This window comes from Anabas testudineus, chromosome 23 (genome assembly GCF_900324465.2).
Source record: "Anabas testudineus chromosome 23, fAnaTes1.2, whole genome shotgun sequence".
Taxonomy (NCBI): Eukaryota; Metazoa; Chordata; class Actinopteri; order Anabantiformes; family Anabantidae; genus Anabas; species Anabas testudineus.
Window position 1 is genome coordinate 2121584 of NC_046631.1, and position 51977 is coordinate 2173560.

Sequence of the window (51977 nt, forward strand, 5' to 3'; positions counted from 1 at the left end):
TGGGTTTGCCATAAATAAATGCCTCCTCTGCTGCTTATCACGACTGTAATTATTAACAGCAATTATGATTAAGTCTCCGATTCACGCAACTGCTGGACTCCTGCCTTATCCTTGACCATTGTTCCTACTGATATCCAACCGGTAACTTTCAGTGGAGGCTCTCCGCCCCTGAGGAGTATTAGATATTGTAATGATGGGGCAGGATAGGGAGGATGTGCACAGGACGAACAGGACAGGGCAGGTCATTCTTATGAACTGGAAGTCAAGTTACTTTTCAGGAGGGGAAACACTGTTGTAGGTCAGCAGCATACAGTTGTCCTATTGCGGTGTTTAAAAATAGTTTGCTGCAGGAACTAAGATTGATTTAGGATAATCCGCTGAATCTAGGAGATATGTTTCCAAAAAGTATTTATCCAGTGTGTGATAAGACACCCCGTTGCTCTGATAATCAGATTTCTAACAGTAAAGTTAAACACATCGAAAGATTAAAAAATTAATGAGTGAACTTAACTGACCTTTTTTTGTGTTTCTTCAACAAAGTGGACAGAAGAGAAAGCTAATGGGAAAGAACTCTTCCTTCGAGTGCAAAGCAACTCCAGCCAAACTGATAAGAGCAGAAACTGTAGGAGTACGAGGTGTGTGTGAGTGTGTGTGTGTGTGTGTGTGCGCGCGGCGGACTTGTTGCTCTCTGGTTTCAGTGCATTCAGCTGGAATGCAAACACGAGAGGAAAGTGTGTGAATGACCTTATTGAAGTGTCTACCCAGAATTGAGTGGAGGTAATGCCTGCCTCCGTTATTTGTCGAAGACCCAGCACAGTTCAGGCCAGGTTCATGGGAAAGTGGGAGTACACACCTGTTTGGGACGGCAAAACCTCAACATACATGTTTCATTTTGCATGTGCATGTTTTTGGTGCTTTTAGAATGAGCTAAACTCACAGGCAGACGAACCTGTGGGTAAACTTCCGGTTTATTGTATAAATGGCCATATATGACCTGGCATGATCTCATTTTATAGCTTTGATCAGACGGTTTAACCAGCCTTTGTTGTGTCACACCATGCTCAGTGATAAGCGGCAATGCAATGATTGATATGTGATAAATTCTGGAACAATGATGCCCTGTCAGTTTCCTAAAGATCAGCCACGTTCCCCTTTGGTGTGCATTTATTTCCATTCATAAAAGAGAACTGGAGGGAAAGACCAACGAGTTCACGGGTGTGCATGTTATATTTGCAAACGGGTGACAATTTGGGGCTAATTTAGAAAAGGCGGGTTTGTCAAACTTTAGTTTTTTGGTATTAAAAATGAGCTGTTGCATGGAGAAATCCAAAAGTGGGGGACGAAAGCATTACACAGTGTGTTTGTTAGAGACTATTAGACAAAATCAAACACTGACGTTTATTTGTGCTAAAGGGAAAAGTTGAAAGTGAAGAGTTCACCAAAGTTAAGATTCAATTAACCGTAGATAATTGAACCACATTAAGATGATCTAGCAACACTGTCCTTGTGTAAAAATGTCTTTATGTCGTTTGTGTGAGCAGGTGATCACGACCACAGTACTGTGGTATAGTTAAGGAACCTCTAGCGGCTCCAGATATCATGACACCGGAGAAAGGAGAAAGTTGATGCTCTAAAGCTGCTACTTAGATTTAGTGCCAGCCCCAGAAGAAAGTATCTAGCCAGGCACAAAAGATGAGATGTGTGGGGGATGCTATCAGTACATTATTTTAGTTACAAATAAACATTATGAAATGATTAGCTTTATATGTTTAAAAGGACTCGATAGAAAATAATTAGTAACTTAAAATGGCAGACACTAAGGGCAGAAACTTTGATCTACTCAATTTTTGTTTGTTAAAACAGTTCTACACTTTCAAAGTGAGTAAATAATAAAGCTGGAAAATTATTCAAATATAGCCTACCTTTTGAGCTGAAAAGGTTTGGTTGATCAGGTTGATAATTAAAATGTAATTTATTGTTTAAAAGCAATATTTCTAAAATGTTTAGCATAATTTAACTTATTTTAGTTGTTTGAGCCTGATCAGTACATTACATCTTTCTCAAATATTCAAAAATTAGAAAGTGTTTCATAGATATAATAGGAATAAAGTTAAATAGTACAGTTCCTTTTGGTATGTGAGGGTTTTAATAAGGTAGATATTATTGTGATATATAGATGCCCACTGAAACATCTTGTGGAGTGTACAGTATGTAAAAGAAAATAACACTACATGCAAAAATGAACAGTGACAGTATCAAGAAATTTATCAGTTACTAATAGTTCAGTTACAACTCACAGAAACATCATTAATGCTTGCCCTGTTTTTTTTTCTCCCTCTGTCATCAACAGACTGCATATTCCGGAGAACAAGAACCACTTGTAACCTAAGAACACAAAGTGTCCTGGGATGCTCTGCCACTGTGAACACGATGTGGTGGGAGAGACAGAGGGAACGTGAAGGGAGAAGTATGTTGGAGTAATCCATTTGATGTTGCAACGCCGTAAAATCTCTCATGGAGTAGTCACAACTGTTCCTTTTCCATAAGCATGAGGAAAAAATACACTTTCCATGTAAAGAGGCAGACTAAGGAAATTGGGGAAAATAATAGAATTGCACAATGTGTAGTTGCAGTATATTTTGGAGGAGGCACTACGGCTATGCTGTTTTTGAAAACCAAGTAGATCATGATTCTTTTCCACACCATTCATTGTTGGAGCCAACTGACGTAGCTTCAGGCCCTGCCATGTGGCTGTCACAGGTACAAAGTCAAAATAAGCCCGAAACAATTGAACTCATGGTACTGGTGAAAGAAGTACTCAGATCATTTACTTAAACTCAAAATGGTGCTTAAGTAAATGTACAAAAGTCACAGCTCAAAAAATAATTATGAAAAGTACTTCAATAATGGTAACTATGGATGCATTAATATGTTCAGTCATCGGTTGTTTTATTATTTAGACTTGTGCTTTTTCTACTGGGAATCTTCCACGAAAAAAGATGATAATACAGTGAATAAGGCATACCCAGTAGATAAGATTTAAAATAAAGATTTGGCAATACATCGAAGGCTACAATAAAACGTCTGACACACATAATGTCGTTAATAACGCTTATTGCTTAATTGTGCCCTGATATCTCAAGATGTTCACACACACAGTGTATGTTTGATTGGACAGATTAAATAATGGCAGACACAGTAAAGTCACAGCAAAGACAACCTGCACTCATAATTCACCATAGCAAATCCAGGTTCTACTACTTCACTAGCACATGCAAGAAACAAATACAAATAAACACTCCTTCAAGCAATTTCATAGTAAAATGTTTGTCTACATTGCACGCTCCCAAATGAGGCTCAACGCGCAAAAGCAGTTTTATTACACAGACTGTAAACCTCTCGTAGGCAATAAATAATAACAACCACCTGTGGAGATAATGCTGGCAACAACAGGATGATTTAAGGATCTCATAGCTGTGATTACGTTTATAACAGATGCAGTCAAAGCATAAATGACCATAAACTGATAATGAAGATATGTTTTTTTTTTAAACCTCCCTTCCTGTGTAAACTTACTGCAAACTCAAAGTAAAGAAAAATGAAGTTCATGCATTTATAACGTTTTCAACCGATTTACAGTCACATGACGCAGCAGGGAAAGTGTAAATACTGAGTAGTTAAAATGTCACTTACTGATACACACAGGTCACTCAACTCACGATAAGGCCCGGAGAGTCTTTGGAGTTATTGCTTGACCATATCTCATTCTCTAACCTCTGTGTTTGTGCAGAGTCACTTGAAACTACTAGTGTGTGCCACGCCAACACGAGCATTCACCAAACCACCACAAACCTCATTTTTAAATTGTCCTTTTCTTTTTGGGGGGTGTTGGTTATGTGTGGGAGAAGAAAGCTGTGTATGTGTGTGGGTGTTTGCTTCCGTGGCACACGTGCACTGTGGCTTCATCGGTCATGTCTGAGGACAGGGTAAACATTGTTGTGGTATAAGTTGAATAATGTTGACACCCAGGCCTTCAGAGCGTTTTATTTTTTTGCCGGCGAGTGAATGCCAACAAGGGGTACAAAGTCCAGAGGCTAGAAAAAAAAAAAAAGAAGTGGAGAAGAGTTATGTGTAATTTAATAATTATCATCATCATCATTAAGCATAGAGAATCTTCTTAAAACCTGCACAATTATGACCAGTGAAGCCTCATGACAAGAATATTACTTGTGGAGTAAATGTTTAATCAGCAATACCTGATCTTGCTATGCCAACTTTTCTGGAGTCACTGGGTTGACTCCAGAAAAGTTGGAGGAGACCTTTAACCTCCCCAATACTCCCAGTCCCACTCCCTCCCCTTCCCAAAATTCTGACATGATGTAACGTCTTACTTACGTAACCCTGTTTTACAAGTCTGTTATTTGTTATGTTTTTATTGCACGCTAATTTTATAATAATAAACTATAATTCAGTGCAGGCGGCTAATATTTGTACTTGTACTTAATCTGTCTGTCTTTGTATAATGTTGCCTAATGTTGTTTCAATTTAGACATAACTCGTACCTAAGTTATGGTATGTCCTATTAGTGTTGTGAAACAGTTTAAGAAACACCCTAACATTATGCAAAACTGTAAATCATGGCTTCCACGTGTGTATATGTGTAAACTAAGCTTATATGTACTAACTTTGTACTTATAAGGATAAAGAGTCTCATAAACCAAAGCAAAAGATAACAGCAGCGTGTTTTTGTCCTTCTGTCGTCAGTATCAGTGACGTTTTCAGATGTTCAGTGGACCATCCGCGGGAGGAAACAAAGTATTCATGATTCTGGTCAACCACAGCCACACTGAGCAGTCCTAACCCGCCGATGAGTCGTGGTCCATGTTTATCATCGTGTTCCTGTCCAGTCTCTAAACTCACACTCAAAACAGGTAAACAGGTGTTGGCGGGTATTTGCTGGAGGAAATGAACAATGGGATTGTGCCAGGAGATGTGGGTTGACTCAACAGACGGATGATGTGGTCTAAATAGTAAAAACAAACGCTAAGAATATAACTGGCTTGTGTTTGTCCTGATCGCAACTTTTATGGCAGTATCAAAAAAAACTTCTACTTAAACAGAGCCATAGTCTAAAAATATATGTATTATAATATTACACTTATTTGCATCAAATTATACCTATAGTAGCTATATTGTTACTTCTCATGTTAGAATAACCTGTTTTAGAGGTTGGAGTCCGGCTGCGGACCTTTGTTACATACCACACCCTATCTCTCCCCATCTTTTCTGTCTACCTCTCCACTGTGAAGCTACCTGAAAAAAAGATTCCATGATGAAAATGTCCTTCCTGGAATCTTTGTGGTTGTTTGTTACTTATCTTGCATCAGTCATACTGAACTACAAAGTCATATTTAGTGGCTTGGCAAACTCTTTTATGCAGCAAACCTGGGGTTCAGTGTCCTCCCCAGGGCTGAGTGGTCAACCCTGCAACTGATGGCCAAACCACTCTGTGCTTCCCGTTCACTGTAAAAACACACCATCAGCCCTTTACTTTGACTCTGTCCTGTATCTCCCCCTTGAGGATCTTCCTTTTTTACTTCCACAGGGACACGTTGACTGTGTAACAAACCCTACTTCTGGATCTACTGTCATGAATGCAGTAAATGTAGTTTGTTCACTTCATAGTAAAGCAATTATTTGATGAGATTATGCTTGTTAAAGGAAGAAACCAGAAGGCAGGGAGGCATAAAGAAACACACACTGTTGTGACCGCTTACATTTTTATTTTCCACTAATTTCAGAGTGATATATAATGTACACTTCCTTACTCATAAACAATATGAAGTGTACATAAACAATTGAGATAAATGAACCTTACACTGCTGCTGTATTGTTTGGATCCAGACATGTAGGGGGAAACAAGCACCTCCTGCTTAATAACTAAGCAAATGGAAACCTCAGTAGTTTTGATCATCTTTGTCAGTTCTTCAATCTTGGTAAAGAAGATTTTAACAATACTTGCAGATCCACCACTACTTTACTTCATAAAAGGAACAAGTAGCTCAGGTTCAATTGAGATGCCACAAATAATTTAGCTTTTTCATGATGCCTACGATCCAAGAAGTATTAAAGACACAATAGGTAAACTGAATAAGGGCTGTGTTTCTTCATTACAGCCAAGCAGAAATCCAAAATATGTGGACTGCAGTACCACTGCTGGAGGGAGGATCAGTTTCAGTAGACCATGCCTTGCCAATAGATTCTGGCTGTGTTCTTCCATTTGACCTTTTTGTAACAGGTGAAGAATTTGGATTTAAAAAGTCCTGGATCTCAAACTAGATCTCAAACCTTATTTACCTGAACTGTGAGTTGTGAGTTATAGTGGTTGCTCGTGTTGCTGCCACTGGGGGCCAAATTAGGAGCCAGATTACAATAAACAATAAGTTGTTGAGTTTAGAATGCTCCAGTCAACCCATTTATGGGCTTATGGAAGCACTAGAATACTGACATTATTACTTCCGGTAGCACGTTTGACCCTATCTACTATATACTTGCAATACTTCGCAGTTAATTATCTAGATGTTATCTCATATTATCTAATAATCTATAAATAAATAAAAGTGAGGACTTGAAACGGAAGTGATTATCACCTCACTTGCGACAATGGGGGCATCATACTGAGAATTAAGGTCAGTGGAATAGTGTTAGATATAACCTCTGCACAAACATGTAGAAAAAAAAGCATGTTGCTTTGGCAGTAATCGATTAAAACCAGCTGAAAGAAAACTATCATTAACTACTAATTAACATTGGCCATCAAAAAGGTTAAAGGTCAGCAACCAAAAACCTACAGTTGCATCAGACAACGAGTAAAAACATAAAGAAATATGAAGCAGCTAAAGATACGAAGGGGAAGTGATAAGGCTGAAAGATACAGAGAAAAAACCCATCATGATAACTGATTAAGCAGTGTTTAGAATGCAATAAATAACATTTACAGCCTCTTGGAACAAAACAACAGCCCATCAATACCAGTGACTCATTATTTACAACATCACACGCACAGGACTTATTTACCTGTAAGTTGTTTTGTGCTTTCAGACCAGAACCTCCAGTGTGTGCGTGTTCCAGAGAACATTCAGCGACAGATAACAATTGATATTAGTGAATGTTCACATTCAGTGCTACAGGCTCTGAATGTGTACCCTGGTTCCTTCGGTGGACATGAAGGTAGAGGAAGAGGAGTTATGTTCTTCAAAGGGTTCCTGGTGCCCCAGGAACAGTTCCTGCAGTGGAAACAAGCCTTTTGTTGTCAGTTCTGGTACATCCAGGGGCGGTTGCTACGGGTAGTGATGTAAACTGCACAGCAGCTGGATGCAGGGCTGTGCCAGAACATTTCTTTTGACTGAGACAGAGTTTGCTGAAGGTTTAAGCAAAGTTAAACAAGACTGTTTCACCAAGACTGAGGTGACTGACACAATTCAACAAATGGGCCGCACTGATAAATGAGGTCAATTGAAAAGTGGTGGTTGTCGTACTAGTTCCTGCTTTCCTTCCATTTATTATGTTTGGGGCTATTAATCATTTGCTTGGCCTTCTTTTTCTTAAACGAATGATATATGAGCATAAAACACATTTTTACACCAAAGGCCAGATCTGGCATCATTTTAATGATTTGAATTCACATATGAGAACATGTTGTCTTGGCAACATTTTCGTGGCTTCATTTTACATTGGAGTTCATGCTTTTGCATGCTTATAAAAGATGTTGAAAAGGTGCTTTATTACTCTATTTTTCTGTCATATATCATAACAATGTGGTATATATATATTTCTCTTGTCTTTATGACAATTTAAAAGGTGAAACACACGTTTTATGAGAACTTAGTGTCTCAAGTAAGGGCAATTCACTTTTTGACTGTTACTGCCCCCTAGTGGAAACAAGGCGCTAATACAGAACCACCGACGAGATCCGTGCATTAAATCTCCAATGTGCAATTATTAATAATTATTTTTAAGGACTTATGTTGGTAGAAATGTGTGTAGTGGCGTCTAATTATACGATAGAGACATTTTGAGTCATTATCATCGTGTGTTGTGATTTGGAAATCTGTTAGAGGACAGTCACAAGGGAGGTGACGTGTGTGTCTGTGCGATTTGTTGTCATTTGTATTTATGTAAATGTTCAAAGCAACAGTTCTGTAAAATACCCTGCGCTCTTTTTGGACCATGTGAGAAGAACAAGGGCACAGGAGCGAACCCCGTGACCGTGAACACGTCACAGTGGACATGACTGTGGAGCCAGGGAGCTTCCCAGAGAGCCTCGACAGGCAAAGAGCTCTCACTCTGACTTGGGTTGTGAGCGCAGAGTCGCGGAGCGACTCGAATCATGGAAGCTGCAATAAAAAAAAAACATAAAAACACAATCGATGTTGGCTTGCAACAGGCATGACACGTGATGGAACCCACAAATGTCAGCGGAATGTCGCCTGGCTGGGTGTCCTCCCCTGTCGAGGAAGAAATGTGGCACAATCACAAGCTGAGGGGTTCAAACGCTTGGGTTTGGGTTTTAGGTTTGCAGCCGGGGACGGCGCATGCGTGATGATCAACTCCCATGTTCGCAAACCGGAAGGTGAAAAAGAATTTCACTAGAGTAATTCATCCTTGCGATAATAGACTATCTTTACTGTAACCATAAGCGGTCACGGCTGCCGCTAGTACATAAAAGACGTAACCTCTGTTAAACTTCAACTCAAGAGGTCCGTTTATGAATTTATATTCACCTTCAGCCGGCAGCATCCTCCCAGCAGCTGGAAGAGGACGGAGGTAAGCCTGTGTCTACCTAGCATCTTTGCGTTAGCTTAAATACTAAAGTATGGAGCGCCTGAAAGGGTGCTCTCATGTAACAGCGAGCAGCTGTAAACCTTGCTTGGACACAGGTTGATATCTGTAAATAGTCCAGTTTTTAAATGAATTTGTTCAATGTGTCTTTTATCAGTATCGTGCTAGCTAGCTAACCAACGAGAGTGGAAACGGGAAGGTGGTTAGCGGCTGTCAGCGCGCTCACGCGTCGGGGGAGTTGGATTGAATTGCGAAAGCTGATGGTTGGACTCTGACAGGGGAAAACAAGTTATACTCAATAAAAAACACAGAGCAAAACATATGACTCAAATCTTACATCCCGAGAACACAAGCATGGCTTTTAAAAAGTGGTTGCCATCACCTGTTTGTCTTACACTACCATACTTTAGATGAACTTGTACCACTTTCTTTGTTGCTGTACATCTTTCCTGTCTGACTTTGAACGCAGCATTTTTAGTGGAGTTCACCTGTAATTTTTTTTTTTTTTTACTTCTACAGCACAAACAAACTAGAACTGAAATTAAAATGCACCACAGATCAGCCACAACATTAACACCATCTGCCAGCATGGGAAACAGGTCATATGTGTTTTATGCTTATACCAGCTGCCCACCTGCAGACTGCTCAGAGTGCTAAACTAGCAGCTGGCGTGGATGTTGCAGAGGATCTGTGTATATGGATTGATGTATGTGTTTGCAGGGCTTTTACATCATATGATTTTTGTACAGCAAAGTTTGTCTGAATAATAGATCACATTCCATATAACTCTTGCTGTTGCATAAACTGGACAAAGCCCAAATATTTGTTAAAAAAGACATTGACTCAAAGGCGGTAACCTTGTAAATCCATTTGAGGTCTCTCTTATCAGCACAAAAATGCACAAACACACAGGCCTGCTTGGTTAACGTGTCTATATCTGTTATTACCTGAAAATACTGAACCAAAAGCCAGTCAGGCTTTAAATAATGTTAATATTGTCTTCTCTGGTCCTCTGAGCAGCGGAAGGAAGTGCAGACACATTAAAGAGGGAGCAGTTACAGGAATGAAGATATAACGGCGAGAACAATGACGGAGAAGAGATAACACCGGAGAGACATACCCACTGACTCAGCACTATATGCCCTGCTTCCTCTACTATGGAACAACAAGAAGTGGAAGTGAGGGAGGATTCAGAATCACAGCTGATATACAGGATAGAGCGCCCGGTGTACGATGAAACCTTCATCCGGTCGCAGCTTCTCCACCACAAAGAGAACTCCACCACCTTCCGACAGAGGCTGGCACAGTGTTTCCGGTAAGTTTGGGAAGACCAAGTTGGATGCAATTGAAGCTACCAATAAAAACTTTATGAAAATGTGAAGCCTTAAGAATACAGTGAATCCAGGTATGCTCATAATCCCAGTGCCAGATATGTATGTGCCAGACAATTACTGATGCTTTTATTGTATTTCTTTTTTGTTGAACTGAAATGTTCTGATTAGGGCTGCATGATTTGACACAAATGATGTCAACCACAATCGCAGCGTCCTTGTGATTAGATTACACATGTAGAACTAAAATGCCAATCTCCGTTTTCCAGAACACAAGGTGACATCCAGACATTTTAGTGATGTCTGGTCCCCGATTAATGATATAACATAGAAAGAATGTTTGATCACTGTTCCTTTTGAACTAAATGTTTAATCAACTGTTGAAATAGTTCAGTAATCATTAATGGATCCATCAGAAAGCTTTGGTGACATTTGCCAGTTATATAAACTCCATCTCCTTCCTGCCTCCAGCTTTTGCATTAGAATTGATGATTCCTGTTAGTCCTGCTGTGCAGGCTCATAGGAGACTGTATGATTAACGAATGACTGAGCACCTTGACTGACTGCTGCTAGCACGTGGCGGCATGTGAAAACACAACCACCAAACGTGGGTGAAGCCTTCTCATTTTGAGAATTACGATAACTCAAGGTTAAAGAGCTTTTATTTGGCGTCGTTCTGGAGAAACAGAGTGTGTATATATAGATGTCAGTTAGTAGATACTGTATGTACTGTCTCATATCACATGCTGACTGTATTCACAACCGTTATGAAGTACACCTTTCAAAAAGCCTCAGTTAATTGCTCACCTTGTCTTGTTTCATAGATGTTCGTCACACAAGGCCAAGGCTGCACTTCTGAGCTTCCTGCCTATTCTGTCATGGCTGCCATCTTATCCGGTCAAGCAATACCTGTTTTCAGATGTGGTCTCGGGTCTCAGCACTGCAGTTGTGCAACTCCCTCAAGGTCAGTGACCTGTTAATCCAAGCAGCCCCAGCAGGCCCACTGTTTTGTACTGTTGCCATGAGCTAGGCTAGTCATGTAGTGAGAAAGAGCCGGCTGACAACTCCTGTGGGGCTGTTATCGGCTTCATGCTGTCTTTGTTTTTGTATATCTGTAGCTGTGAAGTTGTGGGGCAATCACTCTGTTATTGGAACTAATCAGTTTATTTTCATCTCTCTCTGTCTCTGCCCAGGTCTAGCTTACGCTCTGCTGGCTGCTGTGCCTCCGGTTTATGGTCTGTACTCGTCGTTCTACCCTGTCCTGCTCTACACCTTTTTTGGGACGTCCAGACATGTGTCAATAGGTGAGAAATAAATTTAAAGCTTCTTGTAGCAGATTTACCCACGGCTCACTTCATGCCCCTAAGTGTATTGCTCTGCAAGATGTTATTTACAAAATATACTGTGTCAAATATGACAAAACTATGTTGTCTGGTTGCTATGCACATTGAGACTTCCGTTCTTGCATGGCACATGTTACAGTGATGATGGTGGCTGGTGGTGGCACTTGAATTTCTTACTTGTCATCCTGACTTGTTTTAAATGGTTATGCCACATATTTTCAACTGACTGGTTCTTGTTGCTTATTATGCACGTTGAAACCATGGTCAACCTAATCTTTGACATTTGTGACTAATCAGTATCCACCAATGTTCTTTGCTTAATACCAGCCAAATAGAAACAAATGTCTGCACCCACATCTATAGTCTGCACTGAGAGCATTTCACTCATACATGTGACTGATTACAGTGTAAGACATTGAAAATGTCTGTGGGTCTGAATCTAGAGTCCAGTGTTTCTGCTGCAGCCTTTCTTCTGTGTCTGCTCTGCCTGAGCCGAGAGCAGACAAGATAACATAGACCTCAGGTGAGCTGAGACTTATGCTTAGACTGTACGTCGTTACACTTGACTTGTTACTGTATGTGCAATAAAAGCGTTTAAAAAAGCAATAAAAATAGTTAATCAAAACACAAACAAACAAGCAAATGTAAAATCTCCCAGAAATCAGATATTTCCTCTGTTCATGTTGTAAGCTGGTCTGCTGCACACTGGTGGACGCCTTGTAGCACGAGTGACTATCTTTACTGGTTACATGTTCAGGGACAGTATGAGTTTAAGTCATCCATGTTTCTGAAAACTTTTTTAAAGATTTGGAACACTTAGTGTTAATACTTAATTTTGGAATAATTAATATACAGTAATTTTATAATTTACTGAATGTTCATTAAGATTCAGCTAATTTCCTACTCCTTTGGAATTATTAACATTTGTAACAGAAAAAACAAATCAGCATTACGTATCAGCTGTCCGCCTCCCTGCTCTTTAAAGACTAGTGTTGGCCACTGAAAAACCAATGTTGGTCAACCACAACTACACAGGGAAAGTGCATATTGTAAACTTTAACTGAACCTGTAACCCCTCACCATAATTAAGTTAGCTAATGATGTGGTTTTTGGCCTTGGACGTCCTGCTCAGATACTTCTCGTTACAGCTTCCATCACAGCAGCTCAAGAAAGGCTAAGCAGACCATTTAGTGCTGGGAACAATTCTGTCAAAACTTGACAGACCTGCCTTGTGTGGTTAATAGTTGCTTAGTCACGATGGGACAATAGCTGTTGAGGGAAGGGATTTAAAAAAAAAAAAAAAGTTACTATTATATCCATATCTCAAACTATGAAATGACCTGACCTTTGGCACTTCCCTAAACTTATTTTATCAAACAAATTCCAGGAATAGTCCAACCCTATGTGATACAATATGTAGATTTAAGTTCACAATTGATAGAATAGGCAGGAAAGGGCTAAACATTAACTTATTCTTTGGCAAAATATTTCTAGGTCTAAATTAAATTGGTGATTGTTTAGATTAATTAATAATAACTTGGAAGATTGTATGTGCTAATCTTTTTAAAGCCAGCTAGTGGGCTTTTCACGCAGCCAGGTTGTTCTCCACACTCTCTCACAGACACACAGGCACTGTACTGCTTAACTGGCTGAAGATTCCTAGGTTTCACTACAATCCAGTGATGAAAGATCAAGTTCTCTGTTGGGGGCATGGATGAAAAGTTTCTCTGTCCTCATCTGACATGAGCAGTTTAGATTGTGTAATTTTAGTGACCCCACCCTCTGCCATCTCACGCACTCATCTACTTTCTTACTTTAGAAGTGGCTCCAAGCCCTCACACATGTCAGCAGTAACAGCAGTAATGAGTCTATCTGACAAATGGCTACAATAAACTAAGCTTGCTCAGCCTTAAACAAATGATCTGATCTGAACAAATACACAGCAGGAAGCAGTTGGTCGCACTGTTAAGATTTTGCCTGATAGTAGGTTGCTGTGCAAATGATGATCCCTGAACTCCTGGCAGACAGCGAGAGGGGAATAACTGGGCTGCTGTTCAAGTGCTGGGGAAGATGGCCTTTTCATTCAAAGGGAGAAGCTTATACAGGCTCTTAAGGTCATGACCCTGCAGCTTCAACAGACTTGATACTGTACAGCACCAGACCTAGGTGTCAGCAGGACTAAGGTGAAACATGCCCATGATTCAGCCATAGTAATACTTGATGGAGGGTGGTGGTGCTTGGTTTTCTGTTTGCCCTGCAACATATTCCTGATAAGAGACTGTGTCTGAGTGACTGTTTTAAGATAACACAATAATGTTTCAATAAAAAGCAAAGCCTGAGTTACCTTTCCTTTTAGGCATATATGTCCACAACCTCGGTCTATTATAATCAGGTGTGTTAGGTTTTTTTCAGAAGAATGGACATTTTAAGGGGTGTTTGAATCAGCAGGCGCATATTTATGAAATAAGAAAAGGAAAAACAAAATAAACTCCTGTCATTGTGTGAAATATATTTTATTAAGAGTGTCAATCTGATATTATGAGCTTCAAGGAAGTTAAGATCATATTCTGACAAGTTGTGGATACGCTGAAGTATAACTGCAAACATTTAATCATATACGGAAGCACTAGTACACGAAGCACAGGTTTAGATATGAAGTGAACTGATTTTGCATTTTTTCAGACTATTGCTTCCTCCTGCAATCAACAGATCTAAGTAAAGTTTAGTGCTGTGATAAAGTATATGCCCCCTTCCTGATTTCTTTAATATATTAATTTGCATATTGCACATTTAAATGATTCAGATCATCAAACAAATACAGTTTTTATGTGATTATTTCATTTGCCAATGAGAAATAAAAACTATCCTAACCTACTACCTACTACCTGTGTGGAAAAAATAATGCACCCCTCTTCATCAATCATGAGAATTGACATGTATCAATCTAGAAGGGATTACAAAGACTTTTGGGCAAATGTTCTGTGGACTAATGAGACAAAAGTTGAAATTTTTGGAAGGTGTGTGTCCCCTTACATCTGATTTAAAACTAGCACAGCATTTCATAAAATTAAAAGAAAAAAAAAAAAAGATCATACCAACACTCAAACATGATGGTCGTAGTGAGATAGTCTGGGCTTCAGGACCTGGACATCTTGCCAACATTTTTTCACAGCACTGTAAATGTGTTAGAGATGGTAACATGCTACAGTATGGATCAGGCAGCATATTTCCATCCAAACCCAAGCCAAGCCAGAGAGTGTGGTGACTGAACGCAACAAGCATGTTGTATTTCAAGTCTGAACAAGACTCAGTTGAGTCTGTATGGTGCTAATACGTCTCTCATACATAACCTATGGGTTGAAACATCAGTCTCCTCTGGCCATTAAAGAAACAGACTTTTGAATGCTCCAGTCCTCTCATTTATTTGGTGTGGTCAGAATTATAACTGCAGTTACATCTATTTAGCCCAAAGTTGGACCTACCTGGCTAAACCCAACTTGAGCAAAATTTCAGTACCTCCTGGTCCAGTCTGATTTGGTTGAGATATCCACCCACTACAACAGACCACCACATCACGGCTGTATCTTGTGTCAACACTTGAAGTTTTTACCTCTTGTTAGTACTCTCTGTGTTTACTGCAGTAGGCTTTATTTAGAGTATTTCAAGTTGGACTAGTTGATTATGCAAAGGATATTTGACTTTCATTTAACAGTTGTTACTATCTGTTGCTGACACACATAAACACCTGCTGCATTTTATTATTCTAATTTACTGTTACAACCCTCAAATCAAATGTTATTTATGTAGCCCAACATAAATCACATATTTGCTTGATGCAGTTTTAGTTTGTAAAACAAGTCATCCTCTTCCTTAAAAAGGAAAAACTCCCCAAAAACCCTTTAATAGGAAAAAAATTGTAATCTCAGGAAGAGGGGAGAGATTCCTCTTCTGGGACAGATATATGTGCAATAGATGTGTGTACAGAGCAGGCAACAAAGTAAATTTTGATTATGTTATCAAAATGACAATAATACAGTTATAGACCTATGAAGAAAGCTATCAGGGAGGACATTGTGCAACCTCCAGGCAACAGACAGGCCTGCAGCCACGCAACCTGCTCTCCACCATGAATACCAGGAAGGTGGAAAAGCTATGCAAACATATGAGAGGCAAAACCCAAGCACAGTGTTCACGCATGTATGAGTAAGGAACAAAGTAGAGTAGAGAGGGGATAAAATGCAGGGTTAAATGCATATGGTTACATCTTCTTTTCCTCATAACCAAACAAGAGAGTGTTATCAGCTTTTTTGACCCTCATTTATGATTCCCCCATCAATAAAATATGTCATTATTAGTTTGTGAGGAAATGTATATTTGTGGCAAATGTATCCCATGCCCATGTTGTTAGGTTTGTTAATGTTTGTCCTGGTCTAAATGAATTGCTTTGAGGCAGCCAGTGGCCTTTACACACACCCAGATGCTTTCCACAGTCAGTGCCAAGCTCATGCTGCTCAGCTAAGACGGCAACCGTGTATGTGCCACACAAAAGGGAAGCAGATTCACAAATTACACACGGGACCAGTTTTTTTTTTTTTTTTTTTTTTTTGCATGTACTAATCACCCTTCTACTTCCCTTTTGTTATGTGTGTGTTTCCTGCAGGCACCTTCGCTGTCATAAGTCTGATGATTGGTAGTGTTGCTGTGAGAGAAGCCCCAGATTCTATGTTTTATGTCCTGCCTGCAAATGGATCCAATGCGTCTGCCTTTGTGGACGAGGAGGCTCGCGATGCAAGGAGGGTCCAGGTGGCTGTGGTGCTCACATCCCTGGTGGGAATCATCCAGGTCAGTCTCAAAACAACCAACACACTTGATTTTGTTCTGTGTGCCTTCAGTGCCCGCAGAGTGTCTGTAGAACAACAGTAATGTGATAGTGTGATACACCTCATCAAATCTTCTCACGCTCAAAAATCACTGTTTACCCAAAGGTGGAGCGTCTGAGACACTGTTGATCCTTCCACACTTAATGTTTATATTTGAAACTGAGCTACAGTATAAAGTTTTGTTCTTATGCCCTTATCTTAACTCTTGCTTGCGTGACCTGTTTCCTTCTTTCTCAGGTACTTTTAGGTGTTCTCAGGTTTGGCTTTGTGGCGATCTACCTCACAGAGCCCCTGGTGCGAGGCTTCACTACAGCAGCATCCATGCACGTCGTCATCTCCCAGCTGAAGTACCTGCTGGGCGTGAAGACACAGCGTTTTGGTGGACCCCTCTCTGCTGTTTATGTAAGTTTAATGGTATCTGTTGGTGGAAAGAGTGCAAGAAGAATCAGGAGCATTTTACACATACATGTACATTTACTTCTAACCTGCATGTCTGGTTAACAGAGACCTCACTGACATGTATTACAAATGGTGACGCTGTCCTATTTCTCATGCCCCAGTCCGTCAAGGCGGTACTCAGTGGGATCACCAACACCAATGTGGTCACTTTCATCCTGGGCCTGGTGTGTCTCGTCTTCCTGTTTGTGATCAAAGATCTCAATGAGCGCTTCAAAAAGAAACTGCCTGTTCCCATTCCTGGAGAGATCATCGTGGTCATTGTGTCAACAGGCGTCTCGTACGGCATGTCACTGTCAGCGGACTACAAGGTGGATGTGGTTGGGGATATACCAACAGGGTAATTTTAGGTTCTCATTTTGTCAGGGGGGATTTCTGGAAGATTCTGGAATTTACAGGGGTGTATTTCTGTCATGGGAGATCTGAATGTACTAATGTAGAACTCGTGTTTTGTATTATTTTTGTCATTTTAGACTCTTGTTCCGCACATCAAACTGTAAAAAGAAACCATCAATAACATTTTAGCTGAAAATATTTACACACTGGGATGGATGTCCTGCAAGTGTTTTCTTACATGTTCTCAGGCTTTCCGCTCCCGCTGTCCAAAACTTCTCTCTGTTTCCCAATGTCATCACGGACTCCTTCGCCGTAGCAATTGTAGGATTCTCAATGGACATTTCACTTGCCAAGATCTTTGCCCTGAAACATGGCTACGCTGTGGATGGCAACCAGGTGGGTGTAGACGTCTGAGAATTTCCCGGCATAATTAACTCTCGCCGGGTTATAGTTCACATTGTTCCATAATCTGATTTCTCATAGATCATGTGAAAGCACAAACCTGATTTCTTATCTTATCAATCAGGATTAGAGATGACTGGTTTCCCCCAGCTGTGGTTGTTCTGTTCAGTTCAAAGTCTGAGCAGCAGATGTGTTATGATGTGCAGCCATGTCTCAGTGGGTATGGCAGTCACCTACGAACGGTTCTATTCCCAGTTCCCCCTGATTGGCCACATGTGTCCCTGGAAATCACACTAAACATAGAATCGTTGGCGCCTCAATGGGGCAGCCTGCCCACAAAGATTTAATAAAGTATCAATTATTAGGTCCTAAAAAATAAAGGGAAACCAATTAAACATATGAGATAATAACATTTTATTTATTGAAGAATATGATCTAGCTTTAAATATTTATGTGTGGCAAAATTATGTTACTCTCTAATTATCAATACATCGATTTGAATAAGGAATTAAGAGTCAGGTGTGAGTGTAGGAGGCCCTGCTTTATGTAAAGAAGACAAATCTTCATTATAAAATTATATATATAAAATTCTAAATAATATACAGTAGGTTTGTTGAAGTGTGTCAGGGCTCATACAAAAGAGGTTTCTAAAAAGGCTGGAGAAGGTTACAAAGGAATTTCTGAAGAGTTTGGACTCCATCAGTTGACTCAAGTTGACAGGTCATGTAAAAATTGAAGCTATTATTACCTTCTCCACGAATGGTCAACCAAGAGAGATCGCACCAAGAGCAAAGTGTGTAATAGACCAGGAGGTCATCTAAGAAACTAGAGGTCTCTCCATCAGGAGAACAATCACAGTGAAGGTGGAAAAAGAAACCACTTCTCTCCAAAAAGAACGTTGCTACTTGTCGCCAACACACATATTTAAAATGGGATAATTTCCACAATAAATAAATGAATGAGGATACTTTTGGGTCGTTTGTTTACCAGTATCTGATCACATGTGGAGCTTTGTAGTTAATGTTTTGTACACTGGAAGGGGAGTAATCACTCTGAGCATGACTGAGCTGTTTTTTTCTTACTGCATAAGAACTTGCAGAACAGGTTGAAACTGTTACTCTGTTATCTTGATTGGAATCTGTTGAGGATAACCTTCTACTTGTTCTGCTTCCAGGAGCTTATTGCCCTCGGCCTGTGCAACTTCATCAGTTCCTTTTTTCAAACCTTCGCCATCACTAGCTCCATGTCAAGAAGCCTGGTCCAGGAGAGCACAGGAGGAAAAACGCAGGTACCTCACTTACACACACTTATATGGCCATCAAAATGAAAAAACTCTGGCGTAGACAATGCATTCTCCTGCCCCAACACTAACGTAAAACCTTATTTTAACTCTAAAGCAAAGCCTTTACCTAATAAAAGCCACCTGAAAGCGTACAAGAAAGTGAAGACCTTCCTTTATTTGTCAAAAAGTCCTCACGTAATGGTATAAAATAAAAATCAGTCCTCAGTCTGATGGCCATACAAGAACATAAACACACACACACACACTTAAGAAACAATTACACTATCTACCCAGTTTAAATTGGTGTTGTAAAACCATAACTACAACAAGGAGTGATATTGACACACTCGACGCACTGTTGGCGTGTGTGTTTAGATTGCAGGACTCGTGGCGTCTCTCGTGGTACTGCTGGTGGTGGTAGCCATCGGTTTCGTCTTCCAGCCACTCCCTCAGGTGAGCGAAGCTGTGGACCTGATGACGCACAGCTTGCGGCTTCCTGTCTGGCCGCTGGGCGTCACAGGTGGAGCTGCAGACACAATTTATTTTCTTCTCAGTGTTATTTTGTTGTTTTGTTATTGTGTCACGTTCTGATTTGCAGACGGTGCTGGCTGCCATCGTCATGGTCAACCTGATGGGGATGTTCCGACAGTTCAGAGACATTTTTACTCTGTGGAGGACGAGTAAGATTGAACTGGTCAGTCTGTCAAGTTGTAGTAAATGTAAAAATGTGCAAACCTCAACTGACTCCTAAGTGTTAGGACTATTTGAAGTAGCACAGCAAAAAGAGCTGAACTGCTTTTGTTTCTTTCTTTAGGAAATATTTATTTTTCAGTAAGTGTACAGTGTCAGAGACATTGTGTGCTTGTAACGCAAGGAAATTGAATCTTATCAGTGTTTATTTCAACTACACAGTGCACCTTGGAAACCTTTGTCGTCTCATGAACTGTAATTAGTTTCAGCCATTATTATAGGCAGATAAGTCATGATGGGCCTCTACCAGCTGCCTGTTTCTCTCACAGGAGGAAAAGAGGATGTCGCTCTTTATATTTCCACTGTGCTATCACTCACCACGCTTGTTTATTTCTGTTTCCCTGTTCTCTCTCAGGCTATCTGGCTTGTAGCTTTCGTAGCGTCTGTGCTGCTGGGCCTGGATTACGGCCTCCTGGTTGCCATCGCATTTGCCATATTGACAGTCATCTACAGAACACAGAGGTACAGATAATGTGCAGCTACTTGTTCTTAGCCTGTGTGTTTCTATTTGTTTGCATCTGTGTTCCCTCCGTATGGACAGACATACTACAGATATGCAAGGAAAAGTATTTGGTTTAAAATACTGCACATTTGATTGAGGTAGTTGTGACCTCTTTGTCTTTCAGTCCCAGAAGTGCGGTTTTAGGACATGTTAATGGTACAGCTCTGTACTGTGATGTGGATGAGTATGAAGAGGTGAGTGTGTAAAAACACATAACACACTAACACAGTCTAAACCCTCGGTAAACGTTTCCCAGCCAATCTGTCTGATCTCTGAAGGATTGTGATTTGTGTTTTTTTCCCAGGCAGCTGAATATGAGGGGATTAAGATTTTCCACTGCAACTCTTCAATCTACTTTGCCAACAGTGACCTTTATGTGAATGCTCTTAAGGAGAAGGTGATCACATCTGCTGTGTGTGTGTGTTTTAAGTCAAATAGTTACTAAAATAAATAGAGGATAAAATATTGTGGTGTAATGTTACTCCAAATCCACGGTTTGTCCATCCACCAATCTTCTTCTGCCATCATGGTTAGTTTTTTACATTTTTGAAATGGAACACTAAATGCTGTTTGGCTTTTCACCGCTTTGAAAAATACCAGGGGACCTCACATCACAGTTTACTTACACTCTGTAATGTCCCAGAACACATCACCAGAGCTGCTACTCACAGTACAGTACAGACACAGCTTACATACACGCAGCATGTAAAGCAACAGGTTGTCTTACAACACGAAACATAAGATCTTCTGGGCGTCAAGAAGCTGCTATTATGTGGGAGGTGTAATGCACCCCTAATGAAATGCAATAAAAGGTCTGAACTTTAAAATTCCTTTACAGACTGGAATAAGCCCTGAACAGTTACAAGCTGCCCAGAAAGCCCAGAGAAAACAGAAGAAGGTGAACAGCAAGAACAACTCTCCACTCAAGATTTGTGTCAGAGTGAGTCCTCCTTTCCTTTTCTTCTATCCCTGACTGCAACTGTCAGCTTTGTTTACAGTGTACAAGGGCTTGAGAAAGTACTAAGTCTGCTTCAGTTTGTGCACACTCAACTCTGTTGTATGTGCACCTTTCTAAACTACCGTTCAGTTTGTCTGATGTCAAGTGCATTCATTCAACATTAAACAGTAAAGGGGTGTGAACACTTTCTGAAGGTGCTGCTGCATATTTGCATTAGTGTGTGGGCTATGCAGGGGATTGTTTAAATTCCAGAGGGATTGAAAAACGGCTTTGATATTTCTCAAGCCCTTGTGGCTCTAAAACACTGAAATTAATTGATAGAATTTTGCGCATCGTCACATTATTCTCCAGAGATCAAGTTATCTTGTTGCTGATTTGTCTGACTGGTTCTAGTACAAGAAGCAGGGGGTGACCCACGAGGTTTTGCCGCAAAACGTGACCGAGGAGCAGAAGAACGGCCAGTTGCAGGACAGACACGATGAGTCGGACACGGAGGAGGCCATCTTCCTTGAACCCTTGACCAGCGTCCACTCCATCATCCTGGACTGGACGTCTGCCAACTTCATCGACTCAGTGGGAGCTAAAGTCATCAAACAGGTTTGTAATAGTCAGGTGTCTAGACACGGAGTGTTCAGCCTCTTTATGTGCTGCTACAATTTAAGTAGAAAAGCTGGTAGGATGTTTTTCGTATCTGTAAGTGTGCATCTGTTTGTGCAGGTCATTAAAGAATACGCAGCTGTGGATGTGCAGGTGGTCATAGCCGGCTGCAACAGTAAGTGATCATGATGACAAAGCACAGTAACAGTGCTGCTGTGATATTTGAGCTTCATGTAAACTGGTCTGACTGCTTTTTATCTCTGCCCTCTACCAGGGGCCCTGCTGGCTGAGCTGGATGCCTTACAGTTCTTCACCGGTGTCATGAGCACAGACATGATGTTCCCCACAGTCCACGACGCTGTGCTGCACTGCCAAAAGTTCCGCCCGGCTGCCGCTAAAAACAACGATACGACCTGAGAGGAGGCGACAGCTGTAACCAAAAACAGATTGTGTCGATCTGGAACTGCCAATGGAGGCAATCCCATAAACTAACTGTAGGAGCGATGGACTCGAGTTCTCCAGCATCACACTAAAGATGAACTAAACAATCACTCACACTGAGCAGAGGTGCTGGCTGACAACTCTGTTACATTCTAAGTGCCCAAAGCAGTGAGATAGCTGATTTCTGATTGGATAAAAACCTGACGTTTTTACAGCCTTAGTCCTGTCAGTCACAGAATATTTTTGTTGTTCTATTTTTTTTTTTTTATTTAAATTAAGCTGCTCCTGCATGACTTCACTGTGTGATATCTAACATAGAATTTTGGAAAACTGATCAGACGCTGTGTTTCTAATGTGACGCTAACATCAGGATAGATGAGCAGTTGTCCTGGTACGTGAGTACTTTATTCTCAGCTGTATTTTTTGTGTAACTATTTAAATTTGTAAGAATGACCATCGCTGGTCAATTTGTAGTATCATGTTTGTTGTTACATGTTTTATTGTAAATACTGTCAGGTGATATTTTAGTAAAAAAGAGAAATCACACCTTCTGCTGTGCTGTTACAGTAAAACACAGGATGCCTTCAAGTTACTACATGTAAAAAAAACAATTTAGGACTCAAATCTGGAATAAATTTTATTTTAAGCAAACAAAGAGAACACAAAGACTTTTGTTGCTCAGTTTTCTGCCTCTTTGACAGGGAAAAAAAAAAAGTGGAAACATTCACACACGCATACACAAACACACTCTCAGTTATAGGTCATGTATCTCGGGGTGGCACTGAACTTGGCATACGACTTGATGACCTTGTTAACAGCCTCTAGGAAGTCCTTCTCTGTGGCGACCTTCCTGCGGGCTCTGATGGCGAACATGCCTGCCTCTGTGCACACGCTGCGGATCTCGGCACCTGAAGAGAAACATCACATTTTCTGTTTTGTTTGTTTTTTTCCCCTTTTTCAGGACTAATGGAAAGTTCAGTCATTCGTTATCAGTATATAGGTTGAGAATTATGTGGCCACAGGACAGTAAAAATTTTTTAAACTTAAACTAAAGAAAGTAAGAAAAATCACAAGGGTTAAACACTAATTATTGTTTGTGACTGTAGAATGATCGCTTAAGAACAGGAAGCAGGGAAGAACGTAGGTGAGTACACGGGAGCTTCTTTCGAACGTCACTGCCTTCAACAGTCTGTTACCGCGACGACTTTCTGTCATTCACATCGGTCACTGTCACATTAATGTTTCTCATGGCTTCATTCAGACAAACCCACCATGGTGACAGAGAAATCAGCAGTACCTATACATCATCTGTCAATGTATAGGTATATCCTGTGTGTTTAACTAAAAACATTTATCAAAGACTGATGCTCTGAGCTGCTCTCTGTTTTCAGTGCAGTAAATTAATATCACATAATCTGGTTCACAAACGAATTGAAACAAGCTCGTCATCCTCTTGTCAGGATCTGCTGCTCTGGATGCTGCCGTTTCTCTCTGCATCTTTTTCCAAGAATGACGTGAGTTCCCTCTAGTGTTGACTTTAAAAATTTGCTTTTTTTTTGCTAAATTGTTGATTTAAAATGGTCAATTTTTTACCTGACATACTGACTTCACTTGTTCAATTGATGAGTCCTGATTTGGTTTCTCTTTTAGACAGGAAGTATGGTGTCTAATGTCACAGCATGACCAACTGATCTTTTACAGAAAAGTGACCTCGGTGCTCATTCAGACACAAAGCCATCACTTCAGGTGCTGTCAGATTAATGGAAAGCTGTGAGAGTCTGACAGGCCCCGTAGACAAGGAGAAGGATGATGTCTTTAGAAGCCAGATGACAGAACAGAGACTGAATGCTACTGAGGCGGTCTTACCGGTGCTGTTGGGGCAGAGACGAGCCAGCAGCTCAAAGCGAATGTCTCTCTCCACGCTCATGGAGCGGGCGTGGATCTTGAAGATGTGTGTGCGACCCTGAAAGAAAAAGAAGGCGTGAGATCAGAGGTTTAAAGACAAGTGTATTGGAAAAATACACAATACACATAAAATCCGGGTGAGCAGATATGATCCAGTTTTTTCATGACTAATGATGTCTGTACAGCTGATTAACACTTAAGTCACCTCCAGGTCAGGCAGGCTGAACTCGATCTTCCTGTCCAGACGCCCGGGTCTCATCAGGGCCGGGTCCAGTGTGTCTGGTCTGTTGGTGGCCATCAGAACTTTGATGTTGCCACGAGGGTCGAAGCCATCCAGCTGGTTGATAAGCTCCAGCATGGTCCTCTGGACCTCATTGTCTCCTCCGGCACCGTCGTCAAATCGAGCCCCTGACAGGTTCAGACACACAATGTTCAGTGTTAATGTCAAAGACTGGATCTTAAAACCTCTCTTGTGGGCCGAGCGTCATAAACGGGGGGGAGGGATGTTAGGGCAGGTTTTACCTCCGATGGCGTCAATTTCATCAAAGAAGATCAGACAGGCTTTCTTAGTCCGGGCCATCTCAAACAGCTCCCGCACCATCCTGGCTCCCTGCAAACACAGAAAGGAAACTTTTATTTATCACTATTCTCTATTCCAGCTGCCGCATTCTTTTGATGTCTTCGGTGCTCTCACCTCTCCCACATATTTCTGAACCAGCTCGGAGCCGATGACTCGGATGAAGCAGGCGTCTGTCCTGTTGGCTACGGCACGGGCGCACAGGGTCTTTCCAGTGCCAGGGGGCCCAAACAGCAGCACACCTTTTGGAGGCTCAATGCCCAAGTTGACAAACCTCTCGGGCTAAGGAAGAGAAGAAAAGACACAAGGATGAGTGGGGGCGGAGGACACGTAGTCGCAATCCATCAAGATTGTCTGTGAATGCTCACATGCAGCAGCGGGGTCTCAACCACTTCTCTCAGCTTCTCGATCTGCTCCTTACATCCACCAACATCACTGTAGGTCACATCAGGCTTCTCCTCCACCTACAACATGACGTGGATAAAAGATAACTGTTACAGCTGAAAAGTAACTGCTGCTGCTTCACAGTGCGGTTTCATGAATTTATATATATATGAAAATACAAATACTTTTATTTTGAAAGGGCTCTCCAGTGCATTCCTACCTGCATCATGGTGACAGTAGGGTCAATCTTGGGAGGCAGAGGAATGTGGATCTGATACTTGTTTCTGTCAACACTGGAAAAACAGACAAGGTGTTAGATTCAGCAGATTGTTTCACCACATATCTAATAAATCTGATGATGATGATGCTATTTGGTCCATTAAAATGGTAAGTCCGCCTCACCCAACTCTCATGCCCTCCTCAATGTCGGTTGGAGCCACCTGGTCACTCAGGTCCACCACAAACTTGGCAAACTGTTTGACATTGATGATGTATTTCGGGTCCTCGGAGTCTGCATTGATAATCTTTGTGCATCTGTCGAGGGTAAAACAATCACCTGCTCAAATTCTTGCAAACAGGCTTTTGTACTACATCATAATGAGGTCTGTGTGTTAGCAAGACTCTAGTGACACGATATGGATCATGATAAAGGGATTACGACTCAAAATCAAATCCAATTCTAATCAAATTTTAGGAAAACTGTCATATAAACACTGATGTGTGTAAAGCTTTATTTCAGATGAAGATCAATATCATTATATATAATAGATATTTATAGATAATAGAATTTCAAACCTTAATATCAGTATTGTTAAATATTTCCATTTTCTGCTTCTTTGTTTTTTAACCATGCTTCAATCAAGAGTCAAATATTGTCATTTTACTACATTTCTTATATCTACTGTACTGGTACTGGCACTGGATAAATGTAGTATAGTATTATGTAGGCATTGCCCAACAAAGGTCAGCTTTAATCCAGAATAATATGATTATTAAAATTGACTAGACATTGGTTTATCTTACCTCGCTACCTGCAGCGGCTGTTCACTCTGCAGAGTCTGTTTGTCAGCAGCCAGATCCCAAAGTGCTGGAGGGGCCAGACCAGTGTCTGACTCCTTAATACCTATCAGAGGCAGGAAACACAGCACACACTTGGAGCACAAAGCAGCATCCAGTCCTAACAACAGAAGTTAGCAGTTCTTGGTGTTGTCATTCCAGGTGTTTTCATCACCCACCTGTCAGCTCGTTGATCTTTTTGAGCAGCTGCTGGATGTCATCTTCCACTTGTTTGATCTGCCTGGAGTAGGTGCTTTGACCCTAGACGTAAACAGTTATTTAGTGAAACTTACAATCTGTAATATGTAACTACTTCACCATCATAATTAATGCATAGTTTTCCACGGCCTTACTTACATAGGTTTTCAGCAGCGCGATGTCTCCTTCATCCAAAGCTGTATTGATGAACATGAAAACAACATCAGTGATTTAGCATCTGACAGCGCCAGTGGGCCGCTAGCAATGTATTCAATCTGCTACTACCGTTTATTACACAAATGTAATTACAACTTAAAACAAATATACCATACTTTATACCACAGGCATCTTACACATTTCGACAATTAACAATAACAATTATCTTCGCCTGTGATAAACCGTAGCGTTTGTAAACGAGCTGAGCTAGCATTAGCTAAGTAGCTAATGTCGACGTTACGATAAAGAAAGGCGTCTTTTTCCAAGTCTTTGATTTTATTTTTACATTTACCTCTGATGGGCGCGTCACCCTTTTCCTCTTCCTTTATCTTCCTTTGGTCGTCCCCCAAATAATCCGGCATATTTAAGCTGAATAAACTGTTTCTCCCAGAGAAAAGCGAGCTGCTGCAGCTAAACTGTACAATTACACAGCAGCTTTGGAGTTCGCACAGCTTCCGCCGATGTACGCCAGTCACCGGAAATGTACGTCGGCATCCTATTGAGGTAGTACCGCTAACATAAAAATATACTTACTGTCGTTTTTGTTATGTACACTTCATATAATAAAACATTTTCATAATAAATATGACACGAATATTAATATACTTTAATTTATTTAGTCGCTTGCCATCGAAGTCCATTTCTTTTAGTTAAAACTCTACTGTGGAACTACAACGGTGACGAACCACGCTGTCAACACGGAGCGGTTAGCGGCGTGACAGACGAGCTCGTTCACGGATTGGCACTGGGAAAGAGAGGCCCATGTGGTGTGTTAATGAGCGGGGCGCAAACTTTAGCACTTTACAAAGCCTGTCCGTGAGAAATTGTGAACCTGGATGTTCGTGTAGCCTGTAATTTGGAAGATGTTGTTAGAAGCACTGGACGGTGATGAAACGGTTGTTTTTACAGCGGCTGCCGGTAAGCATAAAGGAGGCCAGAGGAAGGTAGCTAGCTAAGCTACCAGTGTTTTACATGGTGGCTTGCTAAACTCGTTAGCATGCAGCTAAAAGCACACCGCAAGGACTAAGCTAAGGTTATCAGCGAATTCAAAGCCCTGGAGAGTATTTTATTGTTAATATTTTTGTTGTTCTTCCCTTTTTCCAGTTGTTACTCTGTTGCATAATGTCACTTGGGTGATGCCCACTCATTGTTGCACTTGCTGCAGTGATTTTTTTTTTTCAGCGAGTGTTACTAGCTTAACACTAACTAGCTGGCAGTTCTTGATGTTAACAGTTGTTTCACTGAGTTGGCAGTTCACAGCCTTTTTAGATCTGCGTCTCAGACATTTGTTACATGGCCGTTAACGCAACGTAATGTCTGAACACCTGTTGTACCCTCTGAAAGCCAGAGGTGTAGATTTCAATCAATAGCTGTGTCACAATAATAGTAAATGAATAAAGTCAAATACAAGGTATGACGTAAACCCATGACAACTCATGGGCCTCATTTCACAGTTGTCTCTCTTGGATCTTTAACCTTTGTTTCATGAGGTGATCAGGTCTGTGGGTGTGTTTCTTTTTAAAAAAAACCTTGTTCTCCCTCTTCAGGCTCTGTGCAGGTTCAGGTGGAGCCCGTGGGTCGGTGGTTCGAGGCCTATGTGAAGAGGAGGAACAGGAACGTGTCGGCGTCTTTCCAGGAGCTGGAGGAAGAGGAGGAGTCCTCAGAGGAGTCTGAAGATGAAGAGTTTCAGCTGGAGGAGTGTTCCATGCTCCGAACACTTGACCCCAAAGACTGGAAGGTACTAAAAAAAAAAAATCATGTCATTTTGTCAGGCAGAAAGGTTTTTGCTACCTTTCCAGGACTGATGTGCACAGGATAGTGTACAGGATGTAGAGGTGGACCGTCACACATCTGTCACTTTACTCTACTATGATAAAGCAGCAATATGCAACCTTAGAGGACTAGGCGAGCAGCAGCACAACACTTGAAATCGCTCTGCTCAGAGGATAACTGGCCAAAAAGTCATAATTAAGTAGTGCAACTCCAGCGAGAAAGAAGTAGAGCCGAATGTGTAAGAAATGAAGTCACTGACAAACTTAGAAATAAGGATCCTCCATTAGCAGTTATTGCATTGCAGACCTTGGACATTCTGTGCTTTCTGTCAGTGTCCTGTTGTAGCTTGAAATTGGTCCTCTGCTCCCTCAAGTGCTGCCCACAGGGTATGACTTGGCGTAGCTAAATACAGTAATAACTTGCTCTCTTTAAGATGCTTGAGTCTGAGTCTGCATTTAACAAGTTTTTTGGAATATACCCACATCATTTGACTGACTGTAGTCTTGTATAATTTATCTATACCTTTTCTAATGTAGGTGTATTAGGAAGGAACCACAAGTCTTTAAATATAGATGAGCTGGGCAGGGGTCCTTAAAGACCAGTGTTCAGAGGGGTGAAAACAGCCAAATTGATTTCACATTCATATATATATATATATATACACACACACACACACACACACATATACACATACTCAATAAATAGAACAAACATGTAACATGGTTTTCTTTTCTCTTGTGTATCAGAATCAAGATCACTATGCTGTCCTCGGGCTCCCACACCTGAGGTACAAGGCCACACAGAAACAGATAAAAGCTGCGCGTAAGTGTGTTTTGGCCTCCTTCTGCTGCTGTGAACCAGTTTCTGTCTTTGGTGGCAATGACTCATTTTGGCCTCATTCTCTTCGATTTCTCTACAGACAAAGCGATTGTGTTGAAGCACCACCCTGACAAAAGGAAAGCTGCAGGGGAGCAGATTGTAGAAGGAGACAATGACTACTTTACCTGTATAACTAAAGGTATGATAGCAGTTCTTATTCTTATCAAGACTAAAGGTTTTTCACGAGGGTCCTTGACTCACTCTACTTTTTATTTTCTTCTTCTGTCACTGTTTGAACCTCAGCTATAGAAATCCTGTCGGACCCTGTGAAGAGAAGAGCCTTTGACAGTGTAGATCCAACCTTCGACAACGCCGTGCCTTCTAAGGGCGAAGGCAAGGAAAACTTTTTTGAAGTGTTTGCCTCCGTTTTTGAGAGAAATGCAAGATGGTCTTCCAAAAAGCATGTACCGAAGCTCGGAACCATGGAGTCATCCTTTGAGGAAGTGGATAATTTTTACTCCTTTTGGTAAGTGGTAGAACTTTTTAGGTCACTTACTAGCAAAGGATGTTGATTTGAAATGATAAAAAAAGAGTCTCCTCTTTTTCAGGTACAACTTTGACTCGTGGAGAGAATTCTCATACTTGGATGAAGAGGAAAAGGAAAAGGCTGAATGGTAAGTTACTGTGTATCACAGCCGTCCAGAGTACGGAACCACATTTCAGGTTGCATGTTCTAACTTGAGTGGGTTTTTTTTTTTTTCTTTTCTTTTCTGCAGTCGAGACGAAAGGAGGTGGATCGAAAAGCAGAATCGAGCTTCTAGAGCTCAGAGGAAGAAAGAGGAGATGAACAGAATACGAACACTAGTTGGTACAGTCCTTCAGAGCCAACACACGCTGCACGATTTCATGAAACAGATTTTAATTAAAAAGCCAAAAATATAACAGGGCTGCACACTTCTCCCAGCACACAACAAGAGCCTAAAATATTAACACAACCATACAAATCTCATATTGCAAGTGGAAAAAGTATGTGAACCCATGGAATTAATAACTGGTTCACACCAAAGTTCTTTTTAGTAGTAGTTTAGCAGCTTCCTTCCTGGTGTCCTGTCATAGACAACCTGCTTGTTCAATGTTTTACTTACAGTAGACTCATGAACACAGATGTTAGCCAGTTCCAATGATGCCTTCAAACCTTTGGCTGTCATCCTGGGTTGTTTCTTTACCTTATTGATTGCAGAAAACCACGAAATTCCCAAAGGTTCACATACCTTTTCTTGCAACTGTATATTAAATAATCTTTAATAAAGTATACACTGGTTCGTGGAGCTAGAAGGTTTCACATGTGAAATGGCATGGTCGAGTCTTGGTATTTGCACAAGTAGTGTTAAAGTTTTTCTAACTTAATATTTTCTGATATCCATCAGAGGTGAAGTGGGGTGTCCATGAACAGCCTTTTTTTACTGCTAGTTTTTTGATGGCCAGATACCTCCAACTACTTTGTATCCATGTATGAACGCACATGTCAGCAACTGAGAGGGCGCTCAGGGGCAATCCCTACAGTAGGGGATGAAGTGTCCATGGTGCACACAGCAGCAGTCCCAGGAAATCAGTGGTTAAAATGGCTCCTGTTAATTGTTTGTCGCTTCTCTGCAGATACTGCCTACAGTTGTGACCCTAGAATAAAGAAATTTAAAGAAGAAGAAAAAGCCAGGAAGGAATCTGAGAAGAAAGCCAAAGCTGAGGCCAAGAAGAGAGAACAAGAGGAGAAGGAGCGTGTAAGTCTCATTTACGGTGATTCTAAATGTAACCTGAACTTTATCTGTAATAGATAACGGCTCAATAACCATCATGTCCATTTGTCAACACGTCCTGTAAGACTGGGGAATTACAAAATGTCCCCTTTGGGATAAACGGCTTTAGCAGCAGACATCAATGTCACCACTGTGTGTTTAACAGGCCCGGCAGGCGGAGCTAGAGGCCGCTCGATTAGCGAAGGAGAAGGAGGAAGAGGAGGCCAAACAGGTGGCCCAGCAGGCGAAGAAGGAGAAGGAGATCCAGAAGAAGGCCATCAAGAAGGAGAGGCAGAAACTCAGGACCACCTGCAAGGTTAATTTTTCTAAGAAACAAAGAAGAGTCGTGCGAAGATCTGAAACCTTAGATATACTTTAGGTCACGTTTTCTATCTCCTCATCTCTCCTCACTCTCAGAACTGGAATTACTTTGCTGACAATGAAGCCGACAGTGTGAAAATGATGGAGGAGGTGGAGAAGCTCTGCGATCGGCTGGAGCTGACGAGGTGCAGTCAATTTGAAGATCTTCGATAAATTTAAGCTTTCCAATATGATTTCTACATTTCTGTCGCTCACTTTAAGTTCATCTTCAAACCTTTTCCCCCTCCAGTCTGCAGTCACTAAATGAAGTCCTTGCCTCTGGCTCAAAAGAAGATGGGAAGGCAGCTGTGGAGAACCAGGTAAAAAAAACAAAAAAACAAAGTGTTTAGTTTTGGTCCAGGTGATGCAGACGAATAAACTGCGGTCACCACAGATCGTACAAATGTGTCACGGGGCTTCTTTTCTCAGGTGCAAGAGGTGAACGCCCAGCTGCAGAGAGAGAGGGAGGCCGAGGTCCAGGCCAGGCAGGCGGCTCGCAGCGCCGAACAGGCCAGCGGTGGAGGGGGAGCGGGCGGAAAGGGCTGGAACGAGGAAGACCTCCAGCTGCTCATCAAAGCCGTCAACCTGTTCCCTGCTGGAACGAACGCCAGGTATAGAGTTGGAGTTAGTTAGGTTTTATAGAGAGGAGAGTGTATACTGGTCCTTCTGTCACACCCAGATTGTGGGTTTCTAGATGTGATGTGATTAAAAGCCAATACTGCAAAATTGTTATTTGCAAAGACGTCCGCCCCGCTTTGCAGGGGAGGTTATTTATGCTGTTACAACACGTACAACATGTTTTTTCCTTTTCTTCTATTCCAGATGGGAAGTTATTGCCAACTATATGAATTTGCACTCCAACAGCGGCATGAAGAGGACGGCCAAAGACGTCATTAACAAAGCCAAGAACCTACAACGTCTGGGTGAGATTACATACGAAGATCAGTCTGAAGGAGCACAGGGTTTTGCTTTACTTCTCTTTCAGCTTAGTTCCAACCCCAGTTCCAAAAATGTTGGGCTCCACTGTTGTAGTTTGTGTTTTAAGATGCACTAACACTTTCAGTTGGTGAAGCGTCTGGACTGCAGGGAGACCAGTTCAGACTCTACTGTGGAACCCAGCGGTTAGGGTTAAATAAATTAACAATCCATGCAGTAATTATCCACTGGGAGGTTCTTATCCACATGTTCATCATTAATGTCTTAAGTTTAATCCTTGTACAGACTAAGGGAGAGAACCACTTCAAGAACAGATGTAACAGCTTTTGAAAAACTCTTTTATTGCTTCTATTTACACAGACTTAGACAGTGATAAATATTGGGTGCTACACAAATAGGTATAATAATGACTGTAATCCACTGTGGGAGACCATTTGTCACACTGGTCAACATTTTAGCTCATTAGCTGGTTTAACATTGACAGCAGTGGGTCAATGTTAAACCAGCTAATGAGCTAAAATGTTGACCAGTGCTGTCACTGTTGTCTCGGCAGATCCACTGCAGAAAGATGAGATCAACAAAAAAGCCTTTGAGAAGTTCAAGAAGGAGCACACTTCAGTGGCGCCCTCAATAGACAACGCTGTGCCCTCCGAGAGATTTGACGGTGAGTTTTGTCTCTTAAGTGAAAAAGAATTCTTTCAGCGGTTTGTTCTCATGATCAGTAGGGGTATCCTTTACCTCTTAGTCTTTGTTGATCAGTTGGTAAGTTAGTAACAGTATAGACTTGTGCTACATCTTCTCTCCTCAGCCTCTGGCAGTGACGGTAACGCTGCTCCCTGGACTACAGAGGAACAGAAACTTCTGGAACAAGCCCTGAAGACCTACCCAGTGAGCACGCCTGAGCGCTGGGAGAAGATTGCTGCTGCTGTCCCCGGGCGAAGCAAAAAGGACTGTATGAAGAGGTACAAGGTGAGGTGCTGGGGGAGAGCGTGGTGTTATATAATGAGAAGCAGATTATTTGTCTAATGTATAGAAATGTCTGTGTTGTGGTCAGCCTACTTTGATCAAATGTGAGAATACTGTTCTAACATTGTTTCCTGTTCCTCTGACAGGAACTGGTGGAGATGGTCAAAGCCAAGAAAGCTGCTCAGGAACAGGTGGCAGCTAAGAGTAAAAAATGACAAGTACCCTCAATTGGAGACAATTGGATCTGTGTTGTTTTAACATTATTGTGTTGGTCTTTATTTTATAATAAAAAATACTAAAATACACAAGACTTGAAGCTCGGTATTATGTGTGAACTGTACAGTTTGAGGGCGTCGTTGAGGTGTTCAGGTTCTCATCCAGAACATTCCACTGCGGATCTGGTTGTAGTCTGGCAGCTGTTCAATTGGACCTGAGTGTAGAACAAACAGTATTTAACGTCCATGAAACCAAAGTGTCAGTATCATTCATCATCAGTTTAGCCATCGACCTAGCAGCTTCAAACCCACCCACCTACGCTCAGTACTGGTTTTGCACATCGAGGAGACTTTCAGAAGGTACTAACTCACTTATTATTGGAAACTGGCTACCAGGTATCTATCATCATTTGGTCTTCTCTCTCCTTCTATTATTAGCTCCACTTTCTAATTGTTCTAATCTCCCCCTGACCTGGCATCCTGGCTCCCCCTTGCTGTAGCATTTGTGTTCTACCTCATCAGTCTCTAGTTGTAAGTTCCCTGTTCTCTTCTCTATGACTGCAACAACGGGAATCGAACCCGGTGCCTACCATACCAAAGTCGGTGGTGTTAACCACTGAGCTAGCATGCTACAACATACACAACCACTGATGTTGAATGGAACACCGGGAATCGAACCCGGGCCCTGCAATACTAAAGTCAGGGGTGTTAACCCCCCAACTATGACATACCAACTGCTGATGTTGAATGGAACACCGGGAATCGAACCCGGGCCCAACACTACCAAAGCCGTTGGTATTAACCACTGAGCCATCATGCTACAACACACACACAACTGCTGATGTTGAATGGAACACCAGGAATCGAACCCGGTGCCTACCATACCAAAGTCGGTGGTGTTAACCACCAAGCTATCATGCTACAACATACCAACTGCTGCGATGGCAGGAGCCTTGTTGTAGATGTATTTGGTGCAAACGTCCTTGATGGTTTTTGCATTGATGGCCTATGGAGGGACACAAAAATAAAACCTTGTTGTTAGATCATCATTTCATTTCGCACAGCTGTCAGGTGAAGGAAACATTAAAATACACTATTAATGCAGCATATTTTCGTGTGATGCGCATTTGGTGATTTTATGAGACCCGAGCTTTCCTGTCTGAGAAGCAATAGCAGAAGTCCAGATTAGGCCCCTGTGGTCTTCATCTCTGATGCCTAGTGGCAGTTTTAGCCTAGCTTTGTGCGGGACACAAGGTGCCGCTAGATATAATAATCTCTCTTTCATCCACTATTATCCCTGTGTGCAAAAAATAAAAAATAAAAGAAAAACGAAATTCAAAACATTTGGGTCAGTAAATCTGGATTCACCCACATCGATTCTGGCCTCCAGCTCATGCAAAGGGATCCTGCGACTGTAGCACAGCATCTGTCTGCCGATGTCCTCGCAGATAGGAGTGGATCCTGGAGGATGCAATGAAAGAAGCTGACACCAAGAACCATGTGACACCGTTTCTCTGATCGTGCATTTTGAATGATATCATGCTGCATTACCATCGAGATGGAGGAGCATGTTGGTCTTGAGCAGATTCTTTGCCCGGGCCACGTCAGTCTCAGTCACACTCGTACACAAAGACATCCTGACGAGGAGAAACATGATTCATTATCCTACATGATCAAATGTGGAGCTGTCGGGGGTGTGGTTTCAATCGCTACATATGTACTCACCATTCCATCTGAGTGAAGTGCATCATGTCGTTGATGGTGCCGGGCTCACACACCATGTACAGACCCCACAGGCCTGTGTCAGTGTAGCAGGTGTTAAAGGACTGGAAGCTGTGGCACAGGTTTCCCTGACACGTCATCTGAGCCAGTTTACTGGAGAGGTTCTGGGTTCACAAAGGAGAAAGTTCAGCAGGGACATTAGGACATTGAAGCAGGAGTGTACGTCATTATTACCAAACAGATTCATGTTTTTTCTTTTGAATTATAAAAAAAATTCAAATATAGAAAATTTTCTGTTTTAGCAAACATGAGGCCACACAGTTGGGCTCATGTTGTGGTGAAAAGATCTTCCTGATAAATCTACTAGGAAAAAACTAAAATGCTAAAAGTCTATAGAGAAAAAACTGGGACAGGAGCGTACAGTATCAAAGCTAAGAAGAGTGAGTAGAGTAAGAAAATATACTGACACCAGGGTAAGGGGAATTCTAATCTACCCTATTTGTATAATGCCAAATCACAAGAGAAGTCATCTCAAGGCATATTACAGTGTAAGGTTTAAGACCTTACAACATATAACTGTATAAAAGAATTATATAGAGAACCCAACAATCCAATTTGAGCAAGCATTAATCCTGTGCTCACCACGCCTCCACCGAACGAGCGGTCCCAATTTCCAATAAGCGTGTTTGCCACCATGAGGGGGATGGTGTCAGGGTGAGACCATCCAACTGCCTCCACTGCGATGGCGATATGAGCCAGAGGCATCTTGTCATCCCGCACACGGATCTGAACCGACAGCAGGACACATATCATTGCTATAATTATTACAGTGTAGCTACTTCAACACATAATACAGTTCTCTACTAAAAAGTAGCTTCACAGGACAAAAAAAATGATGAGTAAAACACAATTACAAAGTGAGGCTTTAGTCTTTTTACCAGCTTACCTCACTTCCTGTGAAGTGGCAGGGAGGAAGAGCTGGCGCTTCACCTTGGTATCTACCTGGAAGTTTCCCAAAGTGGTATTTGGCCAAGTTGATGAGCTCATCATGTGCAACTCCTGATCAAACACAGATCACAGACTGGCCTCAAGTTCACAACCACCACAAACTGAAAAATTCCTAAAAATCACATATAGACCAAAGTTTCTGTCATCTCAGTTTGTCCAAGACTATTCATTTCAAACTAATGTGAGAAAAGCTCTTACCTCCAGCAGCAGCCAGCACTATTCTAGGGCCTTTGTAGTGAGTGGTGATGTACTCAACCAGGTCTCCTCTGTTTATAGTCCTGCATCACAAGTAAACACACTACTGATTTACAGCAGGATGGAAATCTAACACATCACATACACTGCTGTATGTAGTATTATAGAGACAAACATTAAACATGAATAAAAGCATCTTACTTGATGTTCTCTGTGGGGCCCAGAATGGTCCGGCCCAGAGCTGTGGACTGATACGCTGTCGCATGCAGGTAGTCAAAGACCACTTCCTGCAGATTAGTCTCCACTTCCTGCATCTCTCTGAGGATGACCCCTCGCTCTCTCTCTATCTCTGCCTCTCCCAGAGTACTGTTCTGGATGATGTCAGCCAGGATCTCTACAGCTTGGGAGAAAGAAAAAGTACATTCACGTAGTGGTATTTTACATTTTGGTTCTCTAACATTTATCCATATTTATATACAGAATGTCTGCGTTTTCTCACTTTTGCTACAGGGTTTTCTACAAAGCAACATCTTGGCAATTTCCAAATCTCATTAAGGTTTAGCTTCTCTACTCTGCTGTTCTATACCTCGTGGTAGATCCTTGGAGAAGGCTTTGGCATAATACACGGTTTGCTCTCGGGATGTGTAGGCATTCAGATGTGCCCCCATGTTCTCAATCTCCAGCTCCAGATCCAACTGGGACCGCTTCCTAGTGCCCTGACACACAAACACATACACATCACATCACATCACTTTCTAAGTTTCAAACATTACATTGTGCTATAATTATAGTTAGTTATAGTATAGTTTTCAAAATACTGCTGTAATGCTGCACCTGCAACTCACCTTAAAGGCCATATGCTCCAGAAAGTGTGCCGTTCCATTGTTTCTCTCATTCTCATAGCGACTGCCAGCGTCTATCCACAGGCCTACCTGAAAGAAGCCAATAATTAACACAATTATAACCCGAACTGAAGTCGACAGGACCCAAGGGTTTGGGTCAGGCTCTGACAGATAATTAGAAAGAATGTTTGGGTAAAGTTTGGTCAGGTATGTCAACTTTATGGGTGCAGGCATAATTCCAGTACTAAATTTGAATGCACCAAGCACAAAAACAGGGTCAAACACAAGGGCCATATTAGAAAAGTACCACACATACTCAAATGCATCAGGCTTGAGTTGGGTTCATACAGAAACATGCAGCCCAACCCAAACTATACACTGATGTGAGGCTGCCTGCTATTCATTCTTGTCTTTGTACTTAATACAGTATTCACAGTGAAATAAAACAGCAAGTTGAATTAAATAATTAAATATAAAAAGCAGAACTCTGTTGAACTGCTGTTAAAACACCTACAGAACACTGTAAAATTCTGTAAGGCATTACATACTATACAGATGTGCTACTGTGAGGATGTTTGACTTAATGTACTGACTAACATTTGCATTTTGTTATGTGATGATAGATATGTTTGGGGTGAACAGGGTCTTAGCATAAGTAACATTTAACCTACTGTGCAAGTGGTTAGTCCAGAATCCTCTGAAGCCACCCGGAGTCCGTTCTCTAGAGTGGTCACTTTGGTTTCGGGAACATTTAGGGCCACCTGGTGAGCAGCCTGAGTAGCCAAAAGTCTGTGTGGCCCAGCGGCGAGCTGTAGGTGTAGGACAGACGGGATTTAACAAGTCATGATGACACATCAAATTTAGAAGCCTGGCATAAACTGTTACCAGTCCTCTGTCAGCCATTAATGCAACTTCATATTCGATAGTTTTACTGCATTACACAGGTCCAACATCTACTAGTGCTTTAAGAATTCGTCTTGATCACGCTCAGCGCGTAGCTAGCTAAAATGACCTGTTAGCAAACACAGCCTGGCGTACCGTGCCGAGACGTTTTCCTACGATACAGTACACAATAATAGCTGTCAATGAACTTTCAATGACGAGTTATGATAAGAAAATGACTATAAATCTTACCCTTTTCAATGAATATGTCTTTTGTAATTGTCTTTGAAGGAGATATCTCCCGGCAGACGTGAGCCGCTGTAACGACGCCGCCATATTGTTTATCTATACACTGCGCATGTGCCACTTTCAATGACCAATAATCTAACGTAACATCCGGTAATAGAGAGGCGAACCTGTTAACAAATTAAAAGCCCATATCACATGACAAAAAAAAGTTTTAGAATCCCTAGTCCTACAAAAATCATAATAAATTCTAAACAATGTCAAATTACAAACTAATTTGATTTATTAATTCTGTATTTCTCTTTTACAATCATTATTTACTATGCTCACTTTCTCCATTTTATTCTATTTCCAAAACTGTGCATCTAAAAAGTTGGAAAGTTTTCCAACAAGTTCAAACATGATGATATACACATATATAATGCATGTACGGCTTCTATACTAATATTGTCATAATGAAAAACATCTCACCTTAATTGTGAAAATAATAGAAATTAATTAAATGTACCTCTGTTGTTATAGTCATGTATATTAAATTAAATATATTACAATACTTGAAGTCTAGTTTCACACATTGTCATTGTACGAATGAAATAGGATCATTTCAGCGCTTTATCCGTCTTAGCCCTTGGTCACGTTTATTTTGAAATGGTCTGACAGCTGCAAAGCGGAAGTGTGGCTGTAGCTTAGCGCGAATTTTCTTCAGACGGTTTCTCAAGTTTGTCCATTGTCAACCACATCACAGCAGTTTGTAGTAAGTGGAAACGCCAAACAAGACTAAAATACGAATTCCTACAGAGCAGGGAATTATCTGCTGTGTCAGAAATTTGACGGTATGTGTCTTTTAACGCAGAGTTGTTCTAGCCAGGTTTAATATAAAGTTTCGTGGTATCGTTAGCTGCTAATGGTGTACAGTTAGCAAAGACAAGCTAATCGACGTTAGTGTTCTTAACCTTAACTTCAGCTCATGCATTAAAACATCAGTCAACAGCCATTATCTGTGCTGTAGCTTCCAGAAAAGAAATGGCGGATGGCGGAGATCTAATGGAGGGTGATCTGGAAGATGGAGAGATCTCCGGGTCCAGCTCGGACACTGAGATGGGATCTGCAGCAGGAGCAGCAGCCACACAAGCTCGATCCCAGGACCCTCCAGCTTTCAGCAGCCAGTCCTTCCAGAGCAGAGCTGCTGTTCAGCCCCCTGCTACAGCCTACCGCAGCATCGGTGGGACGGTGGAATCCAGCGACAGTGACCCGGATTCGTCGGACGAGGAGGCGGCCCTGTGGCGCAGGAAGCGTCAGAAAGTGTCCAACGCTCCCCAGCCACCTGCTTGCACCGGGCGGCCAGGACCGACCCCGTCTCTGACCTCCAGCGCACCGAGAGGCCACAAGGTGAACAACATCTGGGGCTCCGTGGTCCAGGAGCAGTGCCAGGATGCCATAACCGCAGAGCTGGGCATATTTGGCATGGAAGGTGAAGTTAGCATGTCCAGCAGAAACGTGGAGACTTATAACTTTGTCTTGGCTCGGAAGATAATGGAGAAGGAGAGAGAGATGGAGAGGCAGACGAAGGATGAGGGAGAGGTTGGCATGCTGGATGACCAGCTGGAGGAGTACATGAAGGGCCGGGGGTCAGGGGAGATTGCTGGAGTGGATGCAAAGAGGAAGAGACCAGCTAAAGAGAGACTGGGCCCTATAGCTGAAATGGACATCAAAGGCCGGTGTGAGATCACAGAGGATGATCCTGAGGATAAAGTGGCAGAGGAGATAGCATACAGGCTGCAGGAGCCTAAAACAGACCTTATTGAGCGTGTTGTTAAAGTTATTGGAACGAAAAAAGCCATAGAACTGCTTGGAGAGACCGCCACGCTGGAAGAAAGCGGCGGCGTGTACACCATGGACGGAAGCCGGCGACGAACACCAGGCGGGGTGTATCTCAACCTGCTGAAGAACACACCCAGCATCAGCAAGGCCCAGATCAGAAAGATATTCTTCGAGGAGCAACAGAAGGATTTCAAAAGCAAGAAGGCTGCTCAGAAGAGGAGGCGCCATGTGGTGGCCAAGAAGATGAAGCAGGCCATTGGCACACTGAACTTGCAGGAGCACGACGACGTCTCCAGGGAGACTTTCGCCAGTGATACCAACGAGGCCTTGGAGTCGCTGGAGGAGGCCGCAGAGGAGGAAGAGGAGCCCCAGGAGGAAGTGGCTGTGGGCACTGAGGAGGCAGCTGTGGTCTACAACTCGGCAGACCTGGAGGTCTTCTGAGGGTCTCCTGCTGTTTGACCTCCAGGACTAGGAGTGATTTAGACTAAATGAAAACACTTAAAGCACTGTATAAGGAATGAATGCAGAATCCTATCTGAGTGTCTGAGAGCCTATGTTAACAAAAATGCAGTCTTTGTTTGGAAAAGCATGGATACAGATATGTCAGCATATGTAATCTCACCACGTTAGTTTGATATGTGATGCAAATGGTTGCTTTCAAATCCAATCTTAAGTAATCAAAAGCTGTCGCAGCATGTTGGTTTAACAGTAACGAACTGTTGCTGACTCTCAAATGCTTTGTTATAATTTTCATTATGAGAGAAAAAGTTCTTGATTCATTTGTGTAACTGTATCTAAAATATAATTAAAGGTGACTCAGGTAAAATGAATACAAAAACAGTAAGTGGTTTGTGAGCTTGATCTTTCTTAATCTTCCTCATTAGAAAAATATTGACGGTTAACTTTTAATAAACTTTAGCTTTAGTCCCTGATATCCCAGAATATGCACTACTCCAATAAACTGTATGTAAGCATACATTATCGATAGCTGGTCATTTGGACTAGTATTGCAGTGAAGATGTTCATCCACAAGATGGCAGACACGTTACTTCCCAAAGGGACTAGATAAAGAAGTGAAATGGTTTACAGCATGTTATAAAAAGCAGCATTTATAAAGAAGTATGCCATTGAAGTTACAGCATAGAGTACACACTAAAGTTTACTCTGCATTAGAAAATAGACTGACCCAGGAATGAAGCAAGACAAAAATAGCACAAAGGTTGGAGTGATGCACTTGAGTACAATTGATTTCCACTTGATTGATCCTAAAATAGATAACAGCATAACACAGTATCATGTGACAAGATGAAGAAGAAGATACTGAGCTATAAGGGTCCAGTTACTAGTCTGACTAAAAATGATTTTGATTTGCAGGTTCAAAGGTCACTCATCCCTTTTTAATAATTTTTAATCTCAACTATTTATCCTGCATTTCTTAAAACAGTATAGATGAAGCAATTTGTGGGCAGCAACTGAAACAGAGGTTAAAAAGCCCAGCAACAGGTGGCCTGGTGTTTGATCACTGTCAGTAGATGATTCACTTTGCACGGCTCTGTCATTCTTTGTACAGTGTAAAATGCAGCTGTAATATACAGCAGGCACACAGTTAACAACCCAATATTTGCCTTACAAATCGAAGTTTTGTGTTTTTTTTTCCTCTTGAGCTGAACACACCTCCGTAAACAGACACGCCACGCTAAAACAGCTGCGTCTAAATCAAAGTAAAAGTATACAGTTGCCTCACACACACAGCTCCGGGGGAGAATGAAAGCCTTTAATGGTGGCAGTGGTGGATTTGTCAGCTGAAGCGCCTTGGAAATGATCATTATCTCTGCCACATGAAAGGCCCAACATTCTGGCAGAAATACATTTGATAATCCCAACACTTTCAGCTGTTTTTTTTTTTTTTTTTTTTTTTGTATTTGCTGGGGGACATGTCTTCTCTGATAAGCCATCACTGTGTACATCCTGATTCCACGCGGCAATTAGGCAAGCTGATAAAGGTTTCCAGAAGAAGGTGCTTGGAAACAGGTTGCTGCAGCTGAGTTTTGCTAATGCTTCGTCTGCTTATGCGCACGGTTTGTTTGGGTTTTTCTACCGATGAAGACGTAGAGAGTTTGTCATCCATATGACGCCAAACAGACTTGTATTGTTTGCTTAATGGTTAGGCGATCAAAGCAGAATTATCAAAGAAATGTGTGAGTCGCAGGAGGCGACTGATGTGCTGCCTTGTCTTATTCATGTGCAATTGTTACATGCAGTCTTTGGTCTCAGGACCTCTGTGTTTGTCACCTGGCAACGAACTTGTTGCCTGGATACAACACGCCATTTCTTATTATCATTGGATCACACACAGGACCTGAGTTGAAAGACTTATATCTTTGGATAGGGGGTGGGGGGGGGATGCTACAGGATGTCAGCATCCAGAAAGGTTGTCAAGAAACAGCACTCCAGCAAACAAAACGTCCATGTGGTGTTTGTTGAAACCTTGCATTATTTTTGACAGACACTACGGTTGTTGGAGCGTGCACGTCCACATTCACCGAGCTGTGTCATGTATGAATGGCTCAGATGATGAATTTAGAGGAAGCCATTCAAAGACCTTTTTTTTTTTTTCTTCCTCTGATGATCACAAGCAGAAATAAAAGGCAGTCTAAGTTTATCAGTGCACCCCTGCCGACCCATTACGGCTTGTGAGACAGATGCGAGAGCGCAACTGCGAATTAAACGATGGATGAGAGAGGCCGAGAGGTGGCAATTTCCCACGTCTGTGTCTCTCACAGCCACGTGCTCTGGCCAGAGGAACAGCAGCCAAAGGTGAGCTGGGTAACGTCACGGTCAGGACTGGTGAGAGAAGGCGGTGACTCATCTGTTTTAGCCCAAAACAAAGGTGACCCAGTTGGGAGGAGAACAGAGGTGATGGACCACGTTCAAGTGTGTCAGCCCCTGTGAAAAAAACCGTCACATGTTCCTTTTTAATGTCATTGAGAAACAGTTTGGTAAGAACTGAGCCAAAAGAAAAAACCGTCAAAGGTCACTGAAATAACTTGAAACTGACAAAAGTAATAATAAATAAAAATGTAGGAAAATGAGGAAGACTCCACTGATGAAAACTAATCATTCTGTTGAACCACAACTCAAAAGCAATTTGATTTTCATGAGTTCATTTTTAAAGTAAATCTTTATTTATTATTACTTTTGTCTGTTTCAAGTTATTTCAGTGACCTTTGATGGTTTTTCTTTCTTCAGCGGAAGGGTGCAAATAATTTCGTCCATATCTGAATGTTTTACATTAATTGTCATTTTTAATGAGGTAGCACCAATCTTTGGCCCGACTTCATTTGTGGCCCTCAACAGCACCTCTCAATGTAAAGCCTTACTTGTCCCATTTTGCCATCATATGTGTGAGGACTTTGTTCACATAACAACTGAGATGCTCTTTTAAAAAAAAACACTTCTGCTTCCCACTGTAGTGATGAAGAAGCCCAAATGATGTCGTAATCAAGTCAAACAAAGCATGAAATTGATGAAAGCCTGACAAGATATCCTCAGTCACTTCAAATAAAGTGGCATCCTCTGAAACCAAGCATGAAATTGATCATAGCGGCCAGTGGGTAAGAGAAAATAAGAACGTAAAACTGATGACTTCCCTATTGACAATAGGGGTGCCTCTCATGTGAGCTGAAACGATGACAGTAACCTGATTCTTCAACCTGAGAATCTGAAGTTAATGTTGCCATGTTGTCTGAATGGAGCAGCAGTGCTTCATGGTTTTCCTTTCACACCGTCCTTACTGAGCACTTTGGCATCTCCCAAAGCTTTCCCTTTTTAGTAACGTTCCTCACGGCTCCACGTGGGTGGCGTTTTTATTTTTATTATTTTTTTTAAAGTGGCGGTTAAGCGGCCAACTATGCCGGGACTATTTGTGACTGTATCCCTACAAAGCTGCAAGCGCGTGTGACGTAACTCCAATCAAAAGCTTGACCCAGATATTCAGACGCACGGTGGGATGTGGGATGACCTTTGGTAGAAACAAATTTGTTAAGAGATGACGAACCCAATGTGAGTGGTTTTTGGTGGGAGTAGCTCAGTGGGTAGAGAGAGCTATTTACACCATCAACGTTATTACGGCTGTTTTATCAGGACATAGTCTTTACTGCTGTACTTGTAATTTAACTGCTCCTTGATACAAATCATATATTATTTAAGATTATCATAATGTCCAACTTTTCTGCTGTGGCCATTTAATACTTATAGTGTCACCAATAGCAACTAATATTGGTGAGTGAGCCAGAACTCGACCTACAATGTGCCCATTCCAAGTATTTCAAGAAGTTCCTGTTAATATGTTTGGGTGCATTCAATTGAGAGAGGAAGGAAAACGTTAAATTAATTTCATGACTATGATGGCAAGTTTAATATTTTAATGTTAATGCTGTCATGAGAACTAATTGAAAGCTGTTGTTACACCTCTAATCATGTGTCATAGGGTTGGATTATGCTGAATGGTGTTTCTAATACTTTTTTCCTCCCCTAATTACCCACGCAATGGTAGAAATATTCAAAGCAACTCTGATTTTTTTTCAATCACATCAACACCGCCGCACATCAATCACTCTGTACCGGGCTGATTGTAAGGTAGTGCGCTTTCTTCCTCTCGTAACGTGTGTCTGTGTGCGGGTACGAGTGTGTGAGAGAGCTTCATGCGGTTATCTAAACACCACCCTTTGCGATCAAAGGTATAACACACACACACACACACACACACACACACACACATGCTCACTGCAGTGAAATATGAGGCACATGGACGCCTGTGGAACAGACATGTCAATGAATGGGAAAGCCTTGTCAAGTACACGGAGTGACAGATCGCCCTGAGAACACCATTAACCACCCAGTTTAGATCTGAATGAGGGATCATTTGCATACAAATAGTGTGTCTGTATGAATCAATGATGGATGAGCACGTCGATGGACTCCATATCTCTTTCCACTTTTTTCAGCATGAAGAACACACAACCAGGAAAATGAAATCACAAACGTTTCTACGCGGCAGAATGCTCTGTAAATAGGGCCAGAGGACTGCACATATCCCACGTAATAACTGCCTGATTAACCTCTTGGCCTTTTACAGCAAGCAACAAATGCTTTGAGGCTTAGACTTTGTCTATGGGTGAAAAACAAGCAATTGTGAATCTGAGAGAAGATGAAAAATAAATCAGAGCCATGGTGCAAATATTGGTCATAACCAGGACAACATGATTGTACATGAATTTATATTTTTTGAGCAACTGTATCCAGATGTTGAGCTTAAGTGAATCCTTTGACATATATTTTACTGAAGGCCTTTCCTGTAAGCTGACATCTCTCTTTACACGTTGGTCTTGGCTAAATGTTTTGCCTTGGACCAAGTGGCAGTGTCCTCAAACTGGATGGCAATCTCATTAATCTGCCGGCGTTTTTTTTTTTTTTGCCACCCCGCCATTCCTCCCCGGCCCTCTGATAATGGGTTTCTATTATGGCGACCAGTGTGTAATCGCTCAGACTCGGAGACCACTAGGATTGCTTTGTCCCACCGTGGCCCTGCTCTGGGCGCTGCACATGTCTCACATTTGTCTCCTGCATCAGTGAGAATGTAGGTCGCTGGCAGTGCACGCTGTGAGACGGCATGGAAAGGAAAAGTTCTTGACCTATAAAAGTAGAGCTGGTTCGTTTCGGTGACACGAACATATCATCAGGACTCTAACAACTGAAGTAGCCCCTTTTGCATGTGCCACAATGTTTATGTGCACCAAAAATTGGCTGACTAACATCCACCATTTCCTGTCAAAGGCTCCACTTTGACTCAATCACTTAGTGTGAGAGTAAAATCCTGCAACGTATCCTCTCATTAAATTACGGGTGTCCTTCAAGCATCAGGCCAAGAGATGTGTGGTGTGTCCTGACTCTCTCCGGACAGATTTAGAGAACAAAAGCTGAGGGGAGAAAGATAATGGAGGGGAAGTCTTGTCCAGCATGTCCGAGGGCGGTGATTGGTCGGTTAGTTTGCTGGGACACTGAGGGACATAAGAGACACAACATGCTGACTCTGTGTCAGATCAAACATGTAATTACTTTACACTAATTCAAAGTCCAGCTTAAGTACTGTATATGTGTCATGACTCAATGCCAATGCATCCAAAGACAATGAAGGTACTGCAGGCACTTCCACTCTCAGTATATATTGTTCCAGCCTTCACACTCACCTGTCAGCATTCTACAAACCTGCACCATGTGCCCTCACCTCCTAGTAGCACTCCATCTCCCGGCATCCCTGCTCATCCTCTACGACTTCCAGATCCTGTCCTACCACCACTCTTTCCTCTGCCACCGCTTCCTGGTCCCAGCCCCCATAAATCACAGTGAGCCCTAGCAGAAAATTAGGAATTTGCATATAGTTCATTTACTTTTTCTTGCAGCGGTATTTAGACGGCATTCAGAGCCCAATAAAGTCTCATTTTAATTTGAAGATTTAGATGTAGAAGGTTTTAACATCATTAAAAACATCAAGTATATTAGTACAACAGGTCTCTGGCAAGTAAAAAGTAACAAGTAAGTTAGTAATCCTAGTGTCCTTTAGTTGCAGCAACCCCATAATGCCAAGGGGGTGTGCATTTTGTACACATTAAGGACACATGTATCATCTCCAGGTCCAGTGGTCTTCCTCCAAACCTACAGTTCCTCATTAGTCCCAGAGAAGAGAGAGAAGCACCCACACTCCAGCTACATGTTCAACAAAATGAAGGAATCATTTTTCATATGAATTGCTCCTAATCTAAAGTATGCAAATCCTCTGTTTAACATTAATTGGCTCATTAAATCACTGCCAGCAGGCTGACAGAGGTGTGAGATTAATAAGCTCCATCTCTCTGCGATGTGGACAAATCCCCTCGGCCCCACTGGGGCCGCGGTGTAGGCTCGTCGCCGAGGGTCGCGAGACAGATGAAGAACGCTCACAAATGAAACCAACTTTTGAGAACGCTCATCTTGAATTAATCTGAGGTGTGAGGTCAGAGAAATATTGTTCTTTTCCTCAAATGAATCACTTGTCTCTGCTAAAAATAGCCCGTAGCACAGACACATCAGTCTACCAGGGAGCCAGATTAGCTGCTATATTAGTCACGGGGTTTCTACTACAGTCGCACAAGTGCCACTGATCTGCTTTTGTTTCTGTAAATGACTTAAAGCTCATAACAGTGAGCAGGAACACTGGATTTCTTTAAAGGGCGTACTTGTATTTCTGTGTGAGACATGACCTCAGCCCGAGACCACTAGGCCTGAGCCTAAAGAGCACGGTGCTTCACAGTGCTGCAACATTAATCTCAGTGTAAATGTACTTCTTTAAGTCCCACTTGGGTGCTTTCAAAATCTCTAGCATGTTTGTACACCGCGCTCCATTACCAGCATTCCACGCACGTATCACAGCGTGTTTTCGCATCGACATATTCGTGATGCATAAGCCATCAAAACACACAGCGTGAGGCAAGCAGGGAAAGTTTGGGAGGGAGAGTGTGCGACGGCCTGCTTGTGTACATCAAATAAGAGTATTTTAAAATCTGTTTTTCCTAGACATGGCCTGAAAAGTCGGTCAGCAGTTAGAAATGTGGAAACTTTATGGCTCAGTATATTTTACACCCCAAATTTAAGTGGTTGTGTGGACAAAATGCACATTTTGGGGACTTGAGTATTATGTTAGGACTCATTTGAAAAACTGTGAATGTGTCCTTTAAACACACCCCACGCTCACCCACATAACCACCTCTAGAATCAAGACAAGACAGTTGTAGTACAACTGGCGTTTGAAGTAAAATGAGCTTTGCTTGGCAGAAGATACTGTGACACAAAGAGTCCCCACACAACAATTGAGACACGGTTCTGGTTCTGGTTAAGGAGGGCATGTCTACACCCACAAATGACATCAAAATACTGTATAATATAGCCCCATGTGGAGATGCCATGCCTGCGTTGTGCTGTGCAGGTTGAAACTCGTGGTGCGGCGCTGCTGGCCTTGCAGCGCTGCGATTGGACATGCCTCCTTAAACCTGCCTCACTAATGTAGCCCCCTTTAGTCTCGAGAGTGGAGTGTAAAATCCAAAGTGACTGGAATTATGTAAAGTAACACACTACTGGCTTTTTATAGAAAGAGACCGCCTCCCGTCGGCATGGTAACTGGCCCGCCATGGATGGCCCTCCAGTTCTAGTGGTGTGAATCGAGGCAATCCTCCCTTCACTGAGCTTGCATGTGCGATTCTGGGCAATCGAGGTAGCGACAGAGAGGTGAATGAATTTGACTTAGGCTACGCAAAAGGCTAATTAACACACACACACACACACACACACACACACATTTTGCTTTCAGCCACTCATCTTTAAAAGCAGCCCCTCACTTCTCCTCTCCATCAGCAGCTCTGACGCTCTGCTCTTTGCGTGCAGCGTTAGGATTTGGCCTACTTCCTCCAGAGCATCACCTGTAAACATGTTTTTATTTCTACTTCCAACTAATGCAACTTCAAAAGCAGAGCCCTCTGCCACGTGGAAACGCTCATGTTGAAGCACGTGACCTACATTCGACTTGTTTTCCTTCTTAAACAAACTGCAATTGAATCAGCGTTGCCATGACGATAGGTAAATCTTTACTCACCTGAGACAGCTGTCTCCACGGAGGCCGACAAGAATCAACAATGAGAGAAAAACAAACAGTGGTTTGATTGGTACGTGGGGAGGCAAGCTTCAATGTGACGGAGACGCAGGGGACAAACTGAGCAACAGAGACAGATGTGATGTCTTCTGTTACCAGAACGCCGCTGTCAGGCCGTATTGTTACAAGAGGGAATAGTTAAGTATATGGTGTGAACTCAGTCTTCTCCTCTCTGTTGCATGTGTGTCTCTTTTTTGGAACTACCTGCCACATCAAAATGTCAGAGTCCCTTTTCTTTTTTAAGGCGCGGAATAATGGACGTCTCCTTTCTCTGACCCACTTTTCACGCTTTTATATTATATCTTTTTCAGCCAGTCTCAGTCTGAATGAGGAGATAATGTTGACACAGCAGCGGATGCTTGTCGAATACAGCTCCGTAATAGCTGGAGTCATTTGGAGGTGAACGGAGGCAGGGTCGCCGTCACAGTCGGCACAGGCTCGCTGCACATCATCTGGGAGACATCAAGAGGCAGAAATGAACTGTGTTGACAAGCTGTTCGCTCTCTTTCAGACTCTGCTGATTTGGCAGCAAGTGATGAACGTTACAGCTTCGATTTGTATCAGCACCGCTGCCAATCTGAAGACTTTGTGGATACCTGAAGAACAAACTAGTTTACCCCCTAACGCCTGAGTTCTGAGGTCAAAAGCCAGGGTGGAGTTTCTTCTTTTGATTGAGCTTATAAGCTTATAAACCAGGTTTGGTTTCAGAACTGTTACACCCATACTTTTTTGTTACTCTTGCAAAAAGGTTCCACCAACTAATGAAGCCCCAGCTACCAATACACTCGCCAGTTATCACCAACACATCACCAGCTCCAACACTAAAGACACTAAAGTGATGAACACAAGGGATGAATTGTTAATTCCAGCATAATGATATAGTCACAGATATGAAATGACCCACCCTGTATGAAAAGTACTTTTACTTGTGGTACTTTATGTACTTTTTGTGGTCAACTTTTACACCGTGGTATTACTACTTTTACTTAAGTAAATGATCAGAATACTTCTTGCACCAATAGAATTGCAATTGCACCTATATAGCCTATTGGACCTCTGTGATTGGACCCAACACAAAGTGATGACTAAGAAAACCAACAAACATCAAACATCTGTCAAGCTTTGATTAATTCTTTTCTCAGTCATCTAAATCTTAACCTTAACATTAAATCAGACCTGTACATATGGGCACAGATCTCAGTATGAGTACAATTTATAAAGGAGAACCTTGTCTATGCATTTCAAAATGTGTACTGTATTCATATATCTGTCGTTCTCCTTACACTTAGTTTCATGTCCCCTTTACTCAGTTGTAATATTTTCATCTTTTTTTTTTCCATCTCCTATTTGGCACCACTGCATGGTTAATGAACAGCGACGTGGATTATCACATAAACCACTAGTTACAACAGCTCATACGCTGATATTAACTCTGTAGATCTTCTGCTGCTGGCCCAGTCCTTCATCACCATGCTCAAGCAGTAATGTGAGAACAGTGAGCGGAGGCAGTCACCGTAACAGAGCGGCTGCTAAATGTTGTGAACCGAACAGTTATGGAGGATAATAATGATCTATGGAATGTGGTGCCCACATGGAAGCTCCAGGTAATGAAGACGAAAGATTTTAAAGGGCACCTTCACATGACGCCCACAGCGGGAAACATGCTGTAATGGAGCTAGATTGAGTAATAAAACAAAAGCTTGGAGGGACGGGGGCATTTGCAGCTGAAGAACAGCGTGTTGAGTGTTCTTCAGGGGAACAGCAGTTACTACAACTGAGGCAACAGCAAGAAAAACACAGACATCACAGCAGTGGGATGCACCAAGGAAAGAGCTGCTAGGGGTATTAATAGAAAATAATAAATACAGCATTACAGCAGTACTTCATCGTGTGATTAAGCTCATATAGGGCTAAATGATCAATTATTCATAATTTGAAAAAGTACAATTTCCAAATTACAACTATAATTACAACTATAATTAGAATTCAGAGTGTGTTCAGTTGCAGAAGGTTAAAGTTAAATTAAAGCTTAAAACTATGGGGTTGGTGTGTGGGAAGGAAATTTAGACAGATATTCATCTGTATGCAGATGACACTACTATTTGAAGAAAAGATTCACTATCATCAGTGGAAATTGTTTAGTAACACAATGAAATATAGTATCACATACTGTAGATGAAATATTTGAAATGTTTCTACATTGTTACATTACATTGATACAATATGCACCATAGGTCTTTTTTTTCCACATGGAAATTAGTCAGAAATAGCTTTAGAAGCCAGTCAGGACCCCACTAGATGACACTGACGTAGTGCAGCACAGTCAAGGAGAGGTTTCCTTCCTCTAATCACAAACAAAGTCACACAGCAAGATTAGATAATGCAATTACTTTGCACCCCACATAGAGCTCTTTCATACCCGGAGTCCGCTATCGGTGATCTTTTTGTCCTCACGGAGAGGACACATTATAATTGGAATCGTCCTTCCTAGTGACATTTAGAAGAGCCTTTTTTTCTTACCTGTTTGTTTTTGTGGGCCTAAGGTGGTCGTGTTGATTTTACCGACAAGCTTATAAGATTTGTAGGTTGAATCAGTGTTAAACCATCTGTAACCTGAGTCTGAATAGTATAACTGCATGATCAGAAATGATTCTAGACATTGAATTACAATTAAATGACTAATTCTACTGCTATAAAGTAATTTGACTGCATCCAACCAGACTTTAAAGTTTAGCCCCTGCTAGGGTTCTTTATACTTCGAATGTCAAGCAAATGAAAACTAAAAATGGCTTCACTGGAAAGCAAAGGACGGCGACTTTTTACCTCCCTTTCTGTCACTGAGAGATTTCTCACATGATTATTATTTCACAACTCGACTGAGTCACGAGCGACCCGTCTGATTCGATCCGTTTCCACTGGTCACTGACAGAGGTCAACAGAGGGCAGACAGATAAAGTGGTTGCTGAATAAATTTGTCACGAAGGAGAATTTTAATTCCTTAGACAGAATCAGAAACCTAACAGGGCATGACTTTTACAAGTTAGACCTCATGCTAGGGACTTAATGTACTCTTTGCTCTACATTGATTTACATCCTGCAAATGCATGCTTAATGAATGTGTGGACAACAGATTTTGGTAAGATCAGAACTCTGAGACACATATGGCTGAAATAAGCAGCAGAAAACATCATTGAGGCATCTGGA

General features: G+C 41.8%; 5 protein-coding genes across 6 annotated transcripts; 3 read left to right on the forward strand and 2 right to left on the reverse strand.

Annotated features, from left to right (window-relative positions):
* The first annotated feature begins 8646 nt into the window (after positions 1–8646).
* On the forward strand, positions 8647–22692 carry slc26a5 (solute carrier family 26 member 5). The gene is made up of 18 exons (XM_026363719.1): positions 8647–8826; positions 9862–10156; positions 10997–11136; positions 11366–11476; positions 16176–16357; positions 16633–16797; positions 16956–17191; positions 17436–17583; positions 18764–18877; positions 19247–19324; positions 19470–19565; positions 19977–20083; positions 20248–20317; positions 20428–20520; positions 20962–21063; positions 21475–21678; positions 21799–21853; positions 21953–22692. Exons 2-18 carry the CDS (start codon positions 9999–10001, stop codon positions 22093–22095), a joined length of 2202 nt encoding a protein of 733 aa, XP_026219504.1. The 5' UTR covers positions 8647–8826; positions 9862–9998; the 3' UTR covers positions 22096–22692.
* A 51-nt stretch (positions 22693–22743) lies between these two features.
* psmc2 (proteasome 26S subunit, ATPase 2) lies at positions 22744–26919 on the reverse strand. The gene is made up of 12 exons (XM_026363722.1): positions 26748–26919; positions 26399–26436; positions 26221–26302; positions 26009–26108; positions 25388–25519; positions 25206–25278; positions 24970–25065; positions 24719–24883; positions 24547–24634; positions 24230–24432; positions 23986–24082; positions 22744–23027 (listed from the first exon to the last, which is right to left on the reverse strand). The coding sequence occupies exons 1-12, from the start codon at positions 26815–26817 to the stop codon at positions 22870–22872; spliced, it is 1302 nt and encodes a 433-aa protein (XP_026219507.1). The 5' UTR covers positions 26818–26919; the 3' UTR covers positions 22744–22869.
* Positions 26920–27176: 257 nt separating this feature from the next.
* Positions 27177–33317, forward strand: dnajc2 (DnaJ (Hsp40) homolog, subfamily C, member 2). The gene is made up of 16 exons (XM_026363720.1): positions 27177–27373; positions 28003–28193; positions 28975–29050; positions 29148–29246; positions 29351–29573; positions 29656–29721; positions 29824–29915; positions 30704–30825; positions 31007–31156; positions 31258–31346; positions 31451–31520; positions 31630–31811; positions 32023–32123; positions 32690–32800; positions 32945–33105; positions 33249–33317. The coding sequence occupies exons 1-16, from the start codon at positions 27319–27321 to the stop codon at positions 33315–33317; spliced, it is 1857 nt and encodes a 618-aa protein (XP_026219505.1). The 5' UTR covers positions 27177–27318.
* On the reverse strand, positions 33307–38347 carry pmpcb (peptidase, mitochondrial processing subunit beta). The gene is made up of 13 exons (XM_026363721.1): positions 38219–38347; positions 37756–37893; positions 37088–37174; positions 36829–36958; positions 36444–36642; positions 36246–36325; positions 35986–36098; positions 35682–35825; positions 35043–35203; positions 34869–34954; positions 34690–34778; positions 34248–34323; positions 33307–33532 (listed from the first exon to the last, which is right to left on the reverse strand). Exons 1-13 carry the CDS (start codon positions 38300–38302, stop codon positions 33468–33470), a joined length of 1452 nt encoding a protein of 483 aa, XP_026219506.1. The 5' UTR covers positions 38303–38347; the 3' UTR covers positions 33307–33467.
* Positions 38348–38638: 291 nt separating this feature from the next.
* Positions 38639–40868, forward strand: phax (phosphorylated adaptor for RNA export). 2 transcript variants are annotated; one of them, XM_026363724.1, is made up of 2 exons: positions 38639–38966; positions 39222–40868. In XM_026363724.1, the coding sequence occupies exon 2, from the start codon at positions 39236–39238 to the stop codon at positions 40472–40474; it is 1239 nt and encodes a 412-aa protein (XP_026219509.1). In that variant the 5' UTR covers positions 38639–38966; positions 39222–39235; the 3' UTR covers positions 40475–40868. The 2 variants fall into 2 exon arrangements, with proteins under 2 accessions (XP_026219509.1, XP_026219508.1); XM_026363723.1 differs by having other exon boundaries at positions 38641–39045.
* The last annotated feature ends 11109 nt before the right edge of the window (positions 40869–51977 follow it).

Bases quoted from the DNA above. Each gene is read 5' to 3' on its own strand.
- dnajc2 (XM_026363720.1), top strand. From the start codon at position 27,319: ATGTTGTTAGAAGCACTGGACGGTGATGAAACGGTTGTTTTTACAGCG. The intron at 29,051-29,147 runs GTAAGTGTGTTT...ATTTCTCTACAG, and splicing joins GAAACAGATAAAAGCTGCGC to ACAAAGCGATTGTGTTGAAG. The intron at 31,157-31,257 runs GTTAATTTTTCT...CCTCACTCTCAG, and splicing joins AACTCAGGACCACCTGCAAG to AACTGGAATTACTTTGCTGA.
- psmc2 (XM_026363722.1), bottom strand. From the start codon at position 26,817: ATGCCGGATTATTTGGGGGACGACCAAAGGAAGATAAAGGAAGAGGAA. The intron at 25,066-25,205 runs GTAGGAATGCAC...GTCATGTTGTAG, and splicing joins CTACTGTCACCATGATGCAG to GTGGAGGAGAAGCCTGATGT. The intron at 24,635-24,718 runs GTGAGAGCACCG...CTGTGTTTGCAG, and splicing joins TTCAGAAATATGTGGGAGAG to GGAGCCAGGATGGTGCGGGA.
- slc26a5 (XM_026363719.1), top strand. From the start codon at position 9,999: ATGGAACAACAAGAAGTGGAAGTGAGGGAGGATTCAGAATCACAGCTG. The intron at 17,584-18,763 runs GTGGGTGTAGAC...TTCTGCTTCCAG, and splicing joins ACGCTGTGGATGGCAACCAG to GAGCTTATTGCCCTCGGCCT. The intron at 21,064-21,474 runs GTGAGTCCTCCT...GACTGGTTCTAG, and splicing joins CACTCAAGATTTGTGTCAGA to TACAAGAAGCAGGGGGTGAC.
- pmpcb (XM_026363721.1), bottom strand. From the start codon at position 38,302: ATGGCGGCGTCGTTACAGCGGCTCACGTCTGCCGGGAGATATCTCCTT. The intron at 37,894-38,218 runs GTAAGATTTATA...CTACACCTACAG, and splicing joins AGACATATTCATTGAAAAGG to CTCGCCGCTGGGCCACACAG. The intron at 35,826-35,985 runs GTAAGCTGGTAA...CTGTCGGTTCAG, and splicing joins GCCACTTCACAGGAAGTGAG to ATCCGTGTGCGGGATGACAA.
- phax (XM_026363724.1), top strand. From the start codon at position 39,236: ATGGCGGATGGCGGAGATCTAATGGAGGGTGATCTGGAAGATGGAGAG.